Source organism: Melospiza georgiana, chromosome 1 (genome assembly GCF_028018845.1).
Source record: "Melospiza georgiana isolate bMelGeo1 chromosome 1, bMelGeo1.pri, whole genome shotgun sequence".
NCBI lineage: Eukaryota > Metazoa > Chordata > Aves > Passeriformes > Passerellidae > Melospiza > Melospiza georgiana.
The window spans coordinates 97122736-97194824 of record NC_080430.1 but is presented as its reverse complement, the minus strand read 5'-3'; the positions used below and the strand labels follow the sequence as shown (position 1 = coordinate 97194824).

The 72089-nt window shown below is 39.0% G+C and overlaps 2 protein-coding genes across 2 annotated transcripts in view; one reads left to right on the top strand and one right to left on the bottom strand.

Annotated features, from left to right (window-relative positions):
- Positions 1-42547: 42547 nt before the first annotated feature.
- On the bottom strand, positions 42548-68931 carry FBXO15 (F-box protein 15). Its single transcript, XM_058031403.1, has 10 exons — positions 68876-68931; positions 65344-65457; positions 62930-63034; positions 59164-59406; positions 58695-58904; positions 56735-56864; positions 54373-54455; positions 53134-53279; positions 47546-47670; positions 42548-44463 (listed from the first exon to the last, which is right to left on the bottom strand). Exons 1-10 carry the CDS (start codon positions 68893-68895, stop codon positions 44194-44196), a joined length of 1446 nt encoding a protein of 481 aa, XP_057887386.1. The 5' UTR covers positions 68896-68931; the 3' UTR covers positions 42548-44193.
- Positions 68932-70437: 1506 nt separating this feature from the next.
- Positions 70438-72089, top strand: part of TIMM21 (translocase of inner mitochondrial membrane 21) — a 5563-nt gene continuing 3911 nt past the window's right edge. Inside the window, exons 1-3 of the mRNA XM_058031415.1 lie at positions 70438-70720; positions 71921-71983; positions 72083-72089. The exon at positions 72083-72089 is cut by the window's right edge and continues 91 nt beyond it. Of these exons, the coding sequence (XP_057887398.1) occupies positions 70438-70720; positions 71921-71983; positions 72083-72089 (353 nt within the window). The remainder of the gene's footprint in view (positions 70721-71920; positions 71984-72082) is intronic.

Below are 72089 nucleotides of genomic sequence, written 5' to 3'. Positions count from 1 at the left end.
TCCAACATTGTGTCTTTGCCAGAGGCAGAAAGATCTACACTTTGACTGAAACTGAGCAAGAACTTGAGCCTGTGCATCCCAAGTCCCAACAGCCAATCACCAGACTTCTGTTTATATCTCCATTGCTTGAAATCTCTATTCTTCATGCCTTCTCAACATAACCTGTTATTCTACCCAGATCAAGTCTAACTTCAAGATCCCAGGAATAAATATAGTGTCTTCTACCCCATGGTTATAAAGATGCCACCATTTTCTCAGATGAGCACAGTGAAAGGAGAAGGACAATAGTCACTAGTTGAGACACTGCAAATTACTGCTAGCTATAAAAGGGAATCAAGGTTCACAGTGAGAATGGAGAAGCACTGGAACAGATTGTCCTGAGAGGTCTGGGGATCTACATTCTTGGAGCTATTTAAAATCCAGCAGGACAATGCCTAAGTATCCTGACTTAACTATGAAGCTAGTTCAGCCCCTATTTCAAGCAGGGACTAGATGACCTTCATTGGCTCCTTATCATTCCATAGTTCAAGATTTATGGTCTTTACTTTTAAATATGGCTGCCCAATATTATTCTCTAGATAAAGCTAGACAAGTTATTATTTTGTGTTGACATGTGCTGAGAATTATTCTATGTCCAGCAGGTAGGAAGAAAACCAAGGCAATTCCCACTCAGGGACTCACATTCTGGTGTGCTCGTGAACCAGAGCAATGAGAGTAGTGACAGCTGTCACACAAACAGGCAGAAGAAACAGAGCAACGCCTCATGTCAAGCAAAAACCCTTTATGTAAACAGTTGTTGGAAAATGCATCCTGTCACTGTAGCCTCAGCTTTGTAGCTGATATCAAAAGGATTTTTTTCCTCCCGTGCAGATCCATTGTCTAAAGCCAGGTTGTTTCCTCCCATGTCAGCTACACATGAATAGCTCACATTCCAGTCATGAGTTATCACACACAATATGAAGAACAGCCTGCACCAATTTCTCCATCTTTCTATAGGTTAAATACACCTACCAAACTGTTTTTAAAAAGTTCAACTTCCTCGGTGCCCCTTGATTTTTGTAATAGACTTCAAACAATAGCTTTTGTTTGAAAGCCAGTTAGAGAGTAGGGTCATTCTTAATTTGGTAAAATAAGAATTTAATTATTTCAAGAGACTCAAAAATGGAAAACACAAAAGAAATTATGGAACTGCCTTTTGCAGTGAAGATATTCCATGTCTCTAAATTCAGTCTGTTCTACCTTACCTGGGATGATACTAAATACTTCATATCCCCTGAGCATCATCTGATTTTGGCAAACAAAAGACCTCCTTTTCATTAATTAAAAACAAAGAAGCTGAACTAAACCTATTGTCTAGCAGCAGAGGTCCTATATCTTAAAAAGAGCTATTGGGATACTGTGTCATCATCTAATTAGAGCAATATTCAGGCAACTGGAAACCATGTCCTGAGGGAATAACAAAATTGCCTGAAAAACTCATTTATCTAAGTTAGTAAGAAATATATCTATTAATGGATTCAGTCATCAGAATTAAGCCTTAATCCAGTGTTTCAGTGAAGTACTAAAAAAAAAAACCCTTGAGTTTGCATTTGCATCCAGCTAACATTTATCCTATTTAACATAGTATTGGTTCACACTTCCTCTTCCTTTCAATGAAGAAAATTGTTTACTGATAAAAACTTAGTTATAAAAATGTATCTCTCTCTCTTGTCCTATCCCTAGACCAACTTAATTCTTGTGAAAGTCTAGACACTTCAATACATTTCTTGTCTCATTAGAAAGTAATGCACACCTAGCAGTCACAGCAATCCCTCTTGTCCCACAAAAACTCCCATGTTTGTTTCAGAGCTTTCTTCCTATCCTTCTACTTTTTGAGAAAGTGTTCTGACAGCACTCTGCTGGAAGAAAAGAGAGACTTGCCAGCCCTCTGTAGAAAGAAATATCATTATTGAGAAAGTAAAGAACAAGTAGGAGAGCAGTTTTCAGGCTCAAGAACAAGTGAATATAAAAAGAGAAGCCAGAGCTACAGACCACATTCTTAAGAGGGCATTGCTCCCCTGCTCCCTGGCCCTTGATGCATTTTGAAGGCCTAACTAAAAATCAGGCAACACTTATCTTGCCCTGTGCCCACATTCACAGCAACGTGCACAAGGTTCAAATAAAGAAGAAACATTTATCCCTTGCCCTCTATGCAATAATTAATTTCTTTAAATGAGTAAATGATGAAAGCTGATATTTAACTCCCTCTTCTGTTGATAAGAAGCACACCTTCTCCTGTGTGAGGCAAACAAAGAACAATATTAGAGACTATTTTTGTTGTCATCATATTGTAGGAGGTCCATACTATTCTCCTTATCACAGAAGTTTCATACCTTATAGGTGTTTCTCGTGGGCAGCGCCTCAGAGCACTGACTCTTTCTTCTTCACAAAGCAGCCAACTGACCCCAGTTCCCTTCTCACCCAGCCACCCCACTCTTTTATAGCACTCTTCTTCTCATTGGTTACAGCTGTGGCTTCTTAAAGTCGGTCCTGCTCCTCATCTTTGATAATTGGCCCAGCTGCAACTCCTTAGGGGTAGGATTACTTTCCACACTATCTTTTCCTATGTTCTATCCCCCTACAATTTTTCCTACCATTTTTGACATGTAAACCCAAATCTGTCCAGACACAGCAGGTATAATGTGAGACTGAACTTTCATGGAAATAAGACATTTTACATAGGATACAATTAAGCTCCCAGAAAAAAACAGAGGCAAGTAAGATCTTCTGTTTAAGGCAGATCCTGACATGAAATGTTAGGAAAAAAATAAAAAGGTAGACTTCCTATAGAAAACCAAGTTCAAGTCTGAGAAAGTAAAAATGCAGAGAAAAGCAACGGGCCTAGAATATTTTGGGTTCAATACTGGAGAGAAGGTGAAGGAAAGGATAGTCTCACCCCTACTGAACCATCAAAAATCCCCATAATGTGGATGCCTGATCCTTCTTTTACACAAAGCTGCAGAACCAGTAATATTATAGACCACCACGGCAAAGACTTTTCAAGAAAAAATTTATGGTAGCAAGATGGACATTCTTTATCCAGTCAGGATTAAGAGAGTTCATCATTCAAGTTTGCTATATTTCTCCACAGATAAAGGAGGAAAAAAAAAAAAATCAGCTGCCAGAGCTCTGAACACAGCACTGTTTCCCTCATCTAGAGGTCTTTGGATTTGGAAAGGCTCATCCAACAGAATACTTCACCAGCTTCCTGACAGACCCAGGAATTTGTTATCAGTACATTTCCACTTCCAACTTCTGTTAGCCAAAGAGATAATAAACAATAAGTATCATATAATTTCTTAAGGCAGAGGGAAAATGAAACCAATACTTACATCTGTGAAAGTATTATCATTTCTATGGAGAATCAGCTGCTGGTGGCCAGTGGGTGCTCACCACTGCTGTTCAACAAAGAGTTCATTACCCAGTAATAGGACAGAGAACAAAGACAATATTCCTAATGACTTCCATCCTCATTTCCATGAGCTACTTGTGAAAGGCTTATGACAGATAAGCAAGAAAAAATCTTTGTTCTAAAATTTTATGTACAAACTCATCAAATAGAATTTTGAAATGAATGCAGTAAATTTCTGCAATAGAAAATAGGTGAAACCTTCTGCACACCATCTTGCTCTAAGGTGGTATAGCACTAAAATGTGTAATTTCTCTACTGAAGGAAGACATCACACATGGAAGACCACACTCACATCTGCATAATTGCCCATTTGTAATAAGGCTGTGTTCTGCAACTTGTACATGCTTCAAACGCTTTTCTGCAGCTGTAGCCTCATCAGAATCAAACATGACCTCCTAAATTTGCTCTAACTCTTCTAACAGTATTCAGAAACAACACCATTTAAATCAGCAGATCTGCTTGCAGACCAGCATGCTGCTGTGCTGAATAAAAAAAGATCTTTGCATATATAATTGTTTAGCACTTCTTAGTTTAGAATGAGAAAAGGATAGAGGCTTATATATTAATTATGCCTCCCAACAGGAAAAACAATGTTGTGACTCAAACACGTACGGTTCTTTTAAAAGAAAACACCAAAACAAAAACCCTTTTTTTATAAAAGCATTGTGACTTAAAGGAATGTAAAATTACTTTACATTTGTCCTCTACATTTAGAAATACGCAGAACTGATGGACTGAATGCCAAAAACCTTGAGTCACTAACCTCAAGCAAGCTAGCTATAAATTCTTAGGAACTCTCGAAAATATTTACTTAGAAGGCTTCCTCTTCCCTCCACCCATTCATATTACAAATTGAGAGGAATAATAGCTTGATCTCATCAATGATGAGTCAACAATCCTAAAGAATGACTGGTCAAAAGACAGCCCAAACTTCTCATTCAGCTTCCAGCTAGGGGAGAGAGGGAAGAAATCTAGGCATGCATCTGCAAATCTTACAAAAACATTTGCAATGCAAGGATTTACTGGGGGTACACATTCTACCAAGGCTCACCCTCACATAGTCAGTTGAGAAATTGAATAAAAACTTAGAAACTTGCTGGACCACAAAAATACTGTTTGAATAAAGAATAAATTTCTATTTTAAATGGTTTATAAAGGGCCAGATTTAAATAGAACAATGAAGTTAGTCTGGTTTTAGCTCTTATATAAGCAAAATGCAAAGTTCAGATGAGACAAGCAGGAAGTTCTATAGTGAAGCAGGTACAACATGACCTAGGTGCAATGTCAGCAAGTGTTCTCAAGGGAGGACTCACAAGTCTGTAAACTGTTTATAATCAACATCAAATTAGTTTGTTGGAATTTTCAAATTGTTTTACCTACACACATTCACCTCCCCCAGGAACGTTGATGCAGCACAGCTCCTGCAGGCTGAGCAGCTGAGATTCAGATGAATGATCTGAGGATTTCTTTTTGTTTCCAAGTGACACATCAAGTGTGTGAAAAGGGGGTAAATATATCAGCAAAGGCAAGGTTGTTTGTACTTCAGCATGCACACATAAAGTGGCTTCAGATTCCATTTGTTCTAGTCCTTGTTAGCCCTATGTCTCACACCTCAGAAATCTCTTCCCAAACACCAATGTGAAGCAAGGAACTGGTCTAGTCAACCAATATTGCTTTCCTGTTTTGGGCTGGAATAGAGTTGCTTTTCTTCTTAGTCACTGGTGCAGTGCTGTACTTTGGATTTAGTATGACAAACATGATGACAACACACTGATGTTTTGTTTGTTGCTAACTGGGGCTTACCTTAAGTCAGTGACTGCTCAGTTTCCCAAGCTCTGCCAGCAAGCTGGTGCAAAAGAAGCTGGGAGGGAGGAAAGCCAGGACTGCTCTTCAGAAAGAGTCAAGACTTGCAGTTTTTTCATAAATTCCTTTTCTAGTGTGGGAGATCATCACTAACCCCCTGAAATATCATTATGAAAGTATGAAGCCTCATACAGAAAACAGCTAGTGGCTTTAAGATTAGGTAAAGTAAGTAGGAGTAGCAGATTACAGTTCCACAGTTATTATTGTCTCTTATTTTCCCTTCTGCTTTTCAATATGTATCTCTTCTCCTAACTCTCACGAATTCCATAAACTCTTCATTTAGAAAGCAGCACAGCTAAGCCAGCTCTTTTCTCACTTTTAACACCAGGCAAAAAGGAAAGGAGTACAGTAAGCATCTGCTGCTTCTTCCAAGCTGTTTCTGGTAGAATAGATTAAAAGCGAACACTCACACAAAGATTTCTCAGCAAGCCATTCTCACAGAACATGAATTAAAATGATTACTTGGTGGATGGAATGCCATCCTCACTCAAAACCAACAAACACAAATATGAGACATCACTCAGTTATCAAATATTTATTCCTGTTAGACCTCAGTGAGGCTACACATCACTGAAAATGGTCCCAGCTATTAGTCATCCAGATTTTCCCACTTCAAAAGCAACTCACTGATCATCAAAAGGCTTCCTGCCGCCTGTCGGGCAGACTCTAGAACACCCAGCACAGTAAGACACCAGATCTCTTCTTTTTTTAGAAGGGTTAAGGGACTTTCAAAGAGGAGGATTAGAAGAAATTTTGCTCTGTACACTTCCTCTTCCCAGCCTCTTTTTTTTTTTTTTTTTTCTCCAAAAACTTGTAGCCAAAACAACCCTTTGACATAATTTTCATATTCATGCAAAGACTTAAGGTTTTCAATCATTTCTCCTAACAAATCAACTTTAATGTCACTTTTTTTCCTTCTGATATCAGCACTTGGCTTAAATTAAAAATAGTGACTCAAAAATGCTACCATGCAAAAACATGGGTTTAAAAACCAAATTATTTCAATATACTTGAAATGCTCTACTGGAGAATTTATTCTTCCTCCTTCCATAAATCAGTAAGGTCAAAACCAACTGTCCTAAATAGTGGTTATTACAAATAATCACAAAATCTGTTTTATTTTCATGAGAAAACTGCATTCTTTTCACCTCTCTGCCAGAGGCAAAAGAAAGAACTTCAGTCCTGCTCTAAAAGCCAAGCTGAATTCTCTGCAAGCTCTGCATCCTTCAGCAGCAACCAGCAACTCATGGCTTGTGCCTGTTGTTTGAAGCCCAGGGAAAATCCATCACTGCAAAGGGGAACATATTTAACCAACAGCAGCAGAAATTGAAGGGTATCTGTCAGGCCAGAGAGAAAGTGCTGAAGTGTAATTTTCCCTTTGCCTGTCCTACATTAATGATTAATTTTGTGACAACCACAGTAATTGCTGCTCAGCTCCTCATATTTTCATTACAGCTGGAGTAGAACAAATTCAGAACTAAATATTCATATTAAACAATCAAAACCTCAGATTTCTCTTGCATACGCAACAGTTACTAATTCAACTGCACTTTAGTTAGAACATAGAATAGAACATAGAATACTTTGAACTAAACTTTAGGCTTGCAACCATTCCATACATAAGTATATTTTCAAAATACGACAACCCCACACTTTTTAAAATATTTATCATAATTTAAAAAATCCTCTTTCTCCATTTCTAGAAGTTTAGCTTTCAAATATCTATCTTAAATTTCTAAAACTGCAAATTAAAAGCCAACCTTGTACTTTAGGAGACTTACCTGTGTTTTCTAAAGCTTTCACCAGGAAAAAAAAAACCAAAAACCTCTAGTCCAAAACACTGTAATTTCCTAAGACATTATGCTCCCTTAAAACAAAAGGTAACTAGAAAAATATTTCTTTTAAATCTCTTATTATATGACCATTTTGTGGTGCTTTGAAATATACAAGGGTAATTATTACAACTATAATTCAGTATAGAAACACAGACTTTAACAAGGACAGGCTTAGTATCTCTCCTCTAATAAACTCTTTTATTTAAAATACTTTAGTTTGACACAGCAGCCCTCCCACATTCCAAAGAAAAGCAGAATTCCTGCAGTAATGTACCACGATTTGTCCCCTGGTCTCTCACTGAGGTACTAGAAGCTTAATAGCCTTTGGGAAAGTCAAACACCCTGATTGAGGGCAAGTCTCTCCCTGCGAATACAGCTTTTTTTAGCATTCAGAGAACTTTCATAAAAGCACTGGTACAAGGGCCAGCAGAAGTGTGGTATCTCACACTTTCTCCAAGAGGGCCTTTGAACTGGACAGCAAATAACTTGGAACTATTTTCACAGAATCTAAAATTTATTGCAAGAAATGAAGAGGAAGGGGACAGCTTCAAAAAAAAGAAAATCATTCATCTTCTGCTTCTGATCCCTCTTAAGTGACATGAAAAAGTATTACAAGCACACTGTTCCCTGAACCCCCAGTGCCAATTGCAGGCACTCATGTTAGGGGCTGTTCCTTCAGCTTCCTGCTTAAAATCCGAGTACAAGTGAAATCCCATGGGGCAGCCAGAAAAATTTAGAACAATGCTAGTTTAATATGGCATATCCACTCTGCCTTCTGCATGAATTTATTATCCAAGAGTACAGATCAGAAGCAAAGCTGCTGCACAGCTCGGCTGCAGAGGGAGAGTCTCTGGAGCACCCACCCAGACACAGACAACCTGCAGGCACTAAGGCTCATGCTCTGTCTCCCTGCATACCCAAAACCATTGTCCTTTACTAGATGAGGGCCATGAGGACCAAGTGCCCCAGCAGTACACAGCTGATCAGAAAAGTGACCTGTTTCCCAGAAGGAAATTGTGAAGTTCATAAAGGATTCAAAACTTTGTCTGCCCAGGGAAACCTCCAACACCAGCAGCACTGCCCCTGGCATGCAGCTGCATGGCAAGAACCAGGCCAACAGCAAGTGTTATGTCAGGCTTAGAAAATGAGAGGCAGCAACAGAAATATGTTTTCAGTCTTTTCCAGCTAAGGATTTTGTTTCCATTGGAAAGAAAAACCAAATTGTTCAGTGGTGAACAACAGAGCCAATTAGCAGGCATGTAGTTCTGCAATGCAGTGTGTTACTTGCCAATCACAAATTGAATCAATAGCTGAATGACTTAGTCATAAATCAATACAACTAACCCAGCTGGTCTTACTCATACATAAACATTCCTGACGATTCAAAACATGGCACAAGATTTACTTTGTCAGGGCAGTGTTTTGGGAACAGCTGAAGTCAGGGCAGTGCTCAAGCTCTCTGAGCAATATCTGCAAATGTGGAAACGAGAATGTTATGTAACCTACATGAAAGCCACCAGGCTACCCCCACACAAAACATACAGCATTTTACCATCCAAAGCTGGTTGTCTAGAGGTCTTTGCAAGCTCCAGTATGAGAGATTAAGATTTCCCTCACCTTATTTATCAAGTAAACTAACTGCTATCAGCTTAGAAGTTGAAGGTCATCTTTGCCCTGTCCAGCTGTGCAGGTAAAAAAAAAAAAAAAAAACATTCATCAAGGACCAAAAGCTGCTCCACATTTTTCCACAATTACAGAAGTTATTCAAGGACATGCTTAACTTCTCACCAGTCCTAAGAAAGTGAAGAAACTCATATGCCTGCCAAATTCAGCAAGGTACATACTCATGTTTATGTTCTGACCAAAAATATCTTCAGCCATCTAATTAAAATATCAAGGCAGCTGAGCAATCAGTGTGATAGCAAACTCCTGAAAAACACTGATTTTAGTTCTTGAGTCTAACATTTAAACTACAGTCTCATCAGGCTTTAGCCAAGGGGAAAAATATCTATTATGCATGACTCTTTGCACATTCAAATCTGAACAGGGCTCACACTTAAACCATGAAGCCAAAATACACTCAGAGTTCCAAATTCCTTTTGGGGATTAAGTCTGTAAAGCACCTTGATTACACAAAGGTTGGGTTCACTTTTCATTGACTTTTTAACAGTCTCATTATATTATTGGCTCTTTTTGTCCTCCAAAGCCTTTTTGTTACAATTACCAGATACAAGTCTCAAATACTAAAGCTAAAATTATCGAATACGTGACCAAACTCTTTCATTTCCAGGGTAGTCTACACAGAGCAGAAGAAAGTGGCCCAGGACAGATCTTCAGCATTTTGCCAACAGTGTTTGGAGCTTCAGATCTTCAGGCTCATGGATGCTCCAGTCTTGAATTCTTTAGCAAAATGTTATAGCATAATGAAGAGACTAGCTCAATGGTAAATCAGTGACCTTACTGCATGTGACATTTTCCATGTTCCAGTACATAAAAACCAGAATATCATAATCTGGTCTAAGATTAACTAAGCAGAGGATACATGGAACTGCCTGTGTGGGGGTGTGCAGATTTCATACCAAGACTAAAAATACAAACCCAGTCTAAAACCCAAATAGATTCATAAAAAGAAATGATGTGTGAACTGCCCTGTGAATCCCTTTGGAAACAATATCCACCTCTATGCATTACTCTAGACAGAGTACAAGAATAATTACCACTTATAAGACATGACTTAGAGACTGCCACAAGAAGTAGAAAAACACAGATTTATTTTTTTTTAAACAAATATATGGTGCAAGCTACATGAAAAGAGGGCCATATTCCATAAGCTTGCTTCAGATTTTTCCCTAGTATCAAATATCTAACTCTATTGTCAAACAAGCAATTAGCAACTAAACCTCTGCAAGATGAGCTCAAGAACAAGAACACATCCCAAGGCCAAATCAAACTAGTGAGGATGTCAAGAAACAGGTCTGCAAAAACTGATGCTGTACTGTACAGAAATAGATTGGAATATATAGAAAATTATTCACCACTGAAATGAGGTCCCATCTTTTGGAGATAACTGAATCAGCATTCTATTACACTAACTTTCCTGTGAAGAAACAGATGAACTTTTATTAAATCCCCTGGCTCACTGGCTGGTGTAACCCAAAAAATCCAAGGCAAATTCATCAGTATGTGCAGAACAGCAGCAAATTTTATTTGTAATGTAGAAGGTAAGTTTAAGATCTTTCTGAAACCTCTATTCCTGTGAAATGAATTTGAATTTATACTTGAGAAGAGCAAAAAGTACTGTGGGAGGATGGGATATGATTGAAGGAGTCTGATATGCCCATCCTATAATCTCTTACTTTGAATGCCCTACATAGCTTCTACAAATTGAGCTGAAACATCACAAGCTCTTAAATTAGAGCTTTAGGCAGAGGCCTAAAGCCAGACTGGCAGAATTTGTCTGTACTGAAGTTTTATTTTGGATAGAACTGTCACATCTCTAATATTTAAATGGAATTGTCTAAATAATTTATGACATGCTAAGCATGTGAAGTGCATGATCAAGGCACTGTTCCCAGAACAAGGAATACAGGTTTCACTTACTGAAAAATCAAAATATTGTATTTAGGATGGTGAAATCCCTCCATCTGCAGATTCAGATATTTGAGCAAAATTAATTTGGATGTTCTACACCTATGGTTAGAAAATGAGAAAGACCAAATTAGTAACCAAATTATAACTTCAGAGATCTGTACGCTGAACTACCTTCCCCAGACTTCTACAAGCACAGTCCTCCTATCATCCGCCTTCTAAAACAGAAAAATGGAACACTTCTAAGGTATTAAGAGGCCAGCATATCCACTGAGTTTGTGAATTTGTGAACAGAAAAGACCAGCATTACATTTCCCTGACAATTTTGCATAGGACTAAGAATGTAACAATGGAGCACAGAGCAGTTGGTGGCATTATTCCCCAAAGCCCATGAGATGACATGGCACATTTGATCCATGCATGAAGATAAGATCAGCTAGGCACATGTCAATCACTCCTGACTCTCCTGAGATTACCAAGGCAGAACTGTGATAAAGTGCAGCTACTCCAATTTCTAAGTAGAGTGCACCAAAGCAAGCACAGCCTGCTTCCCTGGGCTGTCCTCATGGGGAAGCCTTTGTTCCTCTCATGCAGGCTGGACCCTCTATTTCAGCTTCTGCAAGCTGCCTTTCACATCCTGCCCATGCATGGCTGATCCTGTTCCCCAGGAACCTCTCTGCCAGCATGCAGGGCTGCTGCTGAGAACCCCAAAGTACATCCCTGCTCCAAGCCATAGTCCCTCAGCCTCTTCCTACAGGACAAGGGTTCCCATCCTGATGGGCTCTGCTGAATGTGTGTCTTGCACTGAGAAGGGGGCTGGTCCAAAGCTGCATGCAGCAGCCTAGGTATGGCCTGAAAAGCGACAAGTCAAGAGAGTTAATCAATCCCCTTCCTTGCAAGTGATGCAGCTCAACTGTAGATTTTGCAGCACAACCAGAGTGTTGTTCCTCCCATTTGTTTTCCAGGCCCCATGCAGCCATGTACATACATTTTATACAGGTGTATTTTTGCCCTGTTTTATTGTTTCTGAGCTGTCTCACGTAACTGCCAGTTTGCACCGTCACATATGGTGTCCTAAGTTGCCCCTTATTAAAGCTGTCCTCATCAGGCTGGCCAGCCTGTTGGCAAAGCTGCTGTTGTCCCATTTGGTCAGGTAGATCCTCCTCTCCACAGCAATCCTTCATCTTTTAAAAGGGTGTTGTAGCTGTAAAAGCCAGTTTGCCACCTAAAACGCCAGGTCTATACACAGAAATATCACTCTATTTTCCATCTTTCCTGATTCTACACAGATGGTTCCCCTCCTACGGGCAGGTCATCGCATCCTCCTCCCCTGCCCCAGCCCAAGCTCCAGCATTCTGCTGAGGGTCTGTGAGGTACCAAGGAAGCTCCTGGAAGAGAGACCCTGCCCTGCAGAGCAGGGCCACCCAACAGTAGCCACCTCTTGCATCCTCAGCTGAATATGGCCAGTTTCTAGTTGCTTCAAGATTAACACTATTTCCTTAACACAGATTCTTCCTCCAAAAATGACCAATATTTATCCCCTCGTTAAACAGCCCTAGGAAGAAATGGGACAGATTCTGACTCAACAGAGCAATCCTCAAGTGGCATTTTGCTTATAGGAGGACTAATAAATAAATCAGGAATGTCTCTTCCCTTATACACGTGGGTCTTCAAAAAACTGTCACTAACCAGTTTCTTCTCTACACTTAGCTGTAACACAGGCCTCATAAATTTCTGAATTTTTCAGTTCAATAATAACAAATAGAAAGGGAAGGCCAAACACCTTGCAGAAGGTTCAGAACAGCATCATGAGAGGAGGGACACAAATAGGCCAAATAGGGCTTAGAACAGGTACACTTGTCATAGCCACCAAGAGTAATTATTGCATGAAATTACTCAAGAGCATCAAGCAAAAAATAGATTTCTTATAGAGGTTTGTCACCCCCTGTGGTGACAGACAGTGCTGGTTTGAGTTGTAACAGCTCTCAAGAGATGGCAAATGTATAGATGCACTTTTAATCACTTCAAAATGCTGACAAGTTGGTTCTTTCCCAAATCCTACTGGAAGGCATTTTTCATATATTGACTCTAACAGTCGCTCTCTCAATTATCTTAGACACAAACTGTTATTATATATCAATGTTAATATAATTATGTTAGCCATCAAAAGGGGCTTTTTTTAGAAATGGCTTCCTGCAAAATACTTCAAATTGAACTTGAATAAGCACTTCTCAGCAGAAAAGTGCTCTACTGGGACTCCAAAAGCAACTCTGAATTCAATTGCTCTCATAACAAACTGATGTTCCCTGCTACCTGACTTGGCTCAGCTCACTTGCAGACACTTTGGTTATTGTCATTCCTGCACTGTTCTCAAGCCCTAACAAAGACCATCCAAAATATCAGTATTGGGCAGAACTAGTAACAGAAAAATGCCAGCATTCTGCAGCTGTCAATGCAATAGAAAATAAGCTGCAGCCTTACTTTACTTCAAAGGAGTTTATTTTCTAGGTAAATCCTTTGGGTGATAAATCTTGTTGAAGAGTGTCTCCACAATGCAAAGCAGAGGCTCTCTCTGAGCTGCCCTTGGGATCCCCTGGGAAGCTGGAAATCCAGGGTAGGGGCCTGTGCTCAATGGGACTTCAGTGCTTGAATTATTCCTTGAGTTTTTCTGTTCAAGAATTCCAAGGTAAAACCAAGCTTATATGGCTTTGGTATGAAATCAGACCCTAGAAATCTTCAAAGCCAGAACTGAATTAATCAAAATTATTTGTGATTATTTGGAGAATTCTGCTTTATGTGGCTTAAGATAACATACTGTGTGAGAAGGGGAGCTTCTGCTGTGAGTGAGCAGAATAATAAAAGGCATTTTAAGAGTCCTGCCAGCCTACTGAAGGACAAGATCCTTCCTCTTTTTTCAGCACTGACTTTTACCTCTCCAACAAGAGCTGATCTCTCCTGCGCTGCACAGTAACATGAGTTACTGACTGCCACAGAAAACTTTTACAAAGTCCCAGGTATTCATTAGGGCAATGACATTTTGAAGAGTGTAAAAATGTAGTCAGAACATAGGAAGTCTCCCTTAAATTGTGAGTATTATTTAATTCTGTTCTTAAATATTGAGTTCCTGCTGCTCTCTCAACAGCAGAAAACAAGCTGGCAGTTTGCAAGTGCAGGAACCAATCTGAATAAACATGGGTAGGTGTCAAACCAATCTATTTACCAACAAATAACTGCTTCTTTCTAGAGAGTGAAAATTTGGTACTTCCAGAAATCACATTAGATATTTTCCTAGTATTAAATTCATATTTACACCTGAGTCCACCACTAAACACTTATATAATAAAAAAATGTCAATCCATTTTATCACATATAGAAAGTATTTAATTTTATGCTGGATGCAAATGCAAATGTAAAGATTTTGAAAGAGTGAGTTTTTAAATATTTACTCTGAAACAAAGCATAGTAGACAGAAGCTGTGAATACATAATTAAAGGAACAGCATGCCATCCTACTAGTCTGGAAATTAACTTCCCTTCCATCAAACACCATCACTTGTTTAAAAAGAATTAAAAAACCCACAGGAGTTAATCTATTTTTTTTTTAAAAATCAAAACAAAGAAAACCAATAATATACTGTTTTCTTAAATTTATACACTCAGGTCAGCTTTGTAGCTGCAGAGTAGTGTATAAACACAAATCACCCTTGCCCATTCCACACAGGTCTTAGTGGAAAGGCTGTCAAAATAAGTGGAAAATCATACACATATCTGATGATACAGACTACAGATAAGAGAGTCAGGAAAACCTGATCTTCTAAAAACCTGAATTCCTAAAGTATTTTCCCAATTTAATAGAAAATAAAGCAAAAATGCAAGTTGATGTCAATCAGTTTTAGAACTACATAAGGTAAGGACACTAATTCAAAGTTGACATGCTACAGTCAAAGAAAATTAGTTCCATTTGAAGGCAATAAAAGAGTCAGTTATGAGCTAGAGATTGAACTCATTTGAGTTGAGACTCTCAGTCATATATAACTGTGCAACCTGCATGCAGGTGTTGCTTTACTGCCACAGTGCTATGGAAGAGTAATAAACACATCTGCTGGGAACTCTTAATTATAGATGACAAACCATAAATCACCAGCTTGTTGCAACATCAGAAGGCTCAAGACGTGATCCATCATGTCTGCATCCCAAGAAATGAATTAACCCTTCTGCTTTGTTTAGACCAGATAGATTTATTATATTTATTCATGAGCATGATACTACTTCAAGAAACAATTAGGGCCATGCTTGTCTTGAGTATTGCTTTTGTCCACTCCTCTACCATTGCCTGTACTGGTTTGCACTGATAATATTTGATACCCCCTCCTATGCAAGCATGAAACAGTGTAAGGTGCAAGGCAGTGGAGAAGCGAGTACTGTATCTCAAGACACGTGGAATCCTATAGGGCATTCTGTCTCTTTAAGAACAGTCCTATTCATTAACTTCCATGAACTAAAAAGAACCCACCAATATAATCCAGGCAAATAAATAAACATTCCCTGAGAAAGCACCAAGTACATATCTGTGTGTGTAAGTATCTGTATATATTCACAAACACATTTTGTCCAAGTGACTACTACTGTAATTTAGGCAAGTGGCTTTTCAGATGTTTGCTCTTAGATACTACAAACAAGCCTGAAACATAATTGGAAATTTATCTGCTTTAAGTGAACAGTGACAATCCCTGCTCTATGACAATAAGAAGAAAATCAGTTTGACAGGTGGAGGGGAGAAACATTGACAGCAGAAATCAGTTTAAATCCTGGGGCACTGGATAAGGACTTCTCTCAATTATTATATTTCACTACTCTCTAAGTGCACCCATGTTTTTTTACATTATAATGGTAATAAAAGTCAGACATGCAGGCAGGAACTTTTTAATGAAAGGAAAAACTGGCTGTGCTACAGGAACACTGTCATGGGGAACAGCAGGTGAACATATAAGTCTTTTGTGTGTCATAGGGTACTCTAACCACAGCAGGATTAAATTACTCTTCAGAAACACAATTTGACCATCATTACTGTGATCACCTACATACTATTTAATTATATAAACACAGACCTTTATAGACCATCTGAGCAGAAAAAGACAGAATTCTAGAGTAAATCTATGCAAATTAAATAGGTAACAAGGAAATGCTTTGTTTTCTCTTATAAGAAACACATTTATTATTGTTGGGGCAATCTTTAATTGTAGCAAATAGTGCTTAAGTCTTATAAATGCCTTCAGCTTTAAATGACAGTGCTTAGTCCTGTGTTAATATGTTCAAGTGGTTATCTTAGCCTTGAAGACTGTGGGCCTAAGAAACATTTTCCAGAAGGTATTTATTGGCCAAACCACATCCCTGGGATGGACCCAAAGAGAAGAAAGTTTTTTTGGAAGCCTACAACCAATAAAGAGTAATTTGAGGAACAGCATGTTTACTAAACAACCACCAAAAACTCACAAAAGACCCCTACTCTGATGTAAATAAGCTTTGAGAAGTGCTTTAAATGTGCCAAAAAATTGCAGGAACGTTTAGCATATATGCACGAGTTTGGGGAAATGTAATGAATATGTATAAGCTAAAAAGATTTATGTATAAGTTATATAGATTTCAACTATCTGTTAGGTAGCTGCTCAATGGGGATTAGGGGCAAATGTTCCCTCACACCCAATGTTGAAAATAAAAGAGATGCTGCTCTCTAATACTGAGATTACAGTGTTTGAAAGTCCCATTCCCAACTTTCAGTGACAGTATGAAGAGCATATTTTGTCCTTCCTTTTTCAGAAGGCTTTAATTGCCAGTTATGTGTAGCATCGTTCCAAATAGCACAGAGTTGTGGGTTCACGATAAACCAAAAGCCCAACAAACACAAGTATAGATAGATATATTCTGGTATTCCAGTATTTTGACCAAAAAACTCCTGCTGTTTGACATAACACAGGTATAACATATTTGAACAAAGCTGCCATAGCATAAGAACACTGTGAAAAGCAAACAGCAATAACCCAACAGCTACTTACAAAACAAACAAAAAAGCTCTCTCTCAAGAAATCTGATCCTGCTATAGGTAGCAAAGAATTGGCACTGAAAAGGATCAGCAAAAATATGCAATTGAGGAAATTAATCCTCCATAAGGTATCAGGTAGGGGTTTTGGTTTCTCATACACCTTGTGAAGAAATGAGCTCCTGATTAGGTCAGTTTATAATCACTCATTAATTAAATTATAAGGTATAAATTAAGCTTTACTGCTTAATAGAGTAGGTATTTCCAATACAGGGCCCAGGACACTGCTGTCTTAAATCCAAGGCCAATGAAAAGAAAAAGGAAAAAAAAAATCAATTACAACAGCAATAACATTTACCTTCCCTCCCAGTTTCCCAGAGAACCAGAGTCTGCTGGCTAACTCACAGAATAAATACCCCCAGTGCTACACCCAGGTGCACCTGGCCTGCATCCCCAATTAAGGTTTGCCCCATCCTGTGGGAGGCAGCAGCTGCCCCCTCTGCGCTCATTATCCACACCCTGCCAGTTTTGAGAGGAGTGCTACAGAGGAGACAAACACCATTGTGCTGATCCTTGCACTAAGCCCAAGGAGATTGGAAGGGAGACAGGGCCTAATGCAATTGCAAAAGGCATCAACAGCTTATCCACTGCATTAAGCTCGTGTAAACAGCCAGTGTACTAAAAGCTGTTTTAACTTTCCTCAAATTGTTTGCACAATTGATCCACAATCATCTGAGTGCTCACTGAAGCTTAGCATCCTACTTTTCTCCATTGATTGCAAATGGCCTGTTTGGTTCTGTAATATGTGTTACAGTGAACATCGTGCTCAGTAGAAATGGCTGTTTGTTGGCAGTGCCTAGCTACCCTAGAAACTGTAATTCAACCACACAGGGTGTGCTGGTTCTGTGTTTTCTTCCAAACCCTGGGGGAATATATAAATGAAAAGCTTAAACTGAGCCCTGCCAGGCATCTATGAGATAGCAGGAGAGCTTGAAAACCGATATGAAACAAGAATTATGAACTTCCTACAATTAAATATCAAACTTGGAAAAAATTGTCAAATCAGCTAGAAAACCTGATAAAGAAGACATGGATGTAAAGGCCAAAGAGAGAACTTCTCCAAACAGTGGTAAGGCCAGAGGCAGAGAACAGTCATTGTGGAGAAATATATGTCTGCTATCACCATCAATGCCTTTGCTTCATTTACTAGTTTCAAATACTCTTCAAATACTTTAGCAAAATCCTTTTTCCTAAGAAGGCAAGAAAAATAGTAGCTGCAAGTTTGTAATTCACCTCCTGATGAGAAGCATATCCAGGTAGATAAAAGCCAAAAAGTCCTTTGAATTGGTATTTAATTGCAATTAATTTGCAAGTTAAAAACAGGTCTGTATGATTCTGTTAGTGGTGATCAGGGGAAGAAACAAGGTAAATATCAGATCTGTCTGAACTAAAATATTTTTTGAAACATTTAAACCATGTCCAAAAGAGAAACATAAAGTTTAAGAAAACCTGTGTAAATTGCAGCAACAGTTTCAACACATATTTTAATACCCCTTCCAATGACATTACTTCCCCCAAATCAGTAAGCAAGTAAGCAACTGTCTAGCCTTTGAGGTAAGGTTTTTATTTGTTTTTAACAAAAAAGATTCAGTAACCATTAATTCCTCTCAGGTAAGACATTTCTTTATAGATAAGCCTAAGCAAGGAGTGGCCAGAATTTACTGCAATCAATGTTGTTCTTGGAAATATTTGAACTCAAAGTGCTTGAGGTAAAACTTGCAGATTACTTCTAATAAACAGACATAGCACCCTACAATGACACTAATAACAAGAAAAGAGAAAAGCATGGTCTAAAAAGTTGATCAGCAGGGTTTGGGATAGTTAGAAAGTACATTGTTACCTTGTATTTTCCCTAACAACTGCAGCGATCTGCAGAATAATGAATCCAAGTGAAAAAAGGTTTCATTTATTTCTTGACTAGCTAATGCAGAGTTTTCTTGAGCTCTTGCAAAAACGTTTTCAAAGAAAATCTCAATAAAGTGGAACATATGTTATTGTTCTTATTTCTAGCAGAACAACAACCTGAAATTCTGAGTTTAAGTAAGCTTAAAAACACAATGCTTTAAAACAATCTATACATACTTCTCATTCTTCCTTCTTCCATCTCTCACAGCTTGTTTTGTCAGGCTAAGAAAACCCTACACTCAGAGAAGACAGAAAACTTGTAAATCATTGCTAACCTGTAAGTGAGGCTATCTACAACTGCTTTCAAGAGATGCTAAATAAAGTGTCTGCCTTTTGCAAGGAACATTTCCATTTCATTGTATATGCATGTAACTTCAGAAAATGAGTAGTGCATTTGCACTTTAACAAACAGCATGTGTGCTTAGGCATGGTGAGTACATGTTGCAAAATCAGATCACCAGTTTACTACTATCATTTAAAAGTAGTAAACTACTTCTATATATGTGCATATAAGCCTCCTCACTTAGGAGGAGGCAAAGACAAAAAAAATCACGGCAGTAGTGATACATTTATGGTACTTACTATTTAGAGTAGGAAACATTGGAAGACTTCAATTCCAAAGCAATTCAGGTTCCTATTCACTTCCCTAAATTAAAGTATTTTTGCAATTCTTTTTCCCTCCAGAAACAGAATTAAATTCACTAACTCAACACATTCTTCTTGAAACTGCAGACATTGGGTACACTAGTATTTCAACCTTGTTCTACTTGCATACAGCACACAATTATCTACTACAATGAGAATGACAGAACACAAGCAGAATATTCTACTGTGTGCAAACACTGAATAATACATTGTTTCACTGTTCATCCACTGTAATGATGCTTTTGAGGATGTTTATTCTTGTCTCTTTTCATCCATTCAGTGGTGTATGAATTGGTATCAGAGGACTTACAGGGGAGGCTTTAAATATCAGAGGAAATCAGGTCAGTGTCTTTCTCCTCAGAACAGCCCTGAAATCAGAGGTGTTGAGAAGTGTTGCTTGAGAGACTCAAAAAGAAATCTGCAACAGAAGGCACAGTGACAGTAGATCCTCCACAGACAGCTCCCTGACAACAAAACGAGCTATTAAATGAATAGAAACCAAATTCAGCTTTAGAAGTCCTACAGTGAAAATGGTTAGCGGGAGGGAGAATATTCTGTCAAATAATCATTACAGGCTTGCTCTAGCCTTCTGCTCTCCCTAAAACTCATTCTTTTAGCCACTGTCAAGGGAGAAAAGTAGAAGAAAAAAAAAGACTTCTCAAAGACAGCCTGCTGAAAAAGACTTGGACTATAGTCAAACAATTCATTCCATGACCATGACCCTAATGTCTAAACGCACATCATCTCATTTTCATTTTCTTATTACCAGAAATTATTACTTTTGGAATAAATGCTGTGCAGGAATACAAATTCTGCCTTTGGCTAATGCATTCTAAGGCATAGACTTTTGCCTTAAATATCATGACACAGATTTTTTAAAATGGAAACTTAGCTCAAAGAGTTCATTACAATTTAACGGGTATTACAGTAAAAGCTGAATAAACAAGAAACATTAATACTGCATGATAAAATATTGTGATGTATGAACAAGATACTACTAATAAGATCAATCGGATAAAGGGGTTTTGCCTTAAGCTGTTTAATAAAATAAAAAACCCACACTATACTGTTTAGCTCAAGTCTACATAAACTGATGGAAAAAACTCAAACCAAACAGGAAAGGAATAAAATCAAGCAGCAGCAATGAAGTTTATGAAGGTCTGAGAGAAATGAGGAGAAAGTAAGTATTTATAAGCTCCAAGTATTATACGCTCTAAAATAAAAATTTGTGGGCTCTATGATCAGACTCTGACTAAAATCCAGCCCAAACAAGGTCTTGCAGCAAGTCCGGCACTTCCACTTTTATTATTGAGAACAGCTGAGAGTCTCACCTAAAACTTAAAAAGTGGCAATTCTGCAGTCCTTTTCCACCTCAGAAGGCAGTTCTGCCACACTTTCAAAGAAACTTCAGAGCTACCTGTGTGTCTGCTCACATATCCCTTTCACTCCAATGGTTCTCCTGCATTTGAGCAGCATTGGAGGACTCTAAACTCAGCAGAAGTGCTGCCACCACAGTGACTACTTTACAAGGGCTGCAGGAGGTAACAATTTAGGATATGCAAGGCCATCAATTGATTGTCTTACATTTAGCTCCAGTAGGCCATTGTAGCTACATGCTGAGACACAGCAGTTACTTTCCAAGCAAGTACTTTAACATTCCTGCACTTTCAAAAGTAATAATCTCTTTTTTAAATAACATCATAAAAGAAAAAGTGGTTTCTTTTTCAAAAACTACTTCCAGCTGTGAGGATGTGTCATGAATTATAAATTCACTAGGTAGCTATACCACACAAACCAGCCCATATATATTCTTTCCCTTCTTGTTTGAAAATGCATCACCAGCTTATCTGTAGGTACCTTCCAACTTACTCCCTGCTCTCCTCTTTCCCATAACTAAACCAAATTCACAAGACAGATATTTTGTGCTATGGAAAAAACTTCACCTTGCATGTAAGTCAAAGTAGAGCTTTCTCTTTGCAACTCTGTAAAGGCTTATTGCAGTGGGCCAGGATATTTCTAATTCCTTTTAACTTATCTAAAGAGTAATATTCCATTCCAATGATAAAAATCTTAGTAGATCAATATAGACCAAGTGTTCATCCAAAAAATCCCACATTCTGGAAGCTATTATTTTGACTTTAATTTTTTATTCCAATCTTGCTAATTTTAGAAATATCTCCCTAAAGCATTCCACAACTGACCTCTCATGAAAGCTTGTGAGAAATTTGCATATTGTGACTTTGGAATTAACAACGGATATAAATAGTACATTTCCATCACCTCTACATCTGCAGCATCCTGGCATGCCCAACTTGTCACTCAGAATGCCTTCACTTCTAATTAATTTTACTCTGACACGAAGCAAGCCAAGCCAACAGAAACTCAACTGGTCAAGTTCACAGAAGAAAAATACATGCATTTTGAAACAGCCACCATACTGCTTGGCATGTAGAAAATTTCTGAGTTTTAGAAATTTCAAATGAACTATTATAGTACTTGAATATCTGTAAGTAAAAGAAAAAGGGGGAAATATAGTACTTGAATATCTGTATATAGGCCTTGCCCTGATAAGCCCCAGTTGTTCTTGATGGGCTGCAGCTGTAGCTAGTGAAGATAACTGTGATAAAAGGGGGTGGGCTTGGCCAGTCAGAGAGAGCCTGGAAGGCGTCCTGACTAAGAAGCAGCAAGCAGAAGAAGAAGTCTGTGCTGTGAAGAACTGCCCCCAATAAATATCACCAAGAGAATGTACGGGATGTTAGAAATATGATTGTGACAGTATGGGACTCTAGAAATATAACAACAACAAACTATAACATGGGTTTCCACCTAATAAAGAAAATATCAGACTACAGATGTTTAATGGAATTAAACCAGGGAATTTTGTCAGAGGGAGATTTTTCAAGTTCTGTCATGACCTAATGATGAAAAATTGGGATCTTCTCCTCTCGTTACCCATTCAGGTGCTGGGGGGGGCTTCCTCTAGCCATTGGAGGTGTGATTAAAAGAAGGCTCTAGGGAGCAGGCAAACAGGGGCTTGGCAGTTTGCACAGGCAGGACACGCAGGCAGGGTTGCAGTCATCCTCCTGCTACTGGGATATTTATTTTGTGTTGGCTTTTTTTGTTTGTTTCTTTTAAGGTTTCTTTTCCTTAACAGCAATAGTCCCCAAACAATCAAAAGCCATACCTAGTAAAAGTACCAACCCAAACAGAATCCCCCAAGAAGGACACATCTGCCCAGACCCCTTCCTGTAAGGAGTGTTTGAGCCTGTCAGTAGTACCATGGGATGGTGCAAAGGACGCCTGCCTGTGGTGCATACAGGTGAATGACCTCCTCTGTCTGCTGGCTGAGCTTAAGGAGGAAGCATTAAAGAAAGAGGTAAGAGGTATTAGAAAGACTAGGAGGTATTAGGGAAAGTGAAAGGAAAATAGACTGGTGAAGTTTTGCCGTTTCAATACCTGCGAGAAGCCTACCAGGAGGCAGAGGACTCTCATACCAGCTACCACCAGGCAAAAGGAGGAGACCTAGTAGATGAAGGGGAGTGAAAATGGGTCCCTACTGAGGGAGGTAATGAAAATTCCTCCTGATCCCCATCACCTATCTAGGTGCCACTTCAGAATAGGTATGAGGCCTGGATCCAGAGGGTCAGGCAGAAGACATAAAAGAAAATAAACTGCCCAGAGAGCCTCCCAGTTAGACTTGGTCTGCCAGATGGATCACTGTCTCTAGCATTAACAAGAAGGGTTGTCAGCAGGTGACTCCCTTCTGAGGGAAACAGAGGGCCCCATATGTCAACCAGACCCATCCCACAGGGAGGTCTGCTGCCTCCCTCGGGCCCAGGTGGGATGTCACCAGGAGACTCCCTGAGCTGATTCAGCTCTCTGATTATTATCCACTGATATTCCAGGCTGGCAGTGATGAGATTTGAAAGAAGGACACTTAAAGGGGCTTTGGGGCTCTGGGTCAAGTGGTTGATGGGGCAGGAGCACAGGTGATGTTCTGCTCAGTCCCTTCAGTGGCAGGGACAAATGATGACAGGAACAAGAGACCCTGCATTATCAACAAGTGGCTCAAAGGTTGGTGGCATCAGCAGAATTGTGAGTTTTTTGATCATTTTATGGCACCTGGCCCGGTGAAACCAGATGGACTCTATCTATCAAGGGCAAAAGGATTGTAGTCCATAAATTGGTGGGACTGATTGGGAGGGCCTTAAACTAGGTTCAAAGAGGGAAGGGGATACAACTAGGCTCTCCATAAACAAGCCCAGGGGTCATAAGCCAGAGTCAGGGATGAAATCAGCAGCCCAGCTGAAGTGCGTGTACACTAATGCACACAGCATAGGTAACAAAAAAGAGGAGGTGGAAGCCATGGTACAGCAAGAAACTATGACACAGTCACCATCATGAAAACATTGTGGCATGACTCACATAACTGGAATGCTGCAATGGATGGCTACAAGCTCTTCAGGAGAGAAAGGCAAGGGAGAAAAGGTGGAGAGATGGCTCTTTATATTAGGGAGACTCTCAATGCCATAGAAATTGCGATTAAGGATTATCAAGTTGAGTGCCTATGGGTAAGAATCAGGTGGAAGGCCAACAAGACTGACATCCTGGTTGGAGTCTGTTATAGACCACCCAACCAGGAAGAAGAGGTGAATAACTTATTCTACAAGCAGCTGCAGGATGTTTCAGGATCACCAGCCCTTGTTCTTGTAGGTGACTTTAACTTGCCAAATATATGATGGGAACTCAACACAGCAGAGAAGAGACACTCTAGGAGCTTGGTAGAGTAAATGGAGGAGAGTTTCTTGTCACAGCTGGTGAGCGAGTTCATCAGGGGAGGGACTACACCAGACCTTCTGATTGCAAACAGAGTTGGGCTGGTGGGAAATGTGGTGGTTGGGGGCCATCTGGCTTTCCAGAGGACAGAATTTGGCCTATTCAGGAGACTTATTTGGAGAGTACCTTGGGAAGTAGCCTGCAAAAACAAAGGAGTGCAGGAAGGATGGGCGTGCTTCAAAACAGAAGTCTTAAAGGCACAGCAAGAGACTGTCCCTATGTGCTGAAAGATGAGCTGATGGGGAAAATGACTGGCCTGTTTGGGCACGGAGCTTCTGAAGGAGCTACGGAAAAGAAAGAGGGTGTATCACCTTTGGAGGGAGGGGCAGGTGTGTTAGAAAATGTGTAAGGGATGCTTTTTTCCAACAATGCTAGGGCATGTTTGAAAAAAATTAAAAGAGCCAAAAGCCTAGTTAGAACTCAATCTGGCCATTTGTGTGGAGGACAATAAAAAATATTTTTATAAATACATTAATGGCAAAAGGGCAAGGACAACCTCCATCCTTTATCAGATGCAGGAGGGAATTCAGTAACTAAAGATGAGGAAAAGGCAGAGGTATTTAACACTTTCTTTGCCTCAGTATTCATCAGAAAGACAGGTTGCCCTCAGAACAACTGTCCTCTGGGGCCAGGAGATAGTGTCAGGGAGCAGAATAGCCCCCCTGTTATCCAGGAGGAAACAGTCAGAGATCTGCTGACCCACTTAGATGCTCACAAATCTATGGGACCAGACAGCATCCATCCTAGTGTGATGAGGGAGCTGGCAGATGAGCTTGTGAAGCCACTCTCATCATTTACCAGCAGTCCTGGCTCAGCAGGGAGGTCCCAGATGACTGTCAGGCTGGCCAGTGTTACACCCAGCCATAAGAAGGGCCAAAAGGTATCACAGACATGGTTTATGAAAAATTCTTTCTTTAGGATTTTTTTCTCCTGGGAATCTGAGAAGCCTCAGGAATAAAATGCAAACAATGATCATCTGCTGCTGTGAAATGCAACAGGTGCACCTGTAATTGGTCCATGTTGGTTTTTTTCTAATTAATGGCCAATTACAGTCCAGCAGTCTTGGACTCTGGGTCAGACACAAGCCTTTGTTATCATTCCATTTTCTTCTTGCTTGCTTGCTAGCCCTCTGATGAAATTCTTTCAGTACAGTTTTAATAGGTCACTTTAATATAATATGTTGGGGAAGATGGAACAGGAAAGCCTTATAAATATGATTACCTGGCAAAAGATTTTGAGAATATAGAAACTATAAGCGAGATTGAAATGAAAGCAAGTTTTGAGATCCCTTAGTTACTGAACAACTGGAAAACAATGGTGTGGCCAGCCAAAGGTAATCCCCTCTTGATGAAACAATACCCTCTGCAAGCAGGCAGGTCCAAGGGTCAGAGTAGACCCTGCAGCTTGGCAGATAGGGCCCAAAGAGTAAGATTTAGGGTTTAAAATGTAACACAGTATGGTAATGTAGTGATTCTTATAGGTTGTATGGAAATGTTATAGGATATGCATGCTGTAGTAGATTGGTTGATAAGAATCTGAATATTCAACACTGAAGATGATTTATTGTATTGTAACAGGAACTTCGCACTCTTTCCTCGCTCTTTTTGTGCGCTCTTCCTCTTCTCCCCTCTTTTTCGTGCTCTCTTCTCTCTTTTCTCACTCGCTTCTTCGTCTTCTCCTCTGCACTTCTTCGCCCCCTCCTTTCCACATGCTCTCTGCTCTTAAACCTTTGTCTTTAACTCTCTTACACTTTAAGCCTCTCTTCTCTGGGGCCTGCTCTGAGCTGCGGCTGGCAACCCCCAGCAGGGCCCTGCACCCACACCCTTTGCAATAAACCAGTAGTTCCACGACTTGGCTGCAGAGATCTCTCGTCTCCATCCATCCCGACTGTGCGTGAACCCCGTCACTCCTACAGACGCTCTTACAATAATATATATCATAAAATAATAAATCAAGCCTTCTGAGACATGGAGTCAGATCCTCATCTCTTCCCTCTTCCTGGGACCCTTGTGAACACCACTGCAAGAAGGAGGATCCAGGAAACTACAGGCCTGTCAGCCTGACCTCAGTGCCCAGCAAGATTATGGAACACATAATCTTAAGTGCCATCACACAGCACCTAGAAGATGGCCAGGTTTCATCATCTAGTTATTAGAAATGCCTCTACCTGAATTAAGGTGCAAATAAAACCATACATCAATGACAATAGTATGGGTTTTTATTTGATAGCAAATACGAGAGAAAGAGAGAAGAGAGAAAAAGCACGAGGAAGAAATAGAAGAGGTCAGGAAGACAGAAAGAGGGTGACACAGAGCAAGGAAAATATCGCCACTCCATGGATCCTGGCTTGTGTAAGGGAGGATGGGTCACTGCCTCTAACCAGAGGTTACACCTGAAACCTCCTCCTCCATCACTGTTTCAGACCTGCATTCTGTGGACTGTGGTCTCCCCCACCCCAAAGCCAGATAGGAGAGAGTTTCTGTAGTGTTTGACTCTCTTGTGGATGCATTCCTTTCCCTCAGCCTTCTTGGTTTCTCCCCAGGCCTGAGATCGTTGATGAATGGGTTTCTCTTTATCTAATCTCAGCAGTTTGACTTACAGCCCAAAGTTCTTCAAGGAGTTTTCTGTGGTTGTAGCTTCTTTATACAGTTTTTTCTATAATGAGCAAAATTTTGTATCAATGTTTAAGGCATTAACTATTTCAGTCTCTTATGCCAGGGATCACACCCAGCCAGCATGGGTTTAGGAGGGGCAGGCTGTGCTTGAACGAACCTGATCTCCTTTTATGACCAGGTCATCCTTCTCGTCAATGTGGGGAATTCTGTGGATGTTGTCCACTCGGACTCCAGCAAAACCTTTGACACTGTCTCCCACAGCACACTTCTGGAAAAGCCTGGCAGCCCACAGCTTGGACAGGAGCACTCCTTGCTGGGCTCAGAACTGGCTGGGCCCAGAGAGGGGTGGTGAATGGTGCTGCATCCAGCTGGGGCCAGTCACCAGTGGTGTCCCTCAGGGGTCTGTGCTGGGACCAGTTCTGTTCAATATCTTCACTGATGATCTGGATGAGTGGACTGAGTTCACCATCAGTAAATTTGCAGATGACACCAAGCTGTTGATCTGATGGAAGGTAGGAGGGCGCTGCAAAGGGACCTGGAATGGTTGGATGGATGGGCAGACTCCAAAACCACAAAGTTTAACAAGTTCAAGAGCGGATTCTTCCACCTTGGCCACAACAACCCCCTGTGGTGGGACAGTGTGGCTGGACAGTGCCCAGGCAGAAAGGGACCAGGGGGTGCTGGTGACAGCCAGCTGAACATGAGCCAGCAGTGTGTCCTGGCGGCCAAGAAGGCCAAGGGCATCCTGGGCTTTATCAGGAATAGTGTGGCCAGCAGGAGCAGGGAGGTCATTCTCTCCCTGTACTCGGCACTGGTGAGGGCACACCTTGAGTGCTGTGTCCAGGTCTGGGCCCCTCAGTTTGGGAAGGATGTTGAGACACTTGAGTGCGTCCAGAGGAGGGCAACAAGGCTGGGGAGGGGCTTGGAACACAAGTCCTGTGAGGAATGGCTGAGGGAGCTGGAGGTGTTTAGCCTGGAGAAAAGGAGACTCCAGGGGTGCCCTTATCGTTCTCCACAACTGCCTGAAAGGCGGATGTAGTCACGGGGGGTTGGTCTCTTCTCCAAGGGAACCACTGACACAATGAGAGGACACGGTCTTAAGCTGCACCAGGGAAAGTTTGGATTAGACATCAGGAAACAATTCCTCACTGAAAGAGTGATTGGGCACCAGAATCATCTACCCAGGGAGGTAGTGGAGTCACCATCCCTGGACATGTTTAGAACAAGACTGGACCTAGCACTTAGTGCCATGGTTTAGCTCATGAGTAGGTGTTAGGTCACATAGGTTGGCCTTGATGATCTCAAAGGTCTTTTGCAATCTAGTTCATTCTGTGATTGCCAAGGAAAAGACAAAGCTTGTCATGCTCTCATTACAAAGTATGAGATTACAATCAAAGGAACAAATAGTTAAATGGCAGCTATAGTATATTGTTTTGAGCAAAACTTTATATAAAACAGGAAGTCTGTAAGAAAGCCTAGCTCTGCTAATGTTCTCATTTAAAAATGAAAGTTCTTTCCACTTTCCTCAGAGTAAAGTTTAGTATTTTCCTGAGGATACTTGGTGTTTATTTCCCGCCCCAACTTTGTTAATGAATCATATCTAACAAGGCCAAAGTAAGCAACTGTAGCTTCTCTATTATCAGCTGTGACTGATGGAACCTGTAAATAAACTGCTGTCTGTGGAACCTGATGCAGTAGGAATGTTGCAAATACCATGGCACTGCAGAGCCTGGTTGCAGTATAGCTTTTTTTGTTAAATCTCGGGTAAGTCTTATTTGTGAGATTTCACATCAGCTCTTCTGTAAACTGCAAAATCATCCTTCAAGTGAGATCAAATATGTTGTATTAGTAACCAAGTGAAAAAGCAAGAATGTGGAAGCAGCAGCTCTCCCCACAGGAGACACTTCGAAATGTGCTATAACCACAGATTAGAAGAAGCAATAAACACCAAATTAGAAAGGGCAGCAAACTTCTTTTCTAATGCAGTGTTTTAATTGGGAAGGAGAGGAGGGAAGAAAGGGATATTGAGAAACAGGACTGGTTTCAACACTCAAAGTTTTAATTGAATATATCTGTGCCACTTTAAAACATTTATGCACTAATTACTGTATGTTTAGTATAAACTAAGAATTTTTGGATGCCTAAATGATGAACCTGCTCAGAAATCACAACTTCTAGAATTAGCACAGCATTTTTGAGACTGAAATCCTGGTTTGCACTGGAATATTTTGAGTCCTAAACTACAACAATTTTATTTTGCTTGGCTTGTTCAAGACAAACTTTAAGCAGACCTTCACTTCTTGCTCATACTTAGCAAGAACTTTTGTTGGTTAAATATCAAATATTCTGTGAGTCTTGGTGGCGTGAGCAAGTGAATACTATCAGAAATTGAAAGAATTGCAAAAAAAAAAGTAGTTCTTACTAAAAACACTAAAGAAACTCAATTTGCATATAAATAAGATAATGCAGGAACACATATCAATATTGAGATCAAAATTCTAATTCTGCAGAAATATTCTGCTGAAACAATATCTGACAGGAAAGGTCACAGAGCTAATGAAATAACAGGGCCTCAGAATGGAAATAATAAATAATACACAGTTTTATACATTATTATGCAGCGTTGTGCAATAAGGCACTTTGTAGAAGAATTGATCATGACACTACATGAGAAAGTCATAAGCCATCAATCCGACATCAAAATGAGAGATTATGATTGATTTGGAGAACATTCAGATGTGAGCCACATAAGTGTTCTGGGAAATGTAGTATAAAATATCCCCCAGCTAAAGTATTAATGCTGAGGTGAAAGTCATGGAAGTCATTCTGAAAATGTGAGTAATTGCCATAAAGAGGAAGATTGGCACAACCATTTTTAATCATTGCAACTACTTTTAATATATTTGCATTCTAAAAGGCTCTACGCAAAACACTGGACTAAAATATGTACCTCTTAGTAGTGAGCATTTCCTCAAGTTCACTCTTTTTCCTCAACTATTGTAACACAGGAATGACAAACAGAGGAATACATCTGTCAACTGCCTGTCAACATACCACTCCTGCAATTAGGTTCTAAAACCACAAGGTATTAAGCATTATGAGAATCTACCTCAACACAAATATTTTATTTCCTACCCATGCTAAAATACTGATTTTAATTGAAGAGAACTGTTGGCAATGCAAAATAGAGGGTCACAAATACAAGCACTAAGAAAAGATCAGCTGCACTGATGTCATGTACACTGTACTAGACATCAATGTTATTTTTTTTCTCCTCCAAGTCAGACTCCTTAGAATCTGTTTATCTTAACAAGGGCAGCTTTTAATAGCTGAGCAGGTTTAATTAAGTTGATCTACATCTATCGAAGTATCTTTTCATTCTGACCACCCATATTTTTTAAATGTCAAGAAGAACCTGCACAGCTTTTTAACTTTGGGTGGGCAAAGGAACAATTATGTTAGTCACTTTATTGTAAAGCAGTACCTTGCAAAAACAAAAAGGCAAGGTTGAAAAATGTTAAATGAAACTCAGTAATATAAAATTCTGTCTTGACATTTCAGAAAACGGCACATTTTAAGAAGTGACAACCATCACCCCCAACTACTCCTATTTGAAAGACTTAGTATAACTCAAGTATTTCCTGTGAGGACACCATAATATCTTGAAGGCATCAGAAGCAGTCACACAGGAAAAGTCAGGTTACAATAGAGCCTGGCCACTTGATAGATTGACTGGATACAAGCACTGCAGTTATCACAGCCCTGAATCAGTTGCCATCTACAACCATGGGTAAGAACTTTCTTAGGAGTTAACTTCATATTAGCTTTTATAAATTTCAACCAATTCAATCAATTCAAATTGTTTGAACAAATTCAAACAATTTCCAGTCACTGGCAGTTTCATCATTCCTCTTAAAGGGATTATTTCCTCCCATGGATCCCAGAACAGTGATATACCTGAGGAAGTGGCAAAATAATTATCTGTACTCAATGTATGACATAGCAGCATATTCACTATGCTTTTAGAAGTAAACATTACTAAACACAGCTACCTAGGCAAATAAAGCTTTCCAGAAAGTGGTAAAGTGATATTATTAATGTAAAATGAACAGGCAGTTCCTCCTCCCCTCTCTAGATTTTTCCAGGTAAGAAAAAGACTACAAAGTACACTGAGAAAGATGCACTATGCAGTCACATTCTAAAACATGATGACTGCATAAGAGACTTACATGATTAGATTATCTCCTTTAGAGCAGTAATTTTTGGCTGACAGATGACTGTATTTTCATTGAGTCATCCCCCTAACTCTGATGCGGTTTTTTGTTCTCTACAAATACACCTCTTCCCCGCTGGCCAAAGGCAGTCTGTTTTGTGCTGCAGTTTTATCTTCATTCCCTGCAGTGCCTGACAATGGGGTTTTGAGACAATATTGTTTAAAACATTTCATGTAGTGCAGATAATTATGCGTTTGCACGAGTCTGTGTTGCCCATATTGATCCATTTATTCCAACACATACCAAAACCAGTAGGGTGCACTAACAAGATCCAACTGAGTGTGTAAGAATGTTATTATACCTCCCCTAGAATAAACATCTACTGCTGTGAACAATTCAAAGTCTTTAAATGCCATCAGCATGCAAGAAAATAGAAAATTACAAATCAATGTATACCACAGATTTAAGTGTATTTTCCAGCTGCCAAAATAAATTACTCTCATATGCACAACAGAGTACATCTGAAACAAATCAAGCCATGCAAATGTCTGATTGAGTGAAGTATACAGCATGCGATGACTCCCTAACACTAGAACACTGAGTGTGCCATTTTTCAGAAGCAGTGCAGCCAAACAGCTATTGTAATTTAGTAATACTACTACTACTAATATTTACAATAATATTTATAATCTATTCTTCAGAGCATTTTCTCTAGCACCATATTCATTTATCATTTTTCTATCTTATCAGAAATTTGCTGCTGAAATGTACATCTTGCTTTTTATTTCAGAAAATCATTTATTTCCTACTACCTGCTAGAATCATCTTTAAGCTATGCACTGGCATTGCATAGTACTTAAGGTTAATCTACTTACTGCAGGTTACATCCATTATGCCACATTACTGGGCTACAACATAAATGGGACAATTCTTGTCTATCATGTATAAGAAATATTGTATAATTCTGTCATATTACAGCTGTGCCTCATTTAACCTCATCACATACATAACAGATTGTCCTTTGGCTACCTTCATATGCAGCACATCAATTTCAGAATCAGTGTAGCCTGCAGATTTAATTCCTTTTTTTTTAATTCTGGAGGAGGACTTTCTAATATCTCAGAATGCTTGCAATTTTTCAGCCTTGGGGCTGTTTTTTAAATCAAATTATTTAACATTTCATTGTGTGCTGTGCAGAATAGTTAGAAGCAGACCCATGCTAACACTTTGCTTCCAGTTCCTAAATTGTATCAACAGAGTCCTATGCAAACACATTAGTTCTGTGTTGCCACAGCTATATTTTTCCTCAAACCTATACACAGTTCTACAAATCTACACTAAAGAACCACTTTGCCAAAGGTTGCACTGCCAAAATCTTAATACAAATTATGAAGTTTTTTAAACCCTATAATAAAAATAATATTTGGGATTACTCTCCCAAAACTTTGCCTTTTTGAGGTTTTCAAGTGAAGCAGAACATTTTCTGAATCTATCCAGCTTCATGTGGTACATAAAAGGGAGCAGTTCTAAGGGAAAACTAGACAAAAACATTGTTATGATACCAAAGACAAATATCTAAGTCATTTGCAGAGCAGGGACAATGAAGAGTTTTAAAATCTATACAAATTCTTAGTTGACTAATGAACATCTGCTGGCAAAAGAAACACTCCAAAGCGATCTCTTGCTTCAAATTAGCTTAGCAATTGTTACAACCATAGTAAGGAAACAACAGGAAGTGAAATACAAACCACTTTCTATGCAATCCTTAGAAGCAAAGTTCAACTCTGACCACACTTAAACATTTTACAGTGGAACCATCCCAGCTCTTCCACCCAAAGTTTCTTTATATATCCTGTAAAAATTAATGCAGCAGGATATAGAAACACTGGGATTGGCTCAGGTATAATGAAAATAAGGAGCCTGGAATAGAATTCACTGAGGAGATGGGCACTGCTAGAGGGTAGATGGATTGCTGTTGAAAAAGCTGTTCAGAGCATGGTGCTAAGTAACACCAAGATCACAGGTTCAATCCCTGCACAGGCCATTCACTTAAAAGTTGGACTTGATGATCCATATGAGTCCCTTCTAACTCAGAATATTCTGTGAAATCTGTGAGGACATTATTCAAGACAAAAATGCAGAATCCCCAGGGTCCACAATGACTGAACTAGAACTGCACACTCAATAACTGGCTCTTCAATGAGTGACTCTAGGGCAGTGATAACCAAGCACATATCACCAAATAATCCTGACCTACAAACCAAAGACTGTTCATCAGTGCAACCCTATGGGGAGAGCAGTTATGTAATCACATGGGGAGAGCAGAAAGGACATTTGCCTGACTAACCCTGGGTTTACTGCTGCAGTTTCAGGATACATTGACTAGAAAAAGGAAAATGGAAAAGGACATCGCTGCTTCGCTTTGCTCAGTTAACCCAGCAAAATTGGAGCAGCAGTTCAGCTACTTTTAGAATTCCTCTCAGCATCCATTTCCAATCATTAAACTTCACTTCTCAGGAAAAAAAGTGGTTTTCAGAGAGACCTCATAAAATTACTCTCTCACAATAATCTGATTGTGAACTGTTACAAGGAGATGCATTTCACCATTCATTATATTACATGACGGCACTGCTTCCTACGTAGTGCTACAAAGATAAAGAAATTTTCCAATGAACACAATGATACACCTTCTCAAAAAGTCAATGAGGGAAATGTTAACACAGAATGTAAATTATGTATTGAGTGAACTTCAGACATTTCAAATGTATGCTCACATGTTTAACTATGCTTATCACTTAAGTCCTGCTGGGATCAAACCCCTTTCCACAGATATTCTTCTGTCAATATTCTCACCGAAAAAAAAAAAACAGGACCTGGGGAAAAGCAGATGATGAATTCATTCATAAAAATCAACACGAGACACATGCATAGATACTCAAAGATATTTTGTGGAAAGCACCTTTCAAGTCACTGGTTCAGTCAAAGAAATTCAACACAGATTTCTTTCATTATCAGATAAGATATGCTACCTTATAAACTTCAAGGCAGCAGAGTAAGACAGGCCACGTTACTGAAAAGCAGGCAACACAGGCATGAACTGCTTGCCTGTCAAAACCTATTTCTCCCCATAGTTATCTGAAGAAATGTGAAAGTAATGAAACTGCAGGTTTCTACTACTGTGGGGTGGAATTTCTGGATGACAATGATGATGCTAACTTGCTGCATCATCCTTACTATCCCTGGAAGAAGCAAAGCTGAAGGGACATGACTGGGGAGCTACTTGCCTGTGTCTGAAAGTGACATTCCCAGTGTGAAGTTGCTGATGCACCCTGCACCATTCTCGACCCACTTAGAATATCTCTGCCTAAAGGAAGCACTTTCCACAGCCTTATACTCTCTTAATATGCAAACTAGGAAAAGCACCACCTATAACACCAACAGGAGTTTTCTAAATCTAATGCATAAAATTAACCAATTTCAGTGTCAATTACAAAATTCCTTTTAAGCTAACTCATTAAACTCATTTACATGCTTTCATTTAATTCCCCTTCATGATAATGTTCTTTAGTGACAGAACACAGCCACACACACAGACACACTGAGGCTCAGAGAAGTTTATTGACTGTTACCCTGCATGACCACAAGCCCCAACCTGACCAAGTTATACACACCCTGCCAGAAACCTTCCTACAATGGGTTTTTCCTGGGAGTAGTGGGTCTCTGAGGGGAAGCCCTACCCTTGGCACTGGGATGCCAGGCAAGGACACTTCCTGGGACTGAGTGCCTTCAACACTTCTCTTGTAGGAGTGATTTTTCTACTGGATACCCTTTAGTGACCATTTGGGCAAAGCAAACCCAGGCACCCCCGAGTGAGAGGGGCTTGGTGAAGGGGGGGTGTTGTTGCTTTTGTGTACCTCCATAGCAATCAGTGCCACAGAAGTTAAATTGAACTTCTTCACAAAAGCACCCCATCTTCTCTTTGCTCCCTATTTTATATCCTGTTCTTCTAGATGAGATAAATCTCACATGCCTGGGTGACTTCTCTTGCTGCCTCTCAAAGCTTAGGGAGTAAAATGTGAAAATGAGCATTAGTGAAAGTTTCAGTGGGGAAGTTCTGATTTATGATTTATGTCCTTTAGAGAATAGATGACTAGAAAGTTCACTATGTACCTGTTGCCAGATTGCAGTTACATATTAAATTAATGCTTCAGTTCACATATTCCTTATAAATGGCTGAAATCTGTTCTATAACCTGTCCAATTCTGCCAGTAGTAAAAATATGGTACTTAAGTGACATACTCTGTATAAACTTTACTGTTTTATAAGTTTATACTACCCTGCAATCTTCTGTCTCTCAGTTGCTGAAATCCACTGGACAGCTACCATTGTTTTCATCAAGGACATCAGGAATTGCCCCCATGACTGCTTAAGATAGTTCCATGCTTGTGGAAAGAGATCAAACAAGATTTATGGTAGTCACTATGTGGCAAGACAATTTGCCTGACACTGATGAGGCTAAGAAAGATAAGGCAGCTCCCAGCAGCAAACCTGCCAAATAATTCAGCAGGTAAATGAATCCTTCTATGATCCCTCTATGAATATCACTAGGATTATGATATGACCAAGGCAGAAGTTGACGCAAGTGTAGGAAGAAACAGGTAAAGAAGCAAAAGCAGTAAAGCAAAATAAGAGAAAAGAGATAAAGATTCAAGTACAAAACTTTTTTCCACTTTCAGCTGCAGCCCTTATGCATGTTGTTACACATGGTGACCTGTATCTTGCAGATTCCCTCTGCAGTTCCCAAGCTGCAAAGAGTAGCATATGTTGGCTACATTTGTTGTACCTATCCTATACCACATTCCCTGAATCCTTAACAGCAGCCCACAGCAAAGGAGACAGGTCGGTAGTAACACAATCAAATTATAGAAAGGCTTGTCAAAAACTCCAGCAAATTACTCAGAAAACTGCTCATGGGCAAACTTTGCATTCTGAGAGTTATGCTGAAAATAAAAGAAATTCACCTCTCCATAAGGATTACAACAGACCAATGGGTTCCATGGGCTATCCAAAATGACTTTCTGCTTCTACTGGAACTCCATCACTCTTTTGGGACTTGTCCCACGACAAGCTCTTTAATTTGGTCCAAGAAAGTTCATGTCTAAGGTTCAAAGGCCTTAGATTTATCTCACCTGTTTCCATGAACCTCAGTGAATTCCCTGTTACTGCAGTTGTTTGCTACCTTCATGGGAAAGAAAGAGGTACCTGAAGGAAGCCAATGAGGGGGAAACATTCATTTTCCTCCAAGAGACCAGAACCTTGGAACTTGAGCTCTTCAGATGAAGTCTTAGCATGCCACGTGGGAAACACTGGTAGCAACCTGCACCTAAAAGTTATTAGGCTTTGTCTACACTATAACTCCTCCGTAATAACAAAGGTCTTTGCTTTCTCATACCAACATCTTTACAGGAAATAGCAAGAAATGAAAGTAGTAGGCAAGCATCTGCAAGACAAAGTTATTCACTGGAAAGAGTTACAAAGATGACCAGACCATCTTATCTTAGACCATTTATTTGGGAGTCTTACAAAGCACCCTAACAGTAGAAAAAATGAATGCTTAAGCTGCAGGTGACCTTGCACAGAAACAGAGTGAATGCCATTCTCTATGAGCAAGGCTTGGTGTGCACATTAGTGTATGTTACACATCACATTGAAACAAGAAAAAGGGAATGAAGGGATTAGGCTGCTTTACATGAGACATGCTGGGAATGCCTAATGCTTGGTGCTTCTACAGGACTAGAAGAAAAAAATCATTAAGGCAATAAAACAAGAATTATTTGCTACAATGATGTGGCATAGACCTCTAGAGAGAGAACAGAACAAAACCAAACCCAAACAGAACAAAAAAAAAACAGAACAAAACCAAACCCAAACAAAAAAAAAAAAAAAGAGAAAGAAAAAAAAGGGGGTGGTAGGTAGGAGACATAGACATCTTGTAGTTTAAAATCACCTTGGAGTCTTGAAAAAAAACTACTTCCAAAATCTCAGTCCTTGGAAAAAGATTTGAATTGCAGATTTAAAGAAGGCAGCAAATTATTTAGAGATAGAAAATGCTATAATTACCTGTTCATCAGCTTTCAAAAACAGATACACATATATGCTCTACCTAGGTAAGAATGTCTACATTATGACAATATAAGTTTATCTAGAGCCTGATAAAAAAACTTTTATAATTACTAATTAGGGGTAAATCAATTTCTATTATTCTTTTCTTTAAAACAGAATAAATTACTCTTTTGAAGAGGAATCTCAGAGAAAGCCATAGTAGTTGCTACAACATTTGGATGGTATGCAATGCTTTCAGTTGACTAAGTCATAAATTTGAGGTAGTCTGGTAAGTTTCTATAGAGATTTTGGCCAAAAAAGCAAGAATCAAAACTGTTTTTATGTGACTATCCAAGTATTAGTTGGAAACAAGCCATTTGCTTAAATAGAATTTTCAACAGTCAAGACAAAACTACCAACACAAATCAAAAATTTAAAGCTTCTTCTTTTTACTGAATGTAATTCTGTCCAGTTTCACTGCAAGACAATTTATTTGAGCTCTTGCAGAGATAGGCCATTATAAAGGCCATCTACACTGGAAATCCTTATTGCTGGATTAGTAGGAATAAAAATAAAGAGTTGAGCTAAAGCTCCAACCAAAACTCCAGCTTTAATAAATCCTGGAATAAATGTCCCATGCAACACAAATAGGGATGTACAGTCTGATTTGCAGATGGGGCTCTCTTTGGATTTCAAAATTTGCAGACATTTTCCTCTTTGCACTGCAATATTATAGTACACAATTTCCACAAAATTACTGCACATGCAAAATGAGGGATCAAGGCATAGCAGAAGAAATAAAGGAAAGCTCTGTGACAGTAAATTTAAATTTCACATATAAGTGCACCAAGCAGCTGAAATGGAAGTCCCCATGTAAATTAGCAATTATGCTGTACTTGCCAACAGTGATTGTGGGGAGATGCCAGAAAAAAGCCTCTGTCTCTCAAAAGTAATAAACTTTGTGGCAGTTTTTTTACGGTTCTGCTTGCTGGCTAAGGAGAATTAGGCAGTGTATTTATCAGTAATGGATACATTTGGAATTTTTTAGAAAGAATTCAGTTTTTTAGAAAGAATTCACTGCAGGTTGGCTCTTAACAGAACAGAGCTGCATAAAACAATGCAAACTTTTTCATATACTGTTCAACAATCAACAGTTTAACTACCTCAATCCAAAAGAATACCCTAAATCCACAGACAGAGGTCTCCAGCTGCATGAAAGTAGAGTTTCAATCCTTACAACAGTTATGATCCTACAGAAATACTGAAGTATAAGGGCAAGAATCCTCATGTTCCACAAATACTTACATAATTACAAAAAATAGTGAAAATTGAAGGCCAAAATAGCTGCCTTTGGCTCATGCTTTGAATATATAAGTTGTAAACATGAAATGATGAGTTTCTAAAAAAGAGTATGCTATCAATTACTTCTACTACTTCCTAAAGACAGTGTTATTTCCAGTTCAGTCTTTACAATGTCTTCTACAACATTGAAAGCAGGTGCAAAACTTGAAATTAAAAAATTACTAAGTAATTCTAGTACACCATTACTTGTTCATTAAATGTCTCTACAGGATGGATGAACGCTAGTCTTAAAAAGTTCTGCCTTTCCTCACACACAAATATTCCATTCATTACTCCACAGTAGCATTAAAACTGAAATTTTAAGATCCTTATATACATGTGTCATTAGAACAAAACATGGTGGACATGTGGTATAGTTATATGATGAGGGTTTTTTTCTCAAAAATATTGTTTTATTTACTATCTCATCCAGGTAGCAAACCCAGAACAAAATTAATTAGTTACAAAGTACTTTACTTCAATTTCAAGGTTTTTGTTAAACATTTTCACTAGGTACACAAGTGTGCCTCTCCTTGCACATTTCTATCAGAAAAGGCAAAGTTGCAAATCAAGGTGTTAAAAACAAATGAGAAAAAAATGAACAAAGAACCGCTGATAATCACAAGTAAGAATAGCTTTATTCATTATTTCCAGATTTTTCCAAACATGGAGAGCTTTCAGTATACTTTCTAAGGTTTTAGGGTTTTGTTAGGGTTTTTTAAATCTATAATCTTTATTTTCAGATTCTTCTAAACAAGGGGTTTTCTGCCCTATTCCTAAGTATATTTTTTGCTTGATACAGGAAGGGATATTGATGATTCTGAGCTCTGATATGCTAAGCATTTGCATTAGCTTGAGGGGTTTGGCGGTGGTATTTTTTGTTCAATGGTTAAATAGTTTCTAACCCCTACATATTAAACTGCTTTGTAGTATTTCAGCGAATAAACAGGGCATAACAGAGCTATTACACATTTTTCTCTACCTTGCATTTTTTGGATAACATTTCTTCAAGACAGCTGAATTTAACTTTATGACTGATTCAGGACAGAAATAACAGTTAACATATATTCTAAGGGGCCTATAAGCAGAACAGAAGTACTTCTACCTACCAACAGATGATCAGTGTCTGACTCAGAAGTGCATCTCCCTTCAAAAGGTTCATCATTCTTCAAAAGGAGATTAGCAATTTAAATCCAGAAAAATTAACTCCCGTTTTAGTTTTTTCAATACATTTAAAAACCTTGGTTTTCAACTTCATTATAAACCTTCCACAACTGAAGTGCATTAACAAAGTATCATTACTCCTTTTTCACCAACATTTTTAGAGGCACAGCATGAGAAAAAATTTTAAACCATTTAAGAGTCAGAAAGAATAGAATAAGCACTGCTTTGACATTCAGAATGATAAATTCCTCACCACACTCTAGTTATCCCTGTTGCCACCATTTCCCCCTCTGATTTATGATGCTTGCAAGAGACAGGCTTTAACTTTTCATACTAATGTCCTTCCAACTCACTACACACAGAGTATAAAACCCATCACTTGTTCTCATTTTAACTTCTTGAAGCACCTTTTTCTCTGTACAGTTTCTAATGCAATTATGTTTGAGTTCAATTTCAGTTATCTCTAACTTAGACACAGCAAATCAGCTGAGCCACAGTAGTACACAACAAAGGCAGAAAAGCAAATGCTTTTACCTAAATCTCCTCCTAATTGTTTGAATACATGGAACAGTCTGGTAAATACAGCATAGGCTACTACGTAACTGTTGCCAAGCAGTACATCATTCAGATATACCTAACATATAAAACTTGATCACTTGCCTAAATTCTTAATCTGAAAGAGAATTAATCCGTTTCAGCTGATGGTATCCTATTCATATACTTCTGCTAAGCACTCAATCCCTAGTATCAGGTAGCCATGTACCTGGGGGGGTGGGAAATAAAGAAAAAAAGGAAGATAGTCCTTGTTCCTAAAAGCAAGCGCATGACAATGAGAACAGTTTCAACAAAACCAAAACCATACCTAAACAACCTAGTGGATGAATACAAATCAAAACATATTTGATAAACAGGGAAAGAGGCCAGACAGAGAAGAGCAAAGTCAATGACTCATTCACATACATATGGAAAGTATACAATTGCTTTCCATATTAAATCAGAGATACCAAAAAGCACATTGCAACTGAAATGTATTATAAAAGCAATTGCAAAAAGAAGGGAAGAAAAACCAAAGCAACTGACAGGCCAGTTGGAAGAAAAATAATGTCATTACTTGCCTGTGCTACAAAGACTTCAGAATCCATAGCTGCTATTATCTTCCCACTATGGTAAGCCAACTGCAGTAAAGAGTTAGGATTCCATAGTGGCACTGGTAAAATTAAAGACAATTGTTCAGATGATGTAAACCAACAGTTCTAGCTTGTATCACTGGAAGATCACATTAAATACCCAAAAATATTAATGAATTGCTCATTGAAGATATTTTCCCTTTAGAAATACCTCCTAAAAATATTTTTTAAAAAATAAAGAAGAGAGAATACAAGAAACATTTAGGTACACAGCAGACATCTAGCAAAACAAGGATAAATACCAGGATTAACATTTAGACGTAGTTCTATTAGATGACAACTCCTCTACTGCTACAACAATCTCATGAAAGCCCTTTCACTAAATCACTTTCACACTGATTCCTTTTCAATGCAATTTAAACTCATTATGTTAAATGAGCACTATTATATCTGCACTAAAATAAGCATAAGTACTGTTTTTATGCTTGCCTACCATGTAAATCACCCTCTAAAAATACCATAGTTCTGTCTGTTGCAGAGTACTTAAACATACACATTTGGAAGTTGGTAAGGGTTGCTCTATTTTTAATTGGATGAGTTGGTACCTGAAGTGCACAAGTAAAATCTTTAACTTACAAATGTTTATACTTCTCACAGAAACTGTCTTACAACTTGTATAAAGCATAAAATTACAACAAAAACATCGTTCTATCTTCAGTATGTAACACAAAATTATTAAAAACAGCCGCAAGAAAAATCTTGAGGCACTAAAAGAAAAATGTGCTGGTAAGGCTTATTGTCACAACCAGTTGTGACATGACAAGATTTCAACTGGTACCTCCATCTTTCCTGTTTGTTCTAATAATTGTCTTTTATATAACAAGAATCTTTTACTGTAGAATGGTACATGCAACTCACTCTACCACCTTTTGCACCAGGTATATAAAAGAGGACTTAGAAGACTAGGAGATGATTTTATCAAAGCATCAGTTTTTGGAACAGATGGGATCTTTCATGAAATAGACCAGTGCAGTTTACCTAATGCAAACCCTTTCCTTCCTGGAAGTTCAGTCTGTGTCCTTACTTATATAAAGAAAAGAAGATGAGAGTTGAAGAAATGGAAGCTTGAGTTAAGGCATATGTAACTTACCAGGTTTGATCATACAGCTGGTGGCTACTGAATTTACTTCTGTTGAGCAAGTTAAAAGCAACTGTCAGCTGAAATCAAAGGAGTGGCATAAGCATGAGATAAAGTTTAGGTCCATCTGAGGCCTATTTCAGGACATATCCTTCACATCTTCAGAAAGGACACAATTATAGCCGGTGAATATACAGGAGAACAGCTCTGCAACATTTGGGTCCATTTCTTAAGATCTTGGAACAGTTTGCTTGGGTTTGCTGAATACGTTTATGCACAGCAGAAATAAGCCAGCAATAACCTGATAAAACTGCTCTGCCTTGTATCATCTTTTAGGTTGACAGTGCTGCTGAAGACTTACTCTCATCCTAATCAATTCAGATAGTAAACTTTCAGGCTACTAGATTAGCATGTCAGGGGTAGGGACAGCATACTCTCCTGTTCCACTTCCAACAGCGATGCCAGCATTTTCTATAAAGCAATTCAATTGTATAAAATAATCAAATAAATGTATAAAATAATCAAATTAATTAGAAATTTAAATTGCTTATTAAAGGAAGTATTTTATTTTTATTAAAAAAACACTAAACCCAGAAATATTGGAATACAATAAAAATTCAGCTGGAATGAACAGTGACAGAGCTTTCAACATTTGATGGCTGCTGGGTGCCCATTGTCCCTGGTACCTTCACAGCAGGGAAGAGAACATACTTGCACATTTCAAAGGAACAATGTATCCCGAATAATTCTACATTTTTGTTTACAAGCTTAGCAGTAAGGCCAACGAGTAAGAAAACTTTGGGATTGAGCCACTATTTCCTTTCTAAAACTAGTAACTCAAAAACTAAATCTAGGCAAAAACAAAAATTTAGACTGGCCACTTGTCAGCACAGATCACTTTCAGTGTCTGTCATTCTGGCATTCATCACACCCAGTCCACATGTTAAAACCTTTATATCACTTCAAGGGATCCCTGTCCCCATCAGCAGTCAGTAAGAAAGAAGACAAAATGCAGCTCATCACTCTTGTTAGTCTGCCTAATGACAAAATGCAGAAACATTTCCACTGCTTCTTTGGGTAAGGTTAACAAGGTGAACTAGAACTGTGTCAGCTTCAGCTTGTTGTCTTTGAAACTTAAATTAAGAAACAATTTTATGGCTGTAATATCTATCTACCTCTGTAGCACAGAAGACAAGTGCTTACATATGAACATTGTCTGCCCAAGTCAATTAATGTATATAAACAAATAAAGAGAGAATTTATTTTTAAGGAAATCACTACCATAATAAAGTCAGAGCAGACAGCAATGTAATTGTCCTTGCTAGGTAATGACACTAGACTCACAATATCTTGTAATTTAGAAAAAACTATTTTAATACAGAAAGTAGAAAATTTGATTCTAAAGTTACTCCATGGAACTGGAAAGATTGGACACATATATTCAATTTTTATATGGATTCATATTGTTAGATAAACAGTATCAGATATGCATTGTTTCCAAAACAACTGAATGTTCCATACATTCCCTAAGAGCAGACATCAGCTCAGGTTGGCTGATAATTGGGACACTTATTCATAGGCCAATATGTAAGGCAAGTATCTAGTCTCAATCAGACAAGGTTAGAACATGGGAAAACAGAACAAACAAGAATTTAGAGAAACATCATAAACAGATTTTACACAACTTTCTTAACAAATGCCTTGACTGACACATTTTCAGATCTGGCTTCCCATCTTGCCTTTCAATCTTTTACTAAAATACATTTCAGTGAAGTTTTTCTGGAAAAAGCGTTTAACAAAATGTGCTTAACAAAACTTCTCATTTACCAATTACACTCCAACAAACCTGGAGGGAACAGCACACACGCTGTTTTATTACTATGCATAAAAGTCAATGTTCTCAAAACCAGTGTCGCTTATGTAAGGTAAGGCATCTTCACAGCATGGCTCTCAAAAGAAGCAATTCCTTAACCATAGTAACAAGTGTCTATAAAGAAGTCTTCCTGAAAATAATTTCAATATAGCCAGTGAGAAACAGACTAACCATGTAATGTTCAACAGAGAGGAAAACTTCTCACTTATATCAATATGTCTCTTTGATTCCTCAATTGCCTATTAAAAAATTTAGGCAATTGCATTTGTTACTGCAAACCTTGCAGGACCAGTCTTGCTTGTTGGTGTCAATCTTAAGCATCACCAGTTTACTGTGTTTTTTGTTGTAGCAGGGTTGTTTGTTTGGTTCTCAAAACAAGGAAATTAGTGACCTAATTAGTTCAGTAGTTTGTTCCATACCAGCTATTTACCTTTTTGGTGCTTACATAAAGCACCAAACTGACTATAATATATTCCTTGGTTTCTTCCAACCATACAAACTCAACACAGACTTTACCCTCCGAATCTGCATAGTCTGCAGTATAGACATGACCCATGTAGTCATAAAGGCCGGATGACTTGGTAGACAATTCCATGCGGACTGGATCACTAAAACACCAGAAGGGCATTCCAGTTTCATCTAAGAGAGTCAGATCCATCACAAAGCAGTCCTACAAACACAAGCAGAAGAGATTATTTCCCTATGTCATGGCAAAGTAAGTAGAGGTTCAGAGAGTTTTGTACAAAGGCTAAAACCTCAAAATACAATTGATAGTGCTTCACTGACCTACTGCAACAAATACTTACTTAGAGGTTTCCTGCAAAAATCGAAACTGCAGCCTACACACATCAAATGCTGTGTTACAGAAGGTACCACTGCCAAACCAAATCAAACATTACTTCTTGAACATTTTTAAGCCTTTTACATCTATTTTTCTCAACTATTAGTTACTTTACCACTCAAAGAATGATGGTTCCTTCAATATGAGAAAGTAACCTAAGTTTAAAGTCAGCTGCTAAACTTGTGTGAATGCAGCAATGCTTGCAAAGATACTCAGGGACCACCCAAGGCAGTGCACACACAATCACCCTTCCAAGCCAGCTGTATACAGTACTCTCTTTTTGGGAACTGAAGGCTCACAGCTTCAGTTCTCAAGAAGGTAATATAAAGAATCTTGATGTAATTCCTCTGCTTACAAATTCTTGAAAATATTTCTTTACAAGATTACACAACTAGATAATTTAAAAATGTTAATGCCAATTCCTTGGTCTTGGCAAACTGATAGTTTCACATATCCCTTGGAAGCATAGGAGTGATGTGTCATTGTTAGTATCAGCTGTTCCTTATTCTCATGAGTTCTGAATCATTAAATGAATCAAATTATCTTAATTATGTTGTATCTGTGCTCCAAAAGCGTAAACAAACCAACATCACATATTCCATGCCAAAAAAATTCATTTGGAATGCTTTATTTCTCTGTACTACATAGTTGTGCTTCTGTTGCTCTAACATTGCTTTCACTATTACTTTACTTCAATCAAACAACACAAGGGCAGATGGCACAAACATGAGGCAATATGATACACATAGTTTCCCTAAGCTTTTTACTGTAGACTATGCTGAAAATACAAAATTCAAACTGAACCTAATGATGGTGTAATAAACTTATATGAGCTACAGAATCACTGGAAACAAGAAAGAATCACTATTTTCTGGTCTGACAGCTTGCATATAAAAAGCTAATTATGAATAGTAAAGTGGGATGGCGTTGGGATGGTGGGGTCTTCCCATGCATTTCTGTCCTGGTTCTGGTCAGGATCTGGTTAATTTCTGCAGTAGCCAGGAGGGAGCATGGCTAAGATGCTGGTTTTACTACACCGCCCCACCCCATTTCCAGGGCCAAGGAAAGGGCTTTCTTCTCCTTAGGGGTATTGCACCATGGTCAGGTTGTGCTCCATGGCGAGCATTTGCACATGAATCACTCCCCTCTCTTGTGCATTCCTGTTGTTAATATTATTGCTGTTACTCTCAGTTTTCTTATCTCATTGCTGCTCTTATCTCAACCTTGATCTTTACCTTTTGAGCCTCCACCTCTCCACTCCAGCACAACACAGGGGAGAGGAAGGGGAAAGCAAGCCAGTGGAGTGTGATTTGGAGTGGTTACAGTAAGAATACTTAATTGGAAAATACCATTCCTATGACAATTTCCAACTATCTGTACTTTGGCAATTAATTTTTTTTTAAAAAAACCCAGAAGTGCCAAGGAAGTTTTTAGGGTTTTTTTGTTTCTTTAAAGTATTAGCTAAAATTCAAATAAATTCAAAGTAATGGAATGTCCTACTTTTGTGGCTGATGTTATCTGGCCTTCACAAGCTTCAAGAATTTTAGAGACTTTTGGTAAAAACTACACTGAATTCGACCCACAGCTACATGCTGACATATTCCATCTCTCATCACAAAATGAGGTTTAAAAAAAATACTGTACTCTTTATTTTGTCCTAGAAACAAACATTAAATATAATTTATGCTGTAAGCACATAGAAAAATGATTAAAATTGAAAAAACTAAAGACTACAGCCATAGCTCTCTGTTTCCTCTGACAGATAATGTAAATTCTTATGTACTACTCAGGATTTTTTTCATTAAAAAAAAAGACTCTGCCAAGCAGCTGTTAATCCTATAAAATCATAGAATTATTTGAGTTAGAAAGGGCCTTTATAAGTCATCTAATTCCAACTCTCCTGCCTCACCATGCTCAGCATGGAGTGTCCAGTTTAAATCTACTCTCTTTCAGTTTAAAAACATTGTTCCTTGTTTTGTCACTACATGCCTTGGTAAAAAAAAAGTCTCATCAAACAGTATTCCATTCCAAATTTATACAGGATTGGCAGAAACAACATTTTTATTAATTCTGAAGGTTTTTTCCAAAAGAAGTGCCGAAATTGAAATCAAATGTTGAACTAGATGATTTTTCAGTAGTGCTTAAATCATATTTATCAGAATCTTCACAGCTTCTGAAATATTCATGCTGATAAAGTATATTTAAAAATATGTGCCCTCACCACTATTGCAAAAGCTACAGAACCACTCTGAAACTTTGTTTGAAATAATTCTTTTAGGAATTTTACCCAATAGAATGTGTGAGCATTCCTCTAAAATAAAGAGTTAATCTAGCTGACTGATGTACCTGACTGGAGCTGGTGCTGACTGTGTGGATGTGTATGTAGTTTCCTGTGTCCACTGGCATTTTAATACTCCCCAGCAGTTCCTAACTTTCACTGCACATACAGCACAGAACTGCAGAGTATTTCCCCAGAGGTTCAAGGCTTATTGCTCACAAAAAAAACCCAATCAACCAACCAAAAAACCAAACCAAAAGAAATAAAAAACACAAAACAAAAAATAACACTCTCACACCAAATTAAAAAAAAAAATCCTCACAAAAAGTACATCTGCAGTACATTTTTTTGTCCAGCATTTCCATGGGCTGGTCAATCACATCATCTTTGCTGAGAGGAAAGCAATTACACACAGATAATGGGTCTATCATGCAATCCAGAGTCTATGAGAGAAAGGAGAAAACTCTTTTCCTGAAAATTCACCTTTTTTTTTGAATATTGGAATAGAGATTTTGTCCGCTTACAGACAGCTTCTACAAAACAAAAGGTTGTTTAAAAATTAGCCTATTTAGGATGCACAAACACAACTCTGTTTTGAGGTAAGCATTTCCAGAAACAAAGAATATTTCTGACCTTTACATTGCCTTTAAATACATCTGTTTCCCAGCATATGCCAAGTGTCCCAATAATAGGCAAGTGCTTCCTGTTATCCTTTAAGTTTACAACTACGAGCCTCACGTAGCCATTTTCAATGTCACCTGAAAATATAAACAATATACAACATTACAGCAGCATAAATCAAACTGAGCTCAAGTACACTGTAAATGTTCTCTTATCTCCTTTCCATGTCTTTTTCTTCCCACTCACCAATAAGAAACCCTGGCATACACCAACAGCTAAACATCAAGCACTTTATAGAGGAATCAAATTGCAGTTTGGAGCTTTGATTCTGTGATTCACAGTAGAAACTGCAGGTAAAAAAATCTTTTGTATTTTTTACTACAAAAATAGGAATGCTACCTAAAGAACTTACACAATGATGCAAGGAGTAAATTTCACACCCAGCATTTCAATTTCATGCCACCAGTGCCTCTATAACTTCCCATTCCCCAGAAGTCAAGCTCAACACTACCACACAAAATAAAACAATGAGATAGCTCCCCAACCTTTTTTTTTTTCAAGTTATTTAAATCTCTTATGTCTGACTGGAAACTCAAATAACCCAATACAAAAGGCACACAGATAACTATTCCTCCTTAGAAAGGATAATGCATCATTTGAATTGACATGAAGTATGATTTGATTTGAATCAAGTTTTTAAATTATGGATTTTTTCATTTTTTAAATAGCTTTCCAAGGCCCCTGGGGTTTTTTTGGCAGAATAACTATGATTTGTGATTTTTTTTATTACTACATATAACCATATTTCTTTGGAATCTCTTCCTCTCCTCTCAAAAGAGATTGGCATTTTTTTTTTAATTTTTTTTTCTTTTGCTGTCAGAGAAGGAAAGTTAACCAGGGAATCCAACAGTCTAATTATAACTTGAGGTACATCATAGTGAACATGATCTGACTACAAAGAAAAGAAAAAATAAAAGCATCACATCATGACACAAGCAGACCTCTTGGTAGGACATCCCTTAAACAAGTTTCCTTGAACAAGACATCATCTCTCAAAAGAGCAAAAAAAAAAAGCACTAGAGACCTCAGTAGAAAAAAGAAAGTATCTAGCACATGCAGGAGACAGATACAAAGGGAGAGAAGAATTCCCAGGAACATAATGCTTGTCAGGATCCAGTAGTAGGTCCTGGATGGTAAGGTAACAAGTGAAGGGACTTGCAGAGATTTGAGATGCAAGTGACAGAAGTAAAAAAGGCAGAAGTGTTTTGCCTGTGATTCTCCTTCAATCAAGCCCAAGCGGCAGCATGAGGCTACAGAAGCAGCAACATCAGGAAGGCTGGCTGTGAGTTCTGTGGCTGCATCCAGCATGCAGTGGCAGCAAAACCTCTGCTTGGTGGCTACTTGAAGCAGATAGTTGGAGGCAGTGATGGAGAAAGAAAGCTCACACTTTAACACAGAGACCAAAAACTTCTCTGAATTGGTACCGCAGATCCAATCAACTCCCAAGATACAGCTGGCTGCAAACCAATGCTAGAAAGGCATCACTCATCAGTGGGGAGTCCAAAGAACAGTTACTATGGAAAGCAAGCTGCCCAGCACATGACAGAGAACAGCTGCAGGTTTTTCAGTACAGACACTGTTTGGAATAGGAGTGGGAATACAGTGAAACCAACATGACCATGCCCAGGAAATGTTTTGTAGGAAATACTTCGTTATAGTTGAAGGAAAATGCAATCCTCCAAACTGTGATACCCACTTTCAGTGAAGTGCAAAAGAAGTCAGTGAGAAAAATGTAAGCAGAATTCATTGCCAGGATCCAGCTCAAAGTAGGAAAAGGCCAATAAGTTACCACCTGTCCAAATGGTCCAGTTCTAAAACCTCAGTAAATCAAATTCAATGACAAAATTTCATTCAAGATAAAAATATCTTATTGAAATAGTTTACTGACTAACCACTGAAAGTCCACATTTAAAGTTGAGCTTTTATACAAGAAGCTTGAAAACATCAGTCAACAAGCATTTTTTCCAAAAGGACTACTTGGTTATCCACAATTCCAATCTGAATGGAAGTGTCTATTTCTCTTACTCATTCAGATCAAATGAAGTTTGAATGGAATAAAAAAAGGATTGTAAAAAGCATTCTTCTGCTAATAAATTCCTATTGCATGGCATTAATACACATTGCTAGATAGATCATCTGGCTACGATGTGTTGCAGTTACTTCTTAACTTTAGCCAAAATGGAAACAGGCAACGGATCAGGAATCTGACGGCTAATTCTTAATGGGTTGGTTAATCCAAACTTTATATATATTTTTTAATATAAAAGCTCTATTTCAGTCCTCACATTCAGGAGGAAGGAAAAGCCTGCCTAGAAACAAGCAAGAAACTGAAGGCTAAGTAATGAAACCTCCCCTTCCTCACCCCAGTCAGATGAGAAAATGACATTAAAGTGCAAGATAAGCTATGTTAAACATACAAAGAGAAACACACAGGAAGCAAACTGGACAGGGCTTTCCTCAGGCTGAACCAGACTTTGTTTCATTGTCCCCTTATAACATCTCTAGTCCTTGATTCATGCAAGACACGCATAGCAACCACAAGCAAAGCAGCAGAGTAAATTACAGGGAACAAATATTTCCAAATAGAGGTAATACCAACAAAGAGAACATATAACTTGTAGACAAACCTCAGGGGAATGAAACAAACACACCAATAGTTCCAAAGAACTTGTTTAGCTAAAAGCCAAGAAGTTTGTTTTGCTAACCAAGTCTTTCTTGCAAGTTGTCATTTGATTGGTATTTTCAGAGGAAAAGCTATGCTTAACACTTATTTGGGAGGCAACAACAGCCTTATCACACTAAAATCATTATTCAAACTTGCAAATCAATCTTCAAGGTCAAGCAAAACATTTCAAATGTCTGATATGAAATTTTACAAACAAAGCTTAACAGTTCTCTAAATACACCAAAATCAACCCTTACATTTTGCAAGCACAACACATCATTTTACATCAACAAGAAATGACATTGAAAAGCAAAAGCTTAAACTATCATGAGGCTACAAAGCTGTGCTTAAAAAGTTGAAAACCTAGGTAAATACATTTCAAAAATATTTATGAAGAAGTTGGATCATGGCTTCTGGGAGTCATATGAAAACCTGTCATAACTTCCTGAAAATAAGGAAAGTTTTCTAAATATTTTCAATTCAGTTACAATATATTTAACATATTCATCCTACAGTACCTGTCAATGAGACCATATTACAAATTCTGTTTACATGAAAAGGAGCATAAAATAAAATGCTAAACCCCAACCAAAACAATGAAAAAAACAGGTAGTTACTGCAATGCAAATATAATAACAGGAAAAAAATCTGTACCCATACACATTCCATCTGCTTGGTCCAATGAAGTGTGACATAACCTTTTTTAATTTAATATTAAGAATTCAGCGAAATGAACTGAAAATGGAGTAGCAAAGTGCAGCACAATATTAATATATACTAACAAAAAGCAGACAAAAATTAATCTTGAACAAATCAGTTATTCTGCAAAATACAAATGGGCATTCTCTGGTAACCCAGGAATGCCTAAAGCTTCTTAGTGAAAACCAATAAATCAGTAAAACAACAGAACTAGCTCACAACTGGTATGTGCCTCAAGTTGTGGAAAGTGCCATGGGTATGTTGCATCTATAAAAACTAGACTGGGTAGAGAATTTTCAGAAATAGCAAGACTTTCCAGTATGTTGCAGGACTTCCATGCTTCAGAGTCCTCTCAGAGGATGGGACAGAGTGCATTATTAAAATGGATCCTAAAAATAAAACACAAACCATCCAACACAGCCAGTTTGGATAAACCTGGCCACATTCAGCAACACCATGTTCACCAGAATGAGAAAAATGAATAACAAATCACAATGAAAAATGTGACAGCACACAGCCATATGCTGCCTCACCACACCTTTTTGGAGGAAGTCAAGCATTTTCCAAAAGGAATTATTGTGCAAGCACATGGAAGGGATTAGATGACAAATGTGCTTATTGTCTGCAGAACCATGGCTTCAGCTGTCTGATGTCCTTTGAGACCAGAATCTGATGGCTGTCACATTGCTGAAGGTCACAAAACCAAAGCAATTCAGAAAACACTTGTGAACATGAAACATTCTGTAACTTGCAAAGTGAGATGGCATCACAACTGTAGCTCATGGACATTTGCTTCAATTTGCATAAACTTCAGCTTGATCTTTTGTGGAAGTAGCTTCTAAGCAGCAAGAAAGCGATACCAAGAAAGGAAGTATGCCAAATAATACTTTTTCTTGTGCAACTGTATTGCTAGATAGTATAACATTTTCATTTTAGAAAAATGTGATATTCAGCTAAATAAGAAAAACCCACTCCTCTGGCCAATTTTGAGAATATTTTTTTTCTGAGAGCATAAAGAGGACTCTTGTACTACATAACACTTCAGGTAAGATTTCTTGCTACATGCATAGACTTTCACTGTAATTTCATCCTTAGAAGTCTTCCTTTAATTCAAGCTTGGCGCTTTTCTAAAATCTGAAAACATGTATATTTCAGGTTCAAGGACAACAACACTCCACACTGCATAAGGCTGCAATCTAAAGCACAGTTCTTGGAATCACCAAATACAAATGAGAAAAACCAGACCAAATCACGGGGAAATTCCGCAGCCCTGTAAAAGAACTCACGGCTGACAACAGCGCCCTCTACTGACAGAAAAACAATATGTTCTGAAACCCACACCGCTCAGGAGTGCCGGGATCAAACAAAAATACTGGGGAGCAATAATTAATTTACAGTACTTAATTCTAAATTAAATTAATGGCAGTGTACAATTTTAATATTTTAATCTATCTTTGATTACAGAAAGACAGCTGTGTAGCTTATGAAGTTATGCTGAAGTTAAGTCAAAAGAGAGATCACCCATGTATTTTTCAAAACCCCAGTACAATTATAAATTTGGGCTGTATGAGAAGAACAGGGATGGCCAATTATGTCTCAGGGAAAGAAACGCTGAGAACAGAATGAAGCAGCAGAAGACTGAAACTGTTTTCCACACAATGAAAGGGTACCAAAACAGGCAACCTTAAGCTCACTAAAATAGAAACTCTGAATCTTAACGTTCACAGTAACTTGTACAAATGTATCTATACATTTGATCTGCCTGCTCACCCAAAGTATACTTGAGGAGAATTCTACAGAAACAAGATTCTAATACGTATCCCTCTCTTCTTTATACAATAAATGTGAAAGAAACATCAACCTGCACCAAGAACTGTGCCAGTGTATTATTAATGTAGCACAGAACTAAAAGAAAAGACCCAGAAAATCTGCAGAATTTGTGTGCCAGGCTGACAGTGTCAATTAACAGCAGGCAGACTTCTTACAGAGCAGGCTTAGGATGCCACACAAAGCACCATGCAGATATAAAGAAACCACATCACAAACAGAAAGATAGCTTACTCTTAAAATTCCATTTCAGTTTCACCCCTTAAAACAGAGAAACTGGATATAAGAAGGAAAGATGCAACAGCAGGGATCATTTTTAAAACAGACATTATTGCTCCATCAACTTTACGTTTTCTGCAGAAGAGGCACTTGAAGGATCCACAGAGGTACATGCAGTTTCTGCCATGCAGATCAAGATGCAGCCTGTAGTCATGCAGTCCATATTCTGAGTCAATATCATCCAGTAAAGGTCTATTAGGTGGAGGAGAATATTGACTTGAAAAAAAAAAGATAGAATTTAGCAAGGGAGGATGACTTAGTAAAGATATAACACATAGGCCAACATTGAGACCGTCATCTTAAGACAGTTTCAAAATCAAACATCTCTAGTTCATCATGCTTCTTTTAAGATACTACAGTGTCTAATATTGCTGATCAGCTGTTCAGCCTACCCAAAGGCAGAAAATACAGCAGTCAACTTTAAAAGGTACATCTGGTAAACTTCAAAACATGGACTTGTCTACAAAAAAGAAAAAAAGCATCAGCTCAACTACACATATAAAAGTCCACTAGCTCTAGAGACTTCTCTGAAATAGCAAATATTGAAATAATTTTGTCTGAGGCTAGCTAAATAAGTACTGCACACAAGTGACCTAAAGAGACCACATGCCAGAGGCAACTGAGCAACTTCTACATAGGATTCAATTTGGCACTAAGGGAGATGGTGTTAAATCTTACATTCTGTGTGAGAAGAGCCACACTAAGTTATAGTGGGCATTTAAGACTACTGGTAGATACAACAGTATCTGACCAGAAAGCTGAGTGGGAAATAAATTCCCCAAATACTATTCTAAAGCTAAAAAATCGTACAAACACTTCATAGGAAACCCAGCTACTTTCTCAAAAGGATTAAAAGATTAATGCAGGCACCTCACTAGTTTACCAGAGTTTCCCCCCTCTTACACAGCCAAAGAATACTTCCCTACTTCCTGAAATGTCTCTCTCTTTTCTTTCTGTTTCAGATAGAAAGAGGAAATAAGAAGACTGCTTGTGGAAAGGGAGAAAGTGTGAGCAGTTTATTTCTATCTTTCTCAATATGGCAAGTACCAGTACACTTGTATAACTAAATTATCTTCTTAACAGCATAACAATGGCCATATTTTAGTATGAAAATGCTTCTACAGTTTTTTATTTAGTTACTGTAACTGTTGTTTATATTAAACAAGAATAGTTAATTACTGCCTAAATATAAACCTCTTACCAGCAGCCAATTTTAACTGTAAAATTCAAAGCTTTATTCAAAAGGTTATCTTTATTACCCACAAAGGAAAACTTACACAGTAGCAGAACCCAAAATGCTTCTACTCACACAGTAGCAGAACCCAAAATGCTTCTCTCAAGAAGGTGATTATAATGAAGATTCGCCATAACAAAAGCAATTTCATTTTTCCCCTGAAAAGTTAATTAAAGTAGATGTATTTTCATCTGGAAATGCTTTTTTTCACAAGGTCTTTCTGAGCATTAAAATTCATAGATAAATGCTGCTGCTTATTACTCTGTCAATTACTATAATAATGTTAGTAATGGCTTGCTTTAACACTTGGACTCGTAAAACCTTTACTGTCTTTTCACAAGAATACAGAATAGTTGTAAAAGACTGCAACACTTTTGTATTACAGGGAAAGAGAGAGAAGCCAGCTATGGCAAGGCAAAAATTTTGAGAGCAATCCAAGAATTCTACTTCCCTAGCTTCTACTGACCACTTTAAAAAAGATACCTAAAAAGAATCACACAGCACTTATTCCCGACTACTGAAGCATCAAGTTTATTTTCATGTCTAAGGAACTATTTCCAAAGAGGGCTAACATCAGTGAGGAACACAGAATTATTTAATAGAAATTGTGAATTTCAAAGTAAAAATTGTGTCTTCACCAGATTATTTACTCCTGGGAAAACATTAAAAACATAACCTTCTATAGTCAAAAAAACATCTATGTGACAACTAAATAGAGACAGAGGCACGTATTTACTTCAACAACACAGAATGCTAGGATCTCAGGTTTTTTTCTTTAAATGCATTCTTTAAATCCTACATTTACAAACACCCAAGTCAATAGGAAAATTATTCACTGCCATACTTTCCTGAAATATGGGCAACTACTGTTTTCATCTCTCTGGTTACCAGAAAATTACATCCTCTATTCAAACTTTTGGCTTTTTAACTACTCCTGTATTTTCATTGTACAAAATTACTGCTATAAAGGATTTAACTAGGGAGGTCTATCAATCACATAATTTCTCAGTCTTTCTCTATCCAAATACCAGGAGCCCCACATAACCTGCCCTTGGTTTCTGTTATGCAGCTATGTACTAAAAAACAAGATGTGTGGCATTTACAATTATTACACCCACTGACACATAACTACCTCGTATTACTGGGCCTACACAGAGAGTGAGAACTGCTGTTCAGAAAAACAAGCAGGGACAATATACTAGATTGAGGCACTCCATTTTCAACAACTATGTGGAACTTGGTTATGATTGAACCATTTCCAGGTGCTGAAAGAGCTCTCTTTCCAAGCATGGATGGGGCCGATGCATAAGCAAGACCACAGAGCCAACAATACAGGGACACCAGTCTACAAAACTTCTGAAGATACAAAAGAAACGGTTGCTCATTTAGCAGAGCTTTTCACAGACTGAAACAACCTGTAACAGGTTTATGCTGGTCAGGCAGTCTCAAGTTTTCTAGGAAATGGACTTTCACTCTTAAAGAGTGAATGGATAGTCCTTCTGCAGTTTCAAACGTTGCCTCTGGTGATTTTGCACATTTGAGGCACCATGCTTGCAGATGGAAATTAGACAACTTCCATGAATTGTTCACAGCCTCCCCATGGAAAGTTCCTTGCCAGTGCCAAATAACATAAGTCGATGTCAACAGCATGACTAAGGGGAGGAAAAAAGAGCTGCCACCTCTGAATTGAGATCAAGAGCAGAACACCTGAGATAGGCTTCCATAGCACGCAGCCCTGCAGAGCAACAGGCAGACACAGAGGTCCCCGTGCACCCCATGCAAAGATGCAGACTCCTTTTGTGTAGAAATTTACTTTAGATGTTCTGCACTGCCCTCTAAAGAGACTCATAACTACACTCACCCTACAGAGGCTAACTGCTTAACCTAGACTCTTAATACAAGAATTTAATACCCCCAAAAGGGCACAATTTACAGCATTCCTACTGGTGGAGCAGGATACAGCTACCTGGTGATGTAAATCAAAGTTAAGTCGCTATGTGGGAACTCATCACTTTGAGTGATATGGACAGGCAATGGCATGAATCACAGGAAGAAGCACTTCTCAAACCATTCTATTGAAAATTACTCTAGGATATCGAACTTGGGCATGTGAAGACTGCAAAATAAGTAAAATTGAACACGGTATCTAGTATAGAATGATACATAACTGATCTTTTAATTAGAAGTAGATTTCTTTATGCATTTATACTCCAGTGACAGCTCTTTAGGATACAATAAACCATCCACTTACAGTCCCTACACGTGTTGCGTGGTTACTAGTCCCTACACGTGTTGCGTGGTTACTAGTTTAGACAACATCCTTCAAAATCCAAACGGAAAAGGAAAGATTTTTTAAAAAAACCCTCCCCAAACCCAAAAAAAAACCCCAACTCTTTTCCTTCAAATAGTAAAATACTGAAACAAAATGTTATCTTACCTTCCACATTCCTACTAGCAGTCCTGGACTCAGACTGAAGAGCTGGACAAGCTCATCAGCACCAACCACTACACTATTTTCAGTCAGGTTAGCAAGATGGTATTCAGCAATCAAGGAAAATCGACGAGGTCTTTGAAAAGAACATACAGAATGTAGCAAAAGTTTATGTCTCCTTAATCATGTAAAAGTTCAGCCTAATTATATTTTTAACTCTGAAGTCTGACCAGCAAACATGATGAAAATGGTTTTGAAAGCATTTGGCATGCAGAGTCATAAACTATACATTTGAACAACTACAGTGCACTAGCAGGATCTGAACCCTTAACAAGATAAGAAACAAAAAACACTGTATGACCTTCTAAAATACTCTTTTAAAAAACTTATGTGTTTGTCCAACTTTTCAAAATACAGAATTACTTTACAATTTGTTTTTGATAATTTATTGATACTATACAGAATCACTGAACATTTATCACTGTGAAGCAAAATTCAAAGGAAAGGATCAAATTGTATATATAATGAATTAAAAGTTTGTGTTATTCCAAGCTTTCCTTTTTTAGATTTTTTTTTATTTTTTACCTATAATTAAAGCCATTTAGCTCCAAAACACTCTTAAATATAAGTTCATGGACACTCTTATTAACTAATGACACATTTAAAAAAGAGCAGAAAGTGGAGTTTGCATTACCTATTCAGAATGAAGAAAGTCTTTCTAAAATCCTTCTCAGACTTAGGCTCTTACTGTATTCAAAACAGTTCCTAGATTTCCACTGGTATCACTGTAGTATCACCTACAACTACACACTGAACACTGCCTGGGATGGGGCACCCACAACCTTCCTGGACAACCTGCTCCAGTGTCCCACCACCCTCACAGTAAAAAATTTCATCCTAATCAACATCAACCCTTTCCCTGCACTTACAGTCTTAACAGTCATCAGGCCTGTCCCTGCACTTACAGTTTTAGCAATGACCAATACTGAAACTGGTGAATCCACTGCCTTCATCTATAATCACAATTTGTAAAAACCTGTAACTCTGTGAAATAAGTATATCAATCGCCTGCAAGCTTTCTTTTTTATTTTCTACATATGAATCATCATCTTGGCAAAACAACTACATTTCCTATATAATTTGACTGCAAGACTTGGTCAGCTAACTTTATATACAAAAGTTTCTCTTGATTTATTTCTTTTTTAAGTAAATACTTTTCTTCTGGTTGAGGAACCCAGTGTTTTGTAGGTGAATAATTCTCTCTCTTTTCAGAGCTCTATGGCTAGGGGCTTTGTGTAAGAAGCATGTACTTGACACTGCACCTACTGTACACATAGGCCCAGATGTGTGCTAAGCTCCTTGACAGCAAACAAATACCTCAAATAGACACTTTTCATTTAAATATATTCTTAGACTGTAACAAGAAAAACCACTGTAAATTTAAGTTATAAAACAAGGGACAGGCTGTGGACTGTGTGACTTTATATGCATATATATGCTGAAGATTGCATGCATAGTTAAACACCAAGTTCTCTAAATTCACACACACACCTACCAGACAGAAAATAAACTTTAGCAACATAGATTACCTGACTGTAGCCACATAAATACTGATGAACTTTTCCAAGCTAAATTTCTCACAATAAATTCTCCTAGATTTACATTTTTCTTTCATGCTCATTTGTGTCTATACCTTAGATTAAGCTTTCCAAGTCAGGACCTATTAGTCTGCATATCACATGCCAATAGCTACATTAACCTATGAATTAATTTCATAGCTTGCTGGATTATACTATTTCTTGCTGAAAAGCTCTACCAAAGAAGAGAAGAACATAGAAAATTGCAGGGAGGCTTTCAAATGAAGAGTTAACTTCTTGAGTCAAACAGATGTTAGATAGCTCATACAGACACATTATCAACCAGTGGCACCCAAAGAAATCCTCAAAAATCCTATGTCAAAACTCACCCATTGTTGTTGGGAGGTATGCTTTGGTCAGGAAGCAATGGTGTAACTCCAAATAGCTTCAGGGTTGACAGGATGTCTAAGCATGGCCAGTCTGTACCATGCCAAAGTACAGTAAGAGATGTGTCCTTAAATGATAGGTTTGGCTTCTCTACTACGTGTTCTTTTCCATTTTTGTCCTTTAAGACAATTATCCAACTCAACCCAGAGACTCTGTTATTTAGGAATTGAGAGGGGAGAGGGGTGTTTAAAAACAAATTCCCAAAGTGATAAAACTTAAACTATGCTTTCAATAGAATTTTTTAATTTCTACTAGCTGCTTCTTATGTTCCTCAGTTTCAGTCATTTATAATTATCATTGTATCCTCCCATTATGATATACATTTTTTAGCTCTAATTCTATACCCCCCCCAAGTCATTAATATTTTATACATTGTTCTCAAGTAAATCTTTGTGACAAGGCATTGCTTACTTCATAGCTTCTTTGTTTTTACATGGAAGACCTGTATAAGGATCTAGAAATTTAACAAGCCGCATTACTCTAGTTTTGAAGGCAGATGTTTTTTTGAAGATGTATTCTTTCTTCCAGTACCCAGGCCCTTTATCGTGTAAAGCAGCACAGCCCAAAGAAACAGCTTCTGTTTGTTTAGACTTCATTTTCCAAATTGTCCGTTTTGGGTGCAAAGAGCTGGAATAGAGTTTCAGCCAAATTCCACTGAAAATAAAAACAGAATAAAGAGGAATAAATTTCAAGAATAGTTACTTCATTTTTTATATGCACATCTCAGCTACCACCGAGCATAGTGTTAGCACAAAACAAGTCTTGTCTGTCTTCCCAAAGATACGGGAGCCAGCATGAAGCTCTATGATAGCACAATCATAGTCAGCAAAGTAAGTGAAAACTGATAAAGGTTAAGCAGAAAATTTTGAAAACTCTACCCCAAAACAATGATTCATCCTCCTCATAGAAAATCAGCTAGTGGGAAAAGTGGTTTAATACCTCCTATTCAACAAATAATCTGTTCACTTCAAGTTTCACAGATCCAGCTGAAAGTGGTGTGGAGGAGGACAATTCAGAATCACCTTTGTTTGGTGGTATCAATGTCATGTTGATCCCTTCTGCACTCTCTTTGGGAAAGCCCACAGAAGACTTACTGAAGTCAAAGAAATGTGACTGTAATGATGGGCTCATCTCTTTCACACCAGGGAAACTATGAGGTCACATTTCAGCCTCTCATGCCCCAGTATCTCTAGGACAGTTCACAGAATGTCGAGTACAGGAACCTACAAGAACTCAAACAATAATCTTGAGAATACAGGTTGCCAGTAAGTTTTCTCATTCTGAAGTGAGCTAGACACATAGTGTACTGCACTAAACAAAATAAATAGCAAGGGCAACAAATTCTTAAGAGACATTTTCTACCACTTATCAGCAAGATTACCTTTACCAGTTCTCACTTATCCTCAGGCAAACTTACACTAGTGAGTATTGTATGGCATCTTCCCTCTCCTCAAAGCATTCAAGGACTAGATCCATCCCACACTGCCTCCTACCCATCAAAACTATTCTCAATTCATCAGCCACTGAGAATAAGCCCCCACATGCTGAGAGCCAAGCTCTGCTTATTGATGCAAACCTATTCAGGGATTTTGCAAAAACCTTCCAGCCTGCTGCTCTGCAGATATACACAGAATTCCCCACTACCATTTTTTGAGATGAAAGTGTCTAAAACACACAAACCAATAAGCTACTGTGACTTGTAAAAGTGGGGTCACAGTCAACATGAGTTTTCAACCTTCCTTTCACCAAAAGCAGGGTGGAAAGGGTAACATAAAGGATAATCCCATAACTGAAACAAAGTTTTAAGATACTTCTATTTTAAGACCATAAAAGGCAGCCAAGTTACCAGACAGTATATGATGGAGAAGGAAAATTCTTCTTTAACTACAAAGCTGCTTAGAATTGTCCAGTGATGAAAAAAAAGAGGGATGTCCTTAATACAACACCACCAGGGGAATTTGAGCTGTGTATCATCCAACTGGTCTTCATCAGCCTAAAAAGTCCAGTAAAATAACCTCCTATAAAACTCTCCTGTTAACTAGAAACCCCTTCCCAAGAGAGACATCCTTTGATGGAGGGAGATACTCTGCTGAATTATGCTGAAAAGACAGGGCTTAGTAGTAGGCATCTCCTGCATTTTGGAGTCGCAGACTCAAGCAATTTGGTTGACTGAAAACAGACTATAACAAATACCTAACATCCTCATACTCACTCTCAGTAATATATTGCTTCTTCCTTTCCCAAAACAGTGTTGTGCAAAGCAAAGAAATTAGTTCAAGAAACTCAAAAATTCAGCTAGGGCAGAGAGACAGAGAACAAGATGAAGGAGGACTAGAATCACAAGTGTTTAGGAAGGCATCACTGCCCCTTTATCCTCAACTTCTGAAGAATTCAGGACAGATAAATCAAAAAGGCATCCAACAGAGAAGCACAAGTTTGCCTCTTTCACAACAGAATATAAGCCCTTTTTGCCTCAAATTGTTAATATTCATCTCAAGACCTCTTACTGGACAGTAATTACTACAACAAGCCTTTAACTCAAATGCCAGAATCAGGCACATCATCATCAGCCATCACTTGACCACAATGCCCAAAATACCCTGTGCTCTCGCTTCCTCTCACACATGCACGTTCTTCTGGTGATCAGAATCCTCAAGTTTTTGCAGGCAGACCATACCTGTGAACTTCCCACACTGCATGATAGGAAGGCTGGAATACCCCATGCTGGGGCACAGAGGGTGCAGAAAGGAGGGGGGGGGGGTCATAAACATCTTCTTGTCTTCAACAGCTATACTGGAGACATCAGTGCTAAGAACTGCTCAAGCACACTCATTATATGAACAGCCAAAAGACAAATCACTGCATTAGGCAGCACAGACATACCACAATGAAAGACTGATGGTCCTGTTGCATCAAGGACAGCAGAAATATCCTAAAAAAGATACTCAGTCTAAAAACCAAGGTCAGATTTGTCACAGAAATATGCAGGGACTTCAATTAAAACTTCTGTTCATACACTGCAAGACTCAGGGTCTTAAGAAGATCCATTAAAATCCATCGGGAAGAAATGACCTGGGTCCCACTGAACCAGTCAGGCTCCTAGATAAGGGAAAGTAACTCTTCCCCAAGTCCTATTTGTGCCCACACACTAATCTCTGTTGAGATTAGAAAATGGAAACAGAGATTGTCGAGATGGAGACAGATGAATCATCTTCCCCTGGACAGCCACAGTGATTTTATCCTGCCTTACCAACCTGAAGTGGAAAACACATGCCAAGACTGGTAATTTGTGTCAACTATGCAATTTTTATCTACTCTTACCTGCTGACAGCCTCAAAACCTTAATCTGGACTACAGATCTTCCCTTTGAATTCATCAGTTCTAAAGGTATAAATGCCAAGGTAAAGAAATTGATTCACCATACAAGTTTCAGTAAATAAGGGAGAAATAGATTAATACCAGGTACAGCAACCTCCTATAGAGGAAGACATTTTCTCATTCAGACAACACTAATGCAGCAGAATCCTAGAAAGAAAAGGATGCCCGGATCCTAGTTACCACATACCAACCTGGGTGTCTCCTCTTTACCCTTTGACAAAATTATCATCATATTGGAGCCATTTATGAACTCTGAATAAGCAATCTTTATAAAAAAATGTGTCAGTATTTATCTTTGTCTCTTTTGTCTGCATTAGAAATCACCAAAATTTCACAAACAGAGCAACAGACAAAAAACACTAGTGGGTCACTTGATTGAATCAATCCTTCTGTAAAAACCTGATGAAAGAATTAAGTAAGTAGGACTCCAAAATTGTGAAAGCTATGACAATTTCATAAAGCTGCTGGAGACACACCATTAAGGATCACCTGAACTGAGAAGTTTGTGCAGGTCCATGTGAATTCAGACAGAAATTTTAAAACAAAAAAAAAAAGTGCTAACAGCAACATTTCAAAGTACTAGATTTAGTTGTTACCTCATAACTCCCATTAAACAACAGGCCCTACACAGCTAGAATTCCATGCAACACATGCTGCAGGCTGTGCAGGGTAATTTCAGCAGAGTAAGTGCCCATAGGTGCATGCATCAGCGCTCTAGCATCAGAGAAACTAAATTAGAAGGACTCATAATTCAGGCAAATACATCTACTGCACAACTGAGACCTTCCCTCTTCCTTACTTATCATTGGCCAGCTCATGGAAGCGCTTATTCACACAGCCAACAGCCAACAGGGACACAGCATCCAAATAGGAAAATATCTTCAGCAGCATTTCTGATGGCATGCTGGAAAAGAAAAGAAAAATGAATACTGTTAGACATGCCAGCAAACTCCAGAAATGACAATGGCAGAGAATTTAAATTGCAAACCAGACAAAAACAAAAGAGGTGAAAATCAGCAGGTTGTAAACAGATGAATCAAAAATCACCTGAAGAGTTAAACTGTGGAGTTTGGGTTCTAATTTCATTCTCTGGTATGTGGCATTTGCCTAAAATAATTCATGACAACTTATTCAAGTGGCACAGCACAATTACCTGAAAAGTTTTGTGCTTGCACTTTCATTAAATTTTGTTAACTTTAACTATGTTTGACATGAAACTACCTTGTTTTGCTTCAGTTTCTTGCTGTTTGTACTATTATTTTAACATTTATTCCATAACCAGCATTTGCAAAACTGCAGATATATTCACCCTCCCTTTTGACTGCTGTGTCAGGTGTCAGGAAGCACCAGGACAGAAATGCCCTGGTCTAACAGCAAGATCATGCTCTACCTCATCATAATCTTCAAACTGTACATGCTCAAGTGTCTTGTGCAGTTTTTATTTATGTCAACAGAAAGATGTGAACTTCAAAGTAAGAGCCAAGAGCCAATATCTTGAAAATGTCAATGTCTCTGTGCATCTGGAATGCTGCACGAAATGCAGGTGCCAGTCTAAGCATGGCAAGCAGAATATACCCTGGAGATGAGCCAATGTGATTTCTGCATTAACAGACAGGAACCCCATACCATTTGAGCAGTACCTCATAACTGCACAGAGTTTAAAATACATGCATTTTATACTCTAACTTCCTTGAGCATTGAGTATGGTCACATCAAAATCACCACTGAAAATAAAAGGTGCTTTAAAAGTCAGTGCTCCAGGTGTGCCTCTTGTCCTTTTACTACTGGGCTATTTGCAACACTTGTTGATTTATAACACTATTTCAGAAGCAGAGAGCTTTAAAGGGTAGCATGATAATGCCAATATCTCAGTGTTTGTATTAAACTCAGAATCTTAGTTGCATTGACATAGAAGCAACATGCCAAAACCGGCACTGTTTTTATGTGAAATAAGTTATACACTGTAAACCCAAAGCAGTTAGTGCACTCATTCCAGAGATAATTTAGAAGTGATACCTTAAAAGGCTGCAGATTAGCTAAAATAACACACTTGATCCAGAATTTTCAACCATATTCTTTTTCTTCTGAACAAAGCTGAAAGGATTTTTTTTTCTTTTTTCTCTCACCATTGCACCCATCTGACAGCACTGAAATATTAAACTGGCCATCCAATGCAAAACAGAGAAAGCAATACACAGAAAGCTATCATGTAGCCATTATATTTTCTGAAAAATCCTTTCCTTAGGGTTTTTTCTCCGGAGAAGCTGGGAGGCCTCAGGAACAAAATGTAAACAATGATTATCTGCTGCTGTGGAATGCAACAGGTGCACCTGTGATTGGTCTCATGTGGCTGTTTCTAATTAATGGCCAATCACAGTCAGCTGGCTCGGACTCTCTGTCCAAGACACAAGCCTTTGTTACCATTCTTCTTCTATTCTTAGCTAGCCTTCTGATGAAATCCTTTCTTCTATTCTTTTAGTATAGTTTTAATATAATATATATCATAAAATAATAAATCAAGCCTTCTGAAACATGGAGTCAGATCCTCGTCTCTTCCCTCTTCCTTGGACCCCTGTGAACACCATCACAATATCAAATGTATAAAACAAGGAAAACTAATTAGTTTTTCAGGTAATATATTCTTAGAAATTCTTTGTGTAAAAATGTAACTAATTTTCAAAAAGAAAACTCACAATTGTACTGAAAGTGCCTTTTCACCATCAAACAGGAAGAGAATCATTTACCCTGCGGCAAATATGCAGCAGCCACTTATTCCTCTCCCCTCATCCAAATCCACCATTCTCAGCCTCTCTATAAACTAAGATCCACTTGATGACTACCAATAACCAAGAGAAACAGAAGTAGTTTAATTCTGAACTGGCTTTCATTGAAGGAATAAAATACCAATTTTTATTCTCAAGGAACAACATTGCCCATGACTTGCAAAGGAGTCGCTGAAGGCTTCACATGGCTTGGAAAATGTACATATTCCTTATGAACTTAGAAAGCACAAAGGAAAACCACACCAGAAAACGTTAGAATGTGGACACAGAATCCTAAAGTAGGCCAGGAAAGCAAATCTTTTCAACTCAGAGTATCTGACCTAGAAATCGCTAAGATATGAAAATAATTACTGCAAGCAGTCAAAGGATAGCTTACAGGGGAACTTCCACTCTTACTCCTAAAGACATACACACATAAAGACATACTCACCTCTCAATGCGCACACTTGGTTTCGGTTTTACGGGAGGCGTCAAGTACAGACTTTTAATTCCAGCATTTACAGTTTCAGAACATTCCCTAGGCCTGGCAGCAAAGGTCCTTAACCTACTTGTAAGAAGGAAAAGCTGTTAAGAGTCACATATTCACAAAATGAAGAAATACACATACTGTGCACACTTAGACACAATACTTCAACCGATGCAGGGAATACATCACATGAGAACCATTATTATTTGAACAATTACACCCGAGTTAAAATACCTGGCATGAGGAAGATTCAGATTTAAACTCACAGCTGTCAATCCTGTGATAGATCTCTCACAGCAGGCAAAGGGAATAATAGTGTTCCCTCAAATCAGTTTGAATCCTGTGGAGATCTATTATCCTTAGACAGCAGCACCACTGCTTGGCCACCACAAACAAGCTCCCACTGAGGCCCCTGCAGTAAGTCAAACTCACTGATTAATCTTCTGTTTCACAACACTAATCCAGAGACATTTTTGAGCAACCCAACTCTGCTAAATTATTAAAAGACACCAGATAAAAACAATACGTTGAAACTTCCTCAGAAACTGTTGCGGTTCAAAAAGAATTTGTATACTTTCATACTACACCATCTTCTTTACTTGCTTGAACAGCAAGAAAGGAGATTTAATCCATGAAACTGAGGGCAGCTAGCAAGCTCCAAGGGATGTCCAGATGTTAGACAGATAAATTACTTGTGGGTAGAATTACTTTGTTAAGGTTTAGAGCTTGACATGCTTCACTGATTTCAGACCTAGGGGGAGGTTAACAAAGCTTGGGAAGAAGGATGGCCACTGCTAGTGGCACAAAGAATGCAGAATTTACAGGCCACAAGGATACCTGGAACAACTCCCAAGATAAGGAGGAAACTATTATAGCCAACTCAGCAATTGTGCTGAAATCAGCCCCAGCTTCCAGAAACGTGAGATTGCAGTCACTGACCCAAGAAACTCACTGGCTCAAAAAAGATAAAGACTGAACACGCAAAGTTAATTAGCATGAGAAGGAAGAGAATCATTATCCAATAGAAGATAGAAAACTAATTAATAAGATAATTATGTAACTGGTAGCCAATGAAAACTAATTCCTTCCTCAGCTAAAATGTATAAAATAGTAAAATGTTTCGACAGCTGGTGTGCCGGCTTTGTGGATTCACCACCCAGCATCCCCTTCTATGCAGAACTGTAAATATTTCAACCACCTCAACCCTGTGTCTGGATTGGCCTCTTGCACATCACACTGAAAGAACCTATTTTGGAAACACTTCCACATCACAATCTGGATAGAAAAGAAAGGAACTTTGCATATTTCTAACACAAATTCTCACAATCCAACTGCTCATACATTTTTCCAAGTTTTCTGATAGGAAGGACTTCATAAGCTGTAATTGCAAACACATACTATCATTAATCCATAGAGAAAAATGGAGACAGAGTTTCAATCTTAAACCAAATACACCAAGCAGGCACAGCTCCCCATTCACTGCATTACTGATGTTTTAAATTGCCAGCAGATTTCCAACACCTGGCCAAACCAGCTCTGGGTTTATAAGAAAAAAATCCATATGGGGGAGGGTGGAATAGCTATTTTTAAACTATATGGCTACCATATAAATTTAATACCTACTGATGTTGATTTAAGATTGATTTAAGCTCAAAGAAAAATAAAATAAAAAGAAATTAACAACTCTGGTGTACATTGTCAACTGCACTGTGCAAAAAAAAAAAAAAAAAACCAATCCAAGACATTTTACTGAGAATTGTTATAAGCTTAACAAAAAGACATGCACATTTCAGCCTGGGTGCCAATCACTGACAGACCAACTAAATTAACAACTACAAAAAAGTAGTCTTATAATAAAGATAATAGAACCTGGAGATCAAACAAGGGTTTTACTCATGTATCGTTATCAAGAACTCCTAGATGATGAGGCACTAACAAACAGCCATTAAAGGGATTTAGAGACACAAGTTGTGATCAACAGCAGCAGAGCTATCACTTCTGTATGTTTCAGGGCAGCACATCCCAGGCTATTCTGCCCTGAATCCACGCTGAAAGCAGAGAGTTTGGGCACACTCTATGGGGACACAACTTCACAGACTCCAGCCATGGGACTAATTCTGATAAGAAGCTAGATTCTGGATTTTGAAACACACTAACTTGGACAAGCATAACCTGGATAGCCTGTATTCAGTCCTTCTTGCTCATTTAAACCACCCCCCCTACCTTTACCCCAGGGAGAAATATCTGAGGAAAGAAACATTTTGCCCACACATGCCTCAAAAAGTTTAATGTAACAGCTATTGTTTTTGTAAGCTTCAATTAAAAAAAAAAAAACTGCAGAACTTTTGCATCTTCCAAAACAAAAATATTCTCAAGGTGTGAAGAAACAAACAGCAAACCCAATCCATAAATTACTTTTCAAGTACTGTGTGTGCTAAGATTTTAAATTAGCATTAACAGAATGCTTTTACATTGCATTGACACAGCTTGGGCAGATAAGCCTAAGATAAAATCAATGACAGCTGTTACACCCCCTCTTTAGAAACTTCTAGAACCACTGAGATCATCTTATGTAAGAAGTACAACAACTTCAATTGCTTTTTCATTAGCTTTCAACCTGCGTGGCTCAGTTTCATACCAGTATTTCACTTTCACATAATACTTGCAATGTGCCCTGGTTTTTTGATGGTCAGCAAACCATTGTCTTTCGAGTAACATTTCAAATAACATAAAGTTTTAAGCAGTGATAACACCTGTCTCCTCCACGTGTTAGAGTGTATCTGGGGATAAACAAAAATAACAATAATGTTTTGACATGGGTTGGTTGGGTTTTGTTCCCTCAGCTAACCATTTCAGTCTTTTTAAAAGGTGGGTATTACCTCAATCCATTTGCCGGTTAAAAAAAAAAAAAAAAAAAAACCACAAACAAAAAACAGCAGGGGGAATGAAACTGCTCTGAAACTCAAGGTTGAAGAAATGGGCTAGCAGAAAAATCTGCTTTCTCAACTTGGCCTCTCAGACTGATGCTTTAAAATTTTGAAAGCTAAACCTGCACTGTAAGAATTAAGGTAATCACACCTTCCACAGTGAAATCCTCCTATTTATTACAGAGACCTAACCGCATAAAGTAGACATTAAACTAATTTTGTGTATTCTCATTATAACATCTCCTCCAAGCTGAAGCACATAACGAAGTTTAAGCTCCCTTTTCCAGGCAGAAAAAAAAGTGTTAAACCTAAACCCAGGCCTCCGTGCACCTGCAACACCAAAGGCGTCCATAGGGCCAGGGGAAGGGAGGGGAGAGCACTACGCCCACGGCCCTGGCCGTGAAGAGTAAAGAGCTAGAAACCAGAGCCTTGGTGCAGGTGAACTAACTTTCCCAGAGGAGCAATGGGAGCTGAGGGAAAACAGCAAGCCACCCTCCCCGGAAAAGGTGAAGAAGGCCGAGCAGGCAGCCCCGGGCCGGCGGAGCCCCGCTCGGCGCGCCCTCGGTTACCTGCCACGGCCCGTCGCCATGGCCGCTGCGCCGCGGGACAGCGGCGGCCTCGCACCCCCGGCGGGGAGGGCAGGGGAGGAACAAGCGCTGCCGCCTCCCGTGGTACGCCCTGGGGCGGGGTGGGACGGCGGCAGCCCGAGGGAGGCGGTGCCCGGAGCGCGGGCTGGGGAAGGCGGGGCTGGAGCTCGGCCGTGCGGGGAGCCGGGAAGCGTTAACGTCCCGGGAACGGCGGTGTTGCCGCCATGAGCATACGAGCACCTACCCCGGCCCACAGGGAGCTCGGGGTTCTCGGGCACTGTGTTCTCGGGTCTCAGAATCACCGAACTGGTCAGCTTGGAAAATACCTCTGAGATTACTTAGTTCAACCTACGACTGAACACCACCGTGTCAATTACACCACAGCACTGTGTCAATTCCACTATGTGTCAATACCAGTTTTTCCTTAAACATCTCCAGGGTTGGTGGTTCCACCACCTCCCTGAGCAGCCCATCCCAATGCCTAATCGACTTTTCTGTGAAGAAATTCTTAATGTCCAACCTAAACCTCCCCTGAAACAACTTGAGGCCATTTCCTCTTCTCGGAGAGCAGGCCGTCTCCCACCCGGCCACAGCCTCCTTCCAGGGATTTGTACAGAGTGATGAAGTCCCCCTGAGCCTCCTTTTCTCCAAGCTAAACATCCCCAGCTCCCTCAGCCACTCCTCATAAAACTTGTGCTACAGCTTCACCAGCTCCATTGCCCTTCTCTGGACCTGCTCCAGCAGCTCAATGTCCTTCTTAAATCGAGGGCTTCAAAATTCGACACAGTACTCAAGGTGTAGCCTCAACAGTGCCAACTACAGTGGGACAATCTCCTTCCTAGTCCTGCTCACAACACAGCTTTTGATACAGGCCAGGAAGCCATTGGCTTTGGCCACCTGGGCACACACTGGCTCACGTCCTTTTCCACCAGCACCGTTCCAGCCACTCTGTCCCTCTGTCCCCAGTGCTGCCTGGGGTTCTTGTGAGCAGGACCCGACACTTGGCCTTGTTGAACTTCATGCCGGTCCATCTCAGCCCATCGATTTAGCCTGCCCAGATCCCTCGAGCCGTCTCCATCCGCGGAAACCTCAATGCATCGCTTTAACACATATACGTGTGCAAGACCAAGAAAAACATGTATGAAAACACAGCTTTACAAGGGTGACCCGCACCGCATGCGCGGCGAGCTGCCCTCCGCCTCCCCACCCCAGAACGGAGCCGGGGGTCCCCGCCCGCGGAGGGCGGGCTGTGCCGGCGGCGGCGGAGGCGCTGGGCATGGCGGGCGCTGTAGTGACCTCGCTGCGAGCCGCTCCCGGCGGCGGGCGGGAGAGGGAGCCCGCTCAAACTACGGCTCCCAGGGCCCGCCGCCGCCGCTCTCTGCTCCGCCGTCCCAAACATTTCCGCCGGGGCAGCGGCCAGCGGCGGCTGCCGGCGATAAAGGTTCAGGTGGGCTCCTGAGCTGGAGCAGCGGCCGCTCGGGGCGGGAGGCTGCCCGGACTCTCCGTTCGTGCCCCGGCCGTGCCGTGTGCGGGCGGCGGGAGCCATGCCCGGCGTGCTGCCCCGGACGCTGCCCGCGGCCCTCGGGCGGGGCTGCCTGGGCCGCTGGCTGCTCGCCACTCGCGGGTGGGCGCTCCTGGGGCCCGGCACCCGCTCCTGCTCCTGCCCGGGCTGGCGGCACCAGCCCCCGCTGCTGCTCGGCGCCGCCCGGCAGAGCTTCGGGACGCGGGCGGGAGGGCTGAAAGCTGCAAAACCGGGAGGTAATAGCAAGGATGTGTCCGTGCAAAGGGCGCTGAACGAGGAAACGCTGGTGTCGGCGGCTCAGAAAGGTAAGGCGGAGGATGCTGTGTGCTGCTCCGAAGGGCTGGAGACGGTTCCTTCTGCAGCTAAAGTTTTGTAGTTCCAAACGTCAAGTATCTAGAAAAAAAAGATCTCAGCACACCAAGCTGCTTTTCTTTCCCATCGTATTGTTTGGAGCAGATGTTACACTTCTCTGTATGCATTGCACAATCAGAATAAATTATATGGCTTCTTCTAAATAGCCTGTTGATCTAAATAATTATCAGGGACAAGATATAATAGCCTCTCATTTTCCATTTCAGAAGGAAAACCTATCACATGCGGCCTGTCTGTACAGCTGTTGAAATAAGTTCACCTCCAACAAAATTGTCAAAGCTCTACATGTGATGGTAGTTTCTTTATGGATTGCCTTCACTTTAGTTGGTCTCATTCACTTCAGTGAAAAGTGGTTACTACATAAGTAGCCTCAGAAAATTTAAGTACTCTGAAATTACTTACGAAAAACACCTTCAACTGATTAGAAGACTGCAGGAGAAATAGTTATTAATGTTTCCTCCATAACTTGTACTCCACTTTATCGCTAAAAGATAGTAGTCTCTTTCCAAGTACTCAAATAGTTTGAAATAGAGAATCTCCTATGACTTATTTTGTGGTATATACTGACACTTGTACTTTCGATCAAAATTGAAAGATAAAAACTAATCAGACAAACAACAGTTAATGTTAAAAATTATTTTGGTGTAATATTCCCCTTTTTATTTTACTGTTGATTGCAAATTCATAAAATCAGTTCTTTTCAGTGTGTGCAACTTATAAGCTTTTAATTTTTTTATTTTTACTTCTTTTCTTTGCATAAGGATTTTTCAGTGGTTGTGGGTTTAGGTGGTAGCGTGAATACTGCAGTGCTAAATCCCTCATTAGTTCCTGAAAAATCTGGCTCTCATGCACCCAAAAAGTAGCAGTAATTGCTACTTTAGATCTTGAAAACATCTGGCAAACAAAGTAATGAGGCTTAACACAGAGATGTAAACATGCCCTGTACAATATAAGAGATGTTCCATGGTCTCTTTTACATCAATGAGGCATTAAGGAAACTGTTACTGGAATTTTTTCTTCTGCTAAAATGTTATTTGAGCTACAGACTAACAAAAGAATATTTATGTAAGAAAGTCATACAAGTGTTATTATCCAAGGTTGTAACTTATGTGTTGTTTTCTGTTTAATTTCAGTGAAAGAAGCTGGAAGAGACTTTACCTATTTTATTGTGGTGCTTGTTGGAATTGGTGTTACAGGTTATTCTTTTAAATTACATTCTTTATTAGAAGACACTTTTCATTAATTCCACCTGGTTTGAAAAGTTTACATTCCATCTGATGTTGTTTCTGTTACAGGTGGTTT

Coding starts and splice junctions, on each gene's coding strand:
- FBXO15 (XM_058031403.1), bottom strand. CDS start 68,895: ATGGCGACGGGCCGTGGCAG. Junction 58,905..59,163: donor AAAAACAAAGAAGCTATGAA/GTAAGCAATGCC, acceptor CCTAAATAACAG/AGTCTCTGGGTTGAGTTGGA. Junction 44,464..47,545: donor TATTTAAAGGCAATGTAAAG/GTCAGAAATATT, acceptor TTGTGTTTGTAG/GACTGCTTTGTGATGGATCT.